We start from the raw sequence: 67,708 nt of genomic DNA on the forward strand, positions 1-67,708 counted from the left end.
TCCTCCTCCTCCTCCTCCTCCCCTCCTCCTCCTCCTCCTCTTCTTCTCCTCCTCCTCCTTCTTATTCTTATTCATCTATCCACTGCAGGATGAAGGCCTCTTCCACATGTTTCCAACCAATATAGTCCTGAGCTTTTCTTTTGCCAATTGGGCTCTTAATATTTGCTGATATCGTCAATCTATCTTGTTTTAGGTCTCTTTCATGGACACTTTTTATCAAGTGGATCCATTTTATGACTGTCTTGGTCCACCTGCCATCAGTTCTTCTTGCTATGTGACAGGCCCATTTCTGTTTCAATTCTTTTACTCTCTTGATAATGTCAATTTCCTTTATTCTCTAATCCATAGAGAATCTTTCTATCTTTTCTTGCAATGCCGAGTATGTATCTTTCTGTGGCTCTTTGTACCACTTGTAGCTTTTGTATTGATTGTGTAGCTTTTGTATTGATTGTGAGCATATGTTAGAGCAGGTAGCACACACTGATAGAAAACTTTTCTCTTCAGAAAGGGAGATTGTTATTGAAAATTATGCTTAGCTTGAAAATGCCTGCCAACCACATTTAATACACCATTCAATTTCCTTTATTGTATCATCTTCCATAGAGATCCATTGGCCAAGGTATATGTAGTGGTTTACTATGTCTAGTTCTTCTCCAGGTATATATTTATTTTAAATCAAATGGTTCTCCAATTTGTGTAGCTCTTGTATATTATGTCTTTGTAGCTCTTTTGGGTTTTGTAACACGAGAATGACATAATCTGCAAATCTTAAGTGATTAAGTAGGCGCCATTGATTTTTATTCCATCTTTTGCCCAATCTAGTTAGCAAATTCTTCCTCAAGGCAGACTGAGAAAAGGATAGGTGATATTGTATCACCTGTATATGTAAATGTATTAACATATGTATTTATATTTTTATAATTCTCTGAATATGTATTTAGAGCAGAATCTTCAATACTTTTAAAAACCAGATAAACATGCCACATTAGTAATTCCCAGAAGCTCTGAGATAACCCTTCCATCTCAAAGTTAAATTATTCAGGAAAAATCTAAATCCGATTTGTATTAAATTAACAAGGATCTCCAAATTTGCTGAAAAAGTCTTCTCTTTGGAGAAGATGCCTAAATGGTCAAAACGCAGAATGCAATTTTATATAAGAAAGCTTGTGAATGTGCTTCTGGTAACAACAGAACTTCCTTGGCTTAAAATGTATTCAAAGTCATAGGCAATTTGTCATTTTTAGTAAATTGCCCAGGGCTGAAGTAACTCTGAAAAGAAGGATTAACATGGATGTAGTGCCTAAATCATAGCAATTTACTTTGTCCAGAAATATGTTACATCTTAAACAAGTTATCCTTGGGCAACAAATGCTATTAAAAACCAAGCAAGAGTAAACGTGTGTGTGAGTTTCTCTTAACTATCTACAGGAAGACAGTAAACAGCAGGATGGTAGGCTAGAAGTATTTATCGCTTCATGTTTGATATTTGTTTTTTTAACCTGGGTACTTCCCCTTCCTTTTTTCTTTAACAGCCACAGTGTAGGAAAACATGTCTATGGAGGCCAGCCCTGAGAGAGAAATTTAAAATAGAGTTCTATTTAATGCCATCAGTCTTCCTTCTAATGTACAAAACATGCCTCCATAGAAAAGGTTCAGAATCATAGGCTGGATCCACTATTTGGGAAGCAGGATGCTAGATTCGTTTGCCAAAATAATAAGCCAATCTTTGAACTAGCCTTTCATTAGGTGTGATCCATTGAATTCAACAGATATTTATATGTAAAGTTTGGGCTATATTATTTAGACCTAAGGATATGAAAAGATGAAAGGCATTATTGAAAGTATATCCAATCAACTGAAGTAAAAGTATACAAGTCTAGTAAGACATAACATGTTTGAATCTCAAAAACAAGGTAAAAAGTTGCTTGATCTCAGGATGGGATTCATAAGAAAGAAAGAAAGTTGCAACTGCAATATAATAAAGATATGGTACCGCATAAAGAAGAATGAAAAATGAAATTAAGACTTTAGAAATCTTCATTAGAAAATAAAAAAATGAATGTTAAAGTGATATTAAAGTGATGAATATTGGTTTCCCTTAGACCTTTTCTATCTTGAGTGCCACCACTAAAATACTTACAAACAGCAGCTGCACTTTATTTGAGTCTAACCTAGAGAAGGACTGTAATCATACCCCAAAAACACAACTGCACAAGGCAGAAAGGAGCTTTCCAAATAATAATAATAATTAAAAAACATTTGTGGGTTTATTTAGGTGACTAAAGATGACTAAATGATGATGATCAAATCTGATGCAAGACTGGAACAGAAGGCATATTCTCAGTATATTCTGGACTACAGTGAAATTTATGATTTTTGAAGTCCATTGCATTCCCATCATGTGAGTGATGAATTGCAATAATCTAGACAGGAAAGTTTGGACTATAAGTAACCCACCTTATCCAAGAGGACTATATATGGCATAAAAGATTTTTAAAATCCATATCATAGAACCCAACCATGCTTCTAATATCAACAATATTCCAGATTTAATATAGTTAACAATGTAGTTTCCCCAAGGAGCTTTATACTGCTAGTTCAATTACTATTATTAACATTTATTTCACAAATATCCTAAATTAATACCCTAAAGAACCATGGAGGAAAAATATTTTTTAAAACTTTAAATTAAACCCCTATTTTGGGTTCAGTTTCCTTAATTTAATTAATTAAGCATTAAAGGAATGAAACTTTCACTAATCTTCATAAGTATTAGATACATGTATAATGCATCTCAGCCCATATACTTTGCTAAGAACATACCTTAATAATGCAGTCTGTTAGGATTATCTGTGGATTGTGGAATCAAAATCTATACAAAAATGCTTAGCATTTATGGGCTTTTTAAAAAAGTGGTTAATGTGCTTTACATAGATCATTTAATAAATCCTTACAACAGCAGCAGTCCTATTAAATGTCATGTTACTCTCCTCATGTCTTAAAAAAACAAGAAAGACTCATGATGAATCAGACCAAAGTCCAGCATCTTATTTATTATTATTTATGAAGAAAATTTATATTGCTGCCCAGCTCACTCTTGGTGACTCTGGGCAGCTTACAAGGATAAAACCCCAGTATAAAAACAAATATATAATTATTCAGTAATCAACAATTGATTCATGCAATAATCAACATTATGTCTCTGGGAAATCCACAAAAAATCTATGTGGGCAACTGCTCATCTCCACTGTTGTTCCCGATTCCTATTGAAGGAACATTTCTTTGTTATAAACAGGGATTAAAATGAATATTGAAACAATCTTGTCTAATATTTGGTGAGTTGAATATTAGGTTAAGACTTCTACTCAGTCTCCCTTGCTTACAATACATACTCTTAGCCACCACCGTTTATTGCTTTTTTAGTAATTTTGCTTTGCAAAATTGGCTAAAGAAAGTGAAATGTGTATTGGTCTGTTGAAAAATAATGAAAGAATACTGTCAGTTAATAGCAACTTTATTTTGGTGTAGACTTCTAGTTCTCAGATGGTGTAAACTGAAATAATTCGGATTTTTTTTTTCTGTTACAGATTCCATGGATTCTTGTATTTTTAGAGTTGCTCCAATGGATGTCTTTTGCACTTATTGAATCTTTATTTGTGGGAATTTTTTGCTTTACATTCTGATCTAATAATGACTGAGTCATGTGATTGACAAGGGACTTGACTGGCCTAAAAAAGAAAAATTTTGGTTGATACGTTTATGACTTCAGTCCCCTTAAGAAAAACATGCTCAGATAGTGGCTGGCACAGATACCATTTCCTTTTGGTAAGGCTGTGGAAAACGTGGCCACTTGAAATCTGAAAATGAGTGCACCATTAATTCCCAACAAGTCATGTTACAATCTATTACAGACCAACAGAAATGAGATGAAAAATAACAATGAACACATGGTGTCTGTAGGAGACACAAATGCGAATCAAATCACATCAGATGTCAGAACTCCTGGAACAGCAATAAGGACAAGCAATATTTCAGGAGAATCTGCTTGCTTACACACTAGTAAGCAAAAAACCAACAGACATTTAGACTCTGAGAGGAACAACCTTCAGGGCTCTACTGGTGAATCAGACTTTATACTGTCTTCTACCATCAGCAAGAAATTGCATGCAGATTGTAGGCCTGAAGGCCTTAAGGACACTTCAAAGCTGGTCACCATTAGCCGAGGACACAGTTTGTCCAATCTGAGGATCAACGCAAGTGATAACCTTTCAGTAGTACTTTCAAAAAGTGATGCTGACCTGATTCAGTATGTTTCAAAGGAAAAAGCACTTAGAAGGATTGAGCCAGAAGGAATAAAACGCCTTTCTTTGGGGAGATCAAGAAAACTTATGGCTAAAACAGAAAAAGAATTTGTTGGCCGTGTATCAGGTAAACGCTTGCTTTCTGTATCCTTGGATTCCATCAATACTTCCATCAATCATTTGAGTGGGGACATGGAAAAATCTCAGAAAACATCAGCAGACCATTTTCTAGGCATGGTGTTCCATCCAACTGATGGTGTCTCTGAAGGAAACATTGTACATTACCCTAAATATTCCTCTACCTCAGAAATGGGAAGAGCAAGTACCCCAGCCATACAATCAGGTGTGGATAATGTACCAAATGCCAACAAACAAGACCCTCCACACCATGCTGTTGTTGATCTCCATTTAACCATTAAATCCAATGAAATTTGGAAACCAGAAGCACAAATTGACCATCAGAGTGGTAAGAGAGGAAAAGGGGAAGTGAAGTGTCCTTTGTCCTCACAGTCAAAGCATGTAGGTGAGCAGAAAATGAACAAGGTTATGTTATTTGGATTTCTTGGATGTCCAGCAGAAGAAAATAATGTTGTGGTACAGAATCAAAAGGATATGGGGACACAAGTACATAAGACCAAATTACATCCGTTGCCAAAAGAGGATCTGTTTTTAAATGAAGGATTTGACTCTATTAATGAAAGTCTGATAAGTGACAATGGCTCTCCAGATTTAAGAAAAGGAAATAATCATAGTAACAGCAAGGCAGCAAGCAAAGTGAACGAGGAATATAGAGCTGTAAAAAAGGAAGATTCTGTTTCAGCTCCTGGTGATGATACTATACATGTTGATAGATTGACATCAACAGAGAATGAAAACCTATACATTGCTAGCACAAGTTGTATTCCAGCAGTTAATGGGCATGTGTCTTTTATGGATAGTGTTAATGTGACAGACAGCAAACATTTGAATAACTATGAAAATAAGCAGATTCTAGTCAAAGGACCCAGTGAAGATGCTATAATTGTCCAATCTGATTTGGAAGATTCCAAACCACAAAATACAGAAAATATCTCCGTAAATTTTAACACTGAGGACAGTAATTTAGAAACCAGACATTTTTCAGCTCAGAGCAAGAAGACAGTTAATGAAACGAAAGAGCATACAAGTAATGCACTAGAAAGCTGTAAAATAATAGCACAAAGTGAAACTTTTTTATGTCCCCCAACTCCTTTGCGCCCTTCTACAACTGTGAATGCCAGTAGCCACATCACAGCATCAAACAGCAGTTTGAAGGAACTTTGTGTGCTTCACGTTGACAAACTGCCATCTTCTGCAACCCGACCTCCCACTGACAGCACCCAGTTATTTAGCCTATCCCCTAAAGTGCCTAATAATGCTACATGTAACAGTGCGATCCCTAAGCCTATCCTTATAAATTCCAAGGGGCCCGAACCAGCCACTTATAATGGTGAGAACAAGGATATGGAGAGGCCTGAAGATAAGGTTGAAACTCCAGCCATCCCTAAGCCCAAACATGTGAGGCCTAAAATAATAACTTACATTAGAAGGAACCCTCAGGCAATCAGCCAGCTTGATCAGTCTGGATTGTCTTGCGTGCCCCCTGCTTGTGGGTTGCCAGTGGCAACCGAACAGAAAATGTTCAATGATGGAGATATTAAACCAGGCAATGTTTTCTACGAAAAATTTAAAACTGACTTTCAGAAGCCTCAGATGTATAGTTCTGGATTTGTAGTATCTGGCATTAAATCCTCAGACCATCAGTTTAGCCAGATGGGTGAAAGGTTTTTCCATGAGGTAAGCTTTTTTTCCCCTTTTTTAAAAATACTCAGGCTATTGAAGTGAAATAAATGTGAATCTGTTAAAATGTGTGATAATCTTTCAAATATTCAATTTTAATATCTGTAGATTTTTTTTCTTGAAAAAGTAGATAGAATCACACTGGCATGGGAAAGAAACTCAACATACTGGGTAAGTATGGTGAAAGAAATATTCTTTATCATCTCATGTTTCTTTATTCATCTGTTTCCTTTTAGGAAAATTTTCACAAAATTCAAGGCTGAGATATTTGATTTCACAATACAAAAACAACACCTGCTGTAGCACTGATGTAAACATGGCTGGAAAATTCTCTTGCTTTGAAAAACAGTTTTAAAATTGTAAAAAAAAAACATTAAAAAAAGATTGAAATGACTCTATATTCAGAAATTATTTACAGCAATTCACCAGCAGGCTTAGCTCCACTTGACTGGTTCAATCTGTATCTCTTTCTCCAACTGCCAACTGTTTTTGAATTTAAATCAAAGCTTTGACATTAGCTTTTAAAACTAATGGTCTCAAGCTGCCATCAAAAATGGTTTGCTAAATCCACTGTCTACTATTTTTTATGTTGATTTAACTTATCTAACATAGTGCCCAGGGCATTGAAGTGTCCCAACAATGCAGAATGTACATAAAATAGAAAGAGACATTTGTTTCACATTTGATACACGCTACTGCATTGCTGAAAGTTTGGTTAACCTGTTTTGGGTCAGCTGTAATCCAGCTGAAAGAAACTCAAACAATTTGAATAAATCAAACGCAAAACTGTTTCAGATATTCTGACAGGAAATAGTGGAATTCAGAACAAGCATATTTAACTGCAAACATAGTGTATAACCACTAGATGACAGCAGAGGGGCACAGTGTATTCTCACTGTTTTGAGCCATCTAGGTCAGTGGTTCTCAATCTTTTTAATGCCGCGACCCCCAACCGGTCATAAGTCGAGGACTACTCAACTGGTCGTAAGTCGAGGACTACTCAACTGGTGCAGCACCGTTTGCAGAATGGAACTTTTGGCGGGCTCAGTAGGGCAGAGACAGCCTGGACAATTCCTATTGGCTTTTGAAAGCCAATAGAATAAAAGGGAGTAGCACAGCTAAGGAAAAGGGGAAAAAAATGGCGCACTGCATTGTTTGGCAACCCCCGTGAAATGGTCGTTCGACCCCAAATGGGGTCCCGACCCACAGGTTGAGAACCACTGATCTAGGGGATGTTCAAATTTTGCAGCCTAGATCTTGTAGCCCCTGGTTTTATTATCAGACATTTTATATCCCAGCAAAATTATTTACATATTCTGCAGTGGCATCTGTCAGGGGGGAGTATAAGGAGAGTCAAAATTATATAAACTATGAATGTTACTGATGTTATACCCCTTTCTCCTCCTTCACATTGGGATGAACAACACAACAAACAACCTGAGTACAATAATGAAAGATTACAAGCAACTAGGCAATAAAGTTAAGAAGTTAGGAGCACAAGTAGTGTTCTCATCAGTACTCCCAATGAAAGGCCAACACTCATTGAGGGGAAAAAGAATTTTAGAAATAAACCATTGGCTAAAGAGTTGGTGTTGCCAAGAAAACTTTTTTCTACGCAAAAGACTCTTGGCAAGAAGTGGGCTGCACTTCACGAGAACAGGCAAAAATATACTTGGAAAAAGACTGGCCCAACTCATCAGGAGGGCTTTCAACTAAAACTGAGGGGGAAGGGTGACCAATCTCTAGAATCTCTAGAATCCAAAACTAATCACAAATCCCAAGAAAACAATGAGGTAGGCAGTGATGATAAAAAAGAAAAAGTCAAAAACAATCAGGAGATGCGGGAAACATACCCATGGACAGGCGTAAAAGTCTTAAATGATTATATACAAACGCTCAAACCTTGGGGAACAAACAGGGTGAACTAGAAGCAATAGTACATGAAGGAGGCTTTGACATAGTTGGCATAACAGAAACCTGGTGGGATGAAACGTATGAATGGAATGGACTGATGGATGGATACAAATTGTTCAAAAGAGGACAGAGGTCTACAAAAGAGGACAGAGAGTTGCACTATAAGTAAGAGAACACCATATATCTACAGAAATGCACATGATCAAAGATAAAATCTCTCCAGAATGTATATGGGTCAACATAAAAGAGAAAAAAAGTGACATTGCCATAGGTGTATATTACAGGCCACCCAACCAATCAGAAGAAATAGATGAACTCCTTGCCAACCAGTTAACAAACGTATGTAGGAAGCATAACACAGTAGTAATAGGAAACTTGACCTACATCCCAGAGTTCTGAAAGAGCTGGCAGATGTTATCTCAGAAACATTGCACCACATCTTTCATAAATCCTAGAGCACCGGAGAAGTACCTGAGGAATGGAAAAGGGCTGATGTGGTTCCCATCTTCAAGAAAGGGAAAAAAACGGACCCAGGAAACTACAGACCAATCAGTTTAACATCGATACTTGGGAAGATCCTAGAAAAGATAATAAAAAAACAGATCTGCAAATGATTAGAAGCAAACAAAGTCATAACCAGCAGCCAGCAAGGGTTTGTTAAAAACAGATCATGCCAAATCAATATTATTTCATTCTTTGATAAAGTGACTAAACTAATAGACCAGCAAAACACTGTGGACATAGTATACTTAGATTTCATTAAGGCATTTGATAAAGTAGACCACAACCTACTCCTTAGTAAGCTAGAAAAAGGTGGAATAGACAACATCACCACCAGATGAATCTGTAGCTGGCTGACAAACCGTATTCAACAAGTAGTCCTCAATGGCACTACATCCACATGGGGAGAAGTAAGCAGTGGGGTACCACAAGGTTCCAGCTTAGGCCCAGTACTCTTCAACATCTTCATAAATGACTTAGATGAGGGAATAGAAGGAGAACTCATCAAATTTGCAGATGATACCAAACTGACAGGAGTAGCCAACACCCCAGAAGACAAACTCAGGATCCAAAAAGATCTAGACAAACTTGAACAATGGACCCTATCCAACAAAATGACTTTCAATGTGGAGAAAAGCAAAGTTTTACATTTAGGTAGGAAAAATCAAAGGTACAAATACAGATTGGGCGAGACCTGGCTTAAAAACAGTAACCGTGAGAGGGACCTTGGAATCCTAGTGGACGATCACTTGACTATGAGCCAACAGTATGCAGCAGCAACCAAAAAAGCTAATAAAATCCTGGGTAGTATAAACATAGGCATAGAATCAAGATCACATGAAGTATTAGTATCGCTTTATAAAATACTAGTAAGACCACACGTGGAATACTCCAGCCAATTTTGGGCACCATATCACAAAAAAGATATTGAGAGTTTTAAAAAAATTCAGAGAAGAGCAACTAAGATGATCAAAGGCCTGGAGTGTAAAACATATGAAGAACGGCTGCGGGACTTGGGTTTGGCTAGTCTAAAGAAAAGAAGAAATAGGGGAGACATGATAGCAGTATTCCAGTATTTGAGGGGCTGCCACAAAGAAGAGGGGGTCACGTTGTTCACCAGAGCACCAGATGGAAGGATGAGAAACAATGGTTGGAAACTGATCAACGAGAGAAGGAACCTGGAATTAAGGAGAAACTTCCTGAAAGTGAGGACAATCAATCAGTGGAACAGCTTTCCTTCAGAAATCATGGACGATCCATCACTGGAGATTTTAAAGAAGAGACTAGACAATCACCTAAGACAGTATAGGTTCTCCTGCTTGAGAGGGGGCTGGCTAGAAGACCTCCAAGAAGACCTCCTTCCAGTTTCTATTCTATTCTATTCTATTCTATTCTATTCTATTCTATTCTATTCTATTCTATTCTATTCTACTCTACTCTACTCTACTCTACTCTACTCTACTCCACTCTATTCTAATTCTCAGAACTGCCCAATAATCATGAAAGAAAATATTTTGTCTTAATCTCAATATTCTAAGAAACATTCCTAACAGTCTTTAAAATCCTTAATTATTGAATTGTTACTCTAGTGTAGGCATGTCAAACTGCCAGCTGGTGGGCCAGACGCGTCACGCCGAAACCGTGCCCACCCCATTGCCGGCAATGGGGGGAAAGTCCCGACATGTGATGCCGTGAGTTTGACATGCCTGCTCTAGTGTATTCCAACTGTTTATTCCAAAGTATATACAAGTAAGTAATATTCAACTTAGCAATACTCTCTAATTGTCTATAAAAGTTTGAGTTGATTTAGAATAATCCAAAACATATTTTAGTGCTAATAGTAATTCAGAAGTTGTGGATACTGTTAACAATTCTGGAGCAAATTATGATATCAAGATATGCTTTAATTGAGTGCACTGTCATTCCACAGTTTTAGACAAGTGGCATTTTTCTTGCAATAATTTAAATTATTTTTGAAAACTTGTTTGGCAGTTAGCTGCCAAAATTAATCCCTTTAGTATTCAATAATTTTTAAGACAAAGATTTACCTGCAATTTGCAATACCAGGTTTACCCCAGAGTGTAACTTATATGTGAATATGGGCTTCTATTTCAACATTTTCCTCGCAGCCTTAAAGACAGTACTTCCATCAACTTTTCTCAAAGTTCATCATGGACTTTATGAAAAGAAGTAAGGGCAGAACCTGGCACAAAATGACAATTTTTGTACTAAGAGGTTTGCTGCTCCTAAGGATGATACAAATGTAGAAGCTACCTCAACTGAAAATTTCCCCTGTCTCTGGGGTCATATAGTAAAATATCTTGATACTCTTTGTGTGACTGCCTACCATTCACAGATAGGTGTAGTTTCACTGTGATGTGCTCATGTCATCTATCATCTGAACCACATCCAGCCCTTTATCTGTGGCCAGAATAATGGGAAGTGATGAGACCTTCAATAGCCCACTTCTTCATTTGCACTTCCCCCACAAGTTACGTAGGGAGGAAGAGTGAGAAGTCTGGAACAAATGCATAAGAAAAAGTGCATATAACTGTTTTTTGCTGCCAGTTGCACATACACTGCCAACTTCTGATAAAAAACTCAAGCATGTATTGTAGTTATAAATCTTTCACCACGGTAATACAAAATGCAGAACAAAGTAAAAGCACTCTGCATAGAAAACAGGCATGAGATCTTACTTTCAGCAAATGAGGTCAGAGAGACAAATTCAAGATTAGGGCAATTTAAGAATAGTCCACATCCAGTCCCATGTCCCAGGTAATCCAAGCATAGACCAGACACAGATAGGAAATTAAAACATTATTCGCCACAAAGAGCCCATTCTAAAAATCATCTCTTTTATATAACCATATTTTCTTGACTAACTGGCTGTGTCACACTTCTTCCTTTCAAGTACAATGCTTGACTTCCTTTGCTCTTAACTGATAATAGGTTGCTGGGTTCAAGAGCCGGATCAACTGGATCCTCCTCCTCAGGTTGCTGTGGCTGAGTCTCTGTTTAGTTAGTTCCTGGGATGTGAGTCAAGGCTCAAACTAATCAATTCCTTCAGAAGTTCTTCAGCTTCTGGATCATATGCCTCCCTAACACTGTCCTCCTTCTTAAGCCTCCTTCTATTGTACTACTTCCCCTTTACGGGGAACAATAGGTGAAACTGTTAGACTAATCTCAGCACAGAAACCTGGTCTGTATTTTTTCTCTTCTTCAGGTCTATATTCCTTCTAGTCAATGAGTTATTGGAGTTTCTGCCAATGTCTCCAAGACTCTAGAGGCAGGCTACTCTGAACTATGTCAGGAAGTAGATGAAAAATAGATGAGTGGTATGTTTGGGGAATGCAGCAGGAATTAATGACAATCTGTGGAATATCAGTGGGACTTTCAAAGATAAGGGTGTTTCCTGAATTAGCCATTGGCCCAGTGGGGAAAGATCCAAGCATCAATTGTCTAGCTTTTTGACTGCAGTTAATGTGATGATATCTAGAACAAGCCATCAATTGCAAGAGCAGGAACTGTAGAGAAAGAAATAGAACAGAATTCTTTACTGGCCAAATGTGATTGGACACCCACAAGGAATTTGTCTCCGGTACATAAGGTCTCAGTGTACATACAAACAACAAAGTGATAGGTCATATATCATAGATCATAGTTACAATCATTAATCATAAGATACAACGTGTGATAAATCATAGATACCAATAGGCAATATTAGCAAAGATGAGAAAGTTGTTCATGTGAGTCAGTGAAGTATGTACATGTTTCTTTGGCCTTTTGGAATTGATCTTTAAATATCTGATGTGTGACTTGAAGTTCCTGCAGATCTGAACCTGACATTGCCTCACAAGTTTAAGGAGGGGAGACCATTTAGTCTTCAGGATCCACCATAAGGAATTCTGCCTCCAAATAGCCGTTGAACAATACTACATGTAGCTTTTATCGCATTCTATTAGATACCATCATTTAATTCTTGTCTTGTTAGTAAATATCTACAGTAATATTTTATTATCCAGATATTTTACATGAAATGCTCTTTTACCTATCTATAAAATAGAGAGGCCTTATTCATGAACATAGTTAAAAAGGCCAGACTTAACAGGACACTCTAATACAGGGGTCTTCAAACTCAGCCTTTTTATGACTCATGGCTGAGGAATTCTGGGAGTTGAAGTCCATGAATCATAAAAGGGCCAGGTTTGAAGACCCTTGCTCTAATACATATCTCAATGGCATGGCACAATCCTATGCTTTTTTATTCAGTTGTAAGCTTTCATGTGCGCTTTAGATTTATTCTCAATATTGATTTACTAATGGAAGTTCTTGTTTTCTAAAAGACCTATTATTAAAGACACTTCAAGGATAAATTAGGGAAGATTTTGGATTCAAATCTCCCTTGTACTTCAGTCAGCCCAAAGAGGAGCTGGCATAGTTAATTTTTCCACAGTGGAGGATGATGAGGGGAAATGTAAATAAATTAGCTCTTTTTGTCATTTTCACCTTCATAGCAATGAATTTGCGGGGTTAATTGTCAGAAACTTTTATGGCTCCTGAACTGACCATAGAATTTCTCTGCCGTAAATCCAGGGTTCATGTGAATCAAATTTTTGTTTTCTTCCTAAGCAAATATATTTAAGTATTTTGATGTTCTATTATGAATGCACTATATTATTTATTCAATGTATAATATATTAGTGTGTCATTTTTTTTCATTTCTGCTCAGATATCACAGCAGCAACCATGCTGAGAAATATTAACTGCAATCCTTGTAAAGACTGAGTGAATGCATATTTTGATTTCTGCTGTATTTTTTCTTGAATTTCCCTTTATAAAAGTAATAATTTAAAAGTCTATAATTGATAAAATTATAAATATACATTTATATTTCTGTAGGTTGGAGAAAGGCCTGTGAAAGACAATTTTTGTCCTGCGCCATATGCTCATTATGAGGTGCCTCCAAGCTTTTATCGCTCAACAATGATTCTTAAACCCCAATTAGGACTTGGTGCTGTTTCCAGGTTGCCATCTGCAAAAAGCAGGATTTTGATTTCCAGTCAAAGGTCTTCAGCAAGCTGCATCCATCCTCAAGCACCAATACCCAGTTCAACACTATTCCATCCTGAAACTTCAGGTGATTAATTAATCTATTTGGCTGAGCTAGTAAATCATAAATCATAATGATAAGCTGAATTTAATCACAATATAAAGGCAATTTAGAATATTGTACCAAAGGGGCATTCAATCACTAAGTAGTCTGATTGTCTGTTTTAAGTAAACTCAGTTTATGTTTTAATTATAACAGGAAAACACCAATATAGGTCTTTGAATTTGTTTGTAGTTCGGTTTGGTTTGTTCTGGTTTGATTTGATTTCAGCAGGACTAAACATGATCAGAAGTTTGCCTTCTTACTAGTTAGTGCTGCAGTCTTATACTACAGTTTTGTCTGCCTGATACTGTCTAGAAGTGTTGAACCACAATTCTTATCATCTCCCATAATCTTAACCAGTATATTTTGTGTTTTGGAAGATGGTTTGGGGAAGTCTGCTTAATCAACTGATCTGACAGCCCCACTGAATACAATAGTTGTATTAAGAATGTTTACACAAAACTCTTGGCCACATTACCAAATTAATCAATTTTCTGGATATGCAGAGTAACATAAAATATCCAAGCATACTGATTCGTAACATAAGCTAACCATGTGACCCTGTTATGCATGTTGTGTGAACACAGCTATAAGGTTCTTTGTATACTAAGTTAAAATCTGTAGGATTGGATGGCCCATATAATAATGTAGATTGCTAGTTTGTTGATATGTTTATTTTGGTGCCTTCAAGTCAGTGTTGACTCCTGATGACTGCCTGGGCAAATCCTTACAGTTTTCTCAGCAAAATTTCAGACATGGTTTGCTATCGCCTGCTTTCCAGGGCTGAGGTCACCAAGCTGGCTTTGTACCTAAGGTGGGACTAGAACTCATGGTTTCCTGGTGTCTGGCCTGATATCTCAACTACTGCAACATACCGGTTTATATATTAGGAAAATATTTATTTTTGTATGTGAACTATTGGATCTATTTGCAGTAGAAAATGCAACTGAACAGTTAAAATGTTTCTGGAGAATTCACATGGTTTTGTGTTGGAGTGGATTTTAAAGCACCTGCATAAAAATGAACAATGCTTGTAATCAGATATGATTTAGTAGGATTTGTCTGTCTGAATATTAACTGAAGGCAAGTTAAATGGAGATTGCTTTCACTCATCAATTGCTGGCATCACTTTGATCCTTACCACAAATCATATGAATTTTAATGCAAATGTAGGCCTCTGCTCATCCATTTTACACCATTTTTTTCTATCCCTGAGAACATTATCTCCTTTTTCCACATGTTTAGAAAAATAAGAGCTGTAATCTGCTATTGCCTGAGCTTTATTTTCCCCTGGGGTAAACTACTAAATTAGGGATTATGTTGGGGACATGATGACATCATAAGACTCCATAATTCATAATTCCCTGGAAAATGGTCTGTAGGATATAAAATGTTTGTGATACTAAAATAAATATATTTAAAGATTAAATACATGTTTCAATTCTCCAATAGGACTTTAAGCCCATATCTAGTCATCACTTTGTATAAGAGAAAAATAATACCCTCTACTACAAAATGATTATTACATTGTTATTGCGCACAATAAAAAGAACATTGTACACATTATAATTATAAAGCTATACATGCTGTTCCTATTTGTTTCAAAATCACAAGGGAGAAACATCAGCCTCAGTTCTGTTGTTTTTGAGTTCACACAATGGCTTCTGTTTTCATTTTTCCAGTGTTTTAAAAGAGGAATGTTACTTCCATTTTTTTATGTCTCACATCTATTATCACATGTAAATATTGGGGCAAAAATATTTTTTAAAATGCGTTATATTTTGGCTTTCCTGCTTTTCTGAAAATCTTCTCACTTTGCTTTTCAAACCTTTTAACACAAATATAAAAACAGAATATTAAATTGCACATTGATATGCAATGTTTAGTTTACTATGTCTACTCAGAAATAAACCCGTTTGAGTTTAATGGAGCTTACTCTCAAGGTAGTGAATATAGAACTGCAGCTGCAATGCAATGACAGTGTTTTCTGACTCCAGGCATATAAGCAACCAGTTGGCAATTAGATCCCTGCTGATTTAGACTAATGAAAAATAGGGCTTGATTAACTTATCTTTTTCAGGAGTAGAGTGAATGTAAACTTGCTAAAGTAGACTAAAGTGAGATTGATTAGCTTATGGTTCAGCATTTTGTGGGAAACCCAGCTGTTCTCGTAACTCCCAAGAGTTAGCATGTTCTGTGAGCTAGGTCATCACGTTAAGCCATGGAATAACTTATTCATCTGGGCATAGCATGTTATATGAACACAGCAATTGTGCTTGGTTAGCATGGGGTTAAGTGTGCTGTGAACCAGCCATCTGCCTAGAAGATAGACCCTCCAGGGGAAAAAAAAAAAAACCCTGAGCTTGGATAATCTTCGTGGATTTTTCTCTTTTGAATGAATATTTTTTTCTTAACATTAAATGTAAAGAATACAAGAGAAAATATTTTAAATATTCATCTAACAAATATCTGGCTTATCCAATTTTATTGCACTATTGTATTCATGATATATGATTAGATTATATGGAAAACCAGATGAACAGACTTGTTAAATTAAAACAATCTTATACTTTAAATGTGTAAAAATATACACAACTAATAATAATATATGGTATTTTGTTTCACTGGATTTTATTTGTAGCACAGTTGGGCAATCTACAACCAGCAGGATACCTGTAACATCTGAATTTTTTTTTCTGCAGTCTTCTTAACTCTATGGCAGCATAGCTTGCTACCAATAATTTAATATTTTTCGAAGTGTGGTTCTTTCTGGTATAATCTATAATTCATTTCTGATATATATGCTTATTACTAAAGATAGACAAGAAACCATCAAAGTAGTGTGGCTATGTTTTTTTAATTGTTTAATTTTTGCTATAATTTTTGCTGCTTTGCTGTTGTTTTATTGTTGTTTTTTCTATTCTTTTACTTTGTGAATCTCCCAGAGTCATTAGGAGTTGGATGGTGTACAAATTTAATAAATAAGACAAAATAGTTTTGGGTTGCAGTCTAATGCAAACTTCTCTTTGTATCAGTAAACAAAGCTTCTAAGTGAACATTTATAGAATTATTCCGCTAGAAAATGAACAATCTGTTCCAACAATCAACTGCATTATATATTGCATTTCTACTTGACTTTTGTTCTTTTCATTTCCAGCATCCATATTTAATAAGAGCCCTATGAGATAAGAAAAAAAAACTATCCTCAATCTGTAGCTGTATAATAGCTTTATTAAGATCAATTAGCAATAACACAAACAGATGTTCAGGTTTTGGAGTTCTCCAGAACTTTTCATCAGGGAAAAAGTTGCAAAACAAAACAAAATGACAGACACAATAGAAATAAGAAAGTTTCAAAATTGGACTAAACATTTTTAGACTGTAAGTTGTGCAAGGAAATTAGTCTTCAAATGGAATAGCTGACTGAAGGCAGAGTTTCAAATTACACTTAATCTTTGGACAAAAGAAATGATTGATTCATTCAATTGTGAAAGAACAAAATCATTTCCTTTCCCTAGTTTGTCCCTAGCTTTGGTTCATGCCACAAGTTGCCTTAAGCCTGGGAGTAAGGAGGAACAAAGAAACATTGGTCTTCGTACTGAAGATGGTCCATGGACTCCCAAATGAACCTGATACCTGGCTACAGATGTGAACTAGGCCTCTTCAACCTTTGTCAGACATTTATAGTGTCATACATCCCCTATGATACTGACATTGGTACTCTAGTACATCAAACTCATAGTTTCTTCTGACTCACCCTCTCTGTTTATGATTATCAGAGGGGTCCTAACGAACCCCAACTATTATATTAAAAAGTGATTTTTTTAAATCTCTGCAAACACATTTTCCTTTAGTTTGACATGCTGCTACTCAGCTTCTTATCTCTTTTTATCTATCATAGTGTTTTTATGTTTTATGTTAGGAGCAATGAAAGCAAATTAATTGTCCTACAGAGAAGACAGATGACAAGATGCCAACCTTAGGCAGAGCTTCTACATTCATTATCTCTCAGGAATTTGAAAGGAAGGCCATTTTGCATGGCATCAAGAAGGGAGTAAGAGAGAATTGATGAGTATTACTGGCTTAAGCAAAGAGTCAGCTACTGCAGAGTAGAGATGCTTGGTAGGGGTGTACCATATGTTACTATCATGACCTTGAGTGACAGCCAAAGCATCAGTGTGCTAGTTAAGTGTGGACTGTGTAGCATGACAATTAAGTGAATATGTAGCTGGCTCCAAAATTGTAGTCAAAGTATCATCAAAGTAGAGAAGTATTGAATTGTGCCCTGGGCGCTGCACTCTTTCTTATGTGTATTAATAACATGGATGAAGTGATGGAAGAAATGCTTATGACATTTGCAGAGGATATCAAATTGGATGAAAGAGATAGAAGAAGGAAATAAATTTCATACAAGTCTTAAAATATTAGACAAATTAGCAGAAAACAACAGGTGAAATTTGATAGAGACAAGTACAAAATTCTTCAGTTTGGAAACAAGAACTCTATGTATAGTGCAGGATAGAGACACTTGATTTAATACAGTTAGATAGGGGTGAGTGGTCAGTAACCCATGGCAATGGTTTGTCTCCATACTGCTGAATGTCTGTGTACAGGAGCAACTGGGGAGGATATGCTGGCTGTCCTGGGGATGAGGGTCAGTGTCTGGGTAGATATGTTTGGATACCCATCATGGCCAGGGAAAATTTTTTGAGGCTAAGGAAAATGTGGAGGAAGAATTGAGAGAAAGTAGTCCCATCAAATTTGTGATGGGGGGGTATGTTAATAAGCTGAGGAAGGTTCAGAGGAAGGTATGTTAATAAGCTGAGAGTGGGTCACTTGCAGAGCTACTTACCTCTCATGATCAAAGGCCATCTGATAAGTTGCCAGATAGCCCTGGCTCTAGCTACTCTTATTGAATATCAGGTCTGTACATAGTAAGACTCTTCTCACCTAGAATATGACTGTGGATTAGGCAGCTAACAAAGCATGTATAGCAAAGATCTGGTTGGACTGAGGGAGAATTCCCTCATCAAGCTGTTGGTAGAACACAACAGCCTGGGCTGTCATGGATATGCTACAGTATGCTCATGTAACGTCTCTGCTTCATGAGTTGTGTTGGTTATCAAAATATATATAAAGAAGAAGATGGATGACTGCAGCGGACCTCTGATTGAAAGCCTTGCTAGTAATGTTAGGCATAGAAAATAAATGTTACTAGGACAGCAGACTATAGGCTGAATCTGAAATATGTGCAGTGCTCACAAATACCACTCTTCCATTCAAGCTAAGGATGCACAAACTTTTGAATCAAGGACTAACAACTTCATACTAGGGGTTGCTCCCTGAAAAATGGTCAGAACCAGAAGAAACTATTGGGAACAGCCAGAACAAGAATTCTTTAGGTTTTAATTGATTCCAATCAGTTGGATTATGTTAATATTATGTTAATAAAACACAGCTAATTTAATTATTTTCCATGTAATCCCTACTCTAAGGCACAACAAATTATAGAAAGTAGCTCTGGAGTTACATCCAGCTCTTTAGTAAGTAGCCCAAAGATAGGAATTGTTCTTTCTGCACTATTTTTGCACATAGAGAATGCTTCTGGAATTTGTATTAGAACATTTCCAAGTACAGAGTTATATTAGATATAAAAGACAAAAGATAAACAGCTTTTTATGAGCTCTGATTTTTAGCTCAACTCAAAACCTCTCATATGAGCTTTAAAAAAATCAATAAATGTCAGCAGAACTGAACTCTTCCTTAAAGGTTTGGGGGAGGAGGAGAGAGAAATGCTTGGTTGCCCTTTAGCTTACTACAGCTAGCAGTATTCCTATGACTATTCTAAATTAAGAGGAATGGAGAATTAAAGTGCTGCAGGGATAAGATAAGTAAAATTGCTAATAATCCTTATTCTTAACCTGAAGTTAGTAATGTTGAGCCAGAATCTAGACTTTTGAAGGAAGGCAAGAGTGATCTAGAGTATATGCTAATATCACTAAATATTTCTTTAAATAATTAATGTATTTTGCCACAGATTCAAGTCCAGTAATAAAGATTTTTATCTTCATACAGGGAGCACCGAAGTCTTGCATAGTGTGGAATGTAATGGCTCTTAAGCAAAACTAATGGTGTTTATCCATAAAGTAGCTGAAACTGAAGTACCTTTATACTTCAGAGAATCATTCAATGTGGACATTAATATATTATTTAGTTTTTGCACTGTGTTAGCCTTTGTCGCTTATCTGGGCTTTTGATAATGTTTATTATTAATTAATTAAATTTATTTGCCACACATCTCCTATCAAAATGGCTCTGGGTGGCTTACAGCATTAAAACATTATAATCCTAACAGATAAATATTTCTAAAATGATAAAATAGAAATCACACTCTAAATAAAATTATATTTAAAGGATAGGGAGGGAGGGAACAGAATGCATAGCCGGGGGAGGGGGATGTGGGATTGCCTCTTAATTCATCAACCATCTCCAATGCGATGGCCCCCCCATTGGGGTCCCAAGCCATCTGGTAGAGACTTCTGGCCCTTACTGAAGTCAGGAGGGTGGGAGCTAATCTCATCTCAGGGGGCAAAATGTTCCAAAGGGCAGGAGCCATGACAAAGAAGGTCCTTTTTCTGAATCCCATCAGCCAGAATTCCTTGACTGGCAGAACCCCATAACCAGTGGTGGGATTCAGCTGGTTCGCACCACTTTGGCAGAACCGGTAGCTAATTTTTTGTTGCCCGGAAGCAGCATCCATACAGAGAGCCGGTTGTTTGCATATTTGAATCCCACCACTTCCCATAACACACCTCTTCTGCTGATGTGTGTATGATAGATAGAGAAGAAAAATGGATGATAGGGTGGCTATGCACACTTCAAAAATGATTTGGAATACTTTCTTTGGATTTCATAGCCTCAACAAATAATTGTATCTTTATTATTAATAAAGTATCTTTATTATTAATAACTTTTAAATAGATTTGCCAAGAAACCATTCAAATTGAAGTTATGGGAAATTTCTTTTTTTTTAAAAAAATGTTCACATTTATCCATATTTTCTTCAGAGCAAAGCTTCTGTATGGCTCAAGCATCTTGATTTCCTAGTGCCTGACTGGAAGGCATACATACCATTTCTGGATTCCAGCACTTTGTTACCACTAGATGGCAGAAAAGAGACTCAGAAAACCAACCCTGACAATCAATGTGTCAGCCAGATCTCCCACACACTTAGGCCAGTTAACCCCGGAGAAGGCCAAATCAACAGTAAAAGAGATAATCAAGGACACTGATCATCAAAATGATATAACCAGCATCTCTGAATTCTATTGCCAAATGTTAGATCATTGCAAGCCCTCTACTGTGGGGTATCTATACAATCTAACCCTAAGCAAAAAGATAGATGGGCCTTTTCCCACTCTGATGTTTCCATCAACTCTACTGATGAGAAGATTTCACTCCCTATTTGCAGAGACTTTGCCCTTATGGATCCAAGGAGACAGAACTCTTGTTCACCTTATATGATACACCAAGATGTGCTCTGAACACTCCATTTCTATGATACACCAAGATGTGTTCTGAACACTCCATTTCCAAAAACAAGGGTCACATAGATAAATTTTATATCTATTTTTTAAGGGATGCTAATCTCATTCCCACTAATCAGATGAACAAATATCTTCACCAAACTTTTAATTAGATTTGTTTTATTGTTGTATTATTTTTCTCTTTTTCCCAATAACAAATTGTTACATTAAACTATATTTTTTACTGTACTCTTTTTATTGTAAAGGATGATCAAAGACCGTAATAAGGATATTTTTTGATTTGATTCAGAAAACCTTAATTCACTGCTGCTATCTGGATAAGGTGACCAACTTTTTTATAATGAAAAGGAGGACACAAATAAATTGAAGAAAAAAATATTGTAAATAAAAGAAACATTTTATTCACTGCAACAATAATACAGAATACACTATAATATGATAAATGCATAATAAAAACATTTGTAACAATAACATTTTATATTGTAATTATGCTTACATGCCACCTGCAGCTGTCCCGCCAGCACTGCTGTCCTGCTGTGTAGAGCGGGCCCCGTGGCTCCCAAAGCACCAGCTATGCCAGCTCCAGCCCCGGGGGGCAGCCTGCCGTCAACACACCCCACCTGCAGCCACCCTTCCAGCACTACCACCCACCCTGCACAGCCCCGTATAGAGCAGGCTCCGCCGCTCTCACAGTACGGGGGGCAGCCAGCCACTGCCGCCCCTCACACCCTCACCCACAGCAGCCCCGCTGCCCCTGCTTCTTGTGCCCACAGCCATTATTGCCCTAGCAGGGCTGAAGATCAAGAGAAGGTTACGTGGCATCGCTGCTCCAGTCTCCTCCAGGTATCTTTGGGACTAAGTAGGAGTTAGTCTCAGAACCACTGAACTATATTTTTCAAAGATCCTGGAGCACAGGGGAACTACCACAGGACTGGAAAAGAGCTGATGTAGTTCCTATCTACAAAAAAGAGGAAAAAATGGACCCAGGAAATTACAGACCTATCAGTCTGACCTCAATACCTGGGAAGATCCTGGAAAAGATAATCAAACAACGAATCAGCGAACACCTAGAGCAGTGGTTCTCAACCTGTGGGTCGGGACCCCATTTGGGGTCGAACGACCATTTCAAGGGGGTTGCCAAACAACGCAGTCCGCCATTTTTTCCCCTTTTCCTTAGCTGTGCTACTCCCTTTTATTCTATTGGCTTTTGAAAGCCAATAGAATAGACTCTCTTGAATAGAGTCTAATTCTATTGGCTTTCAAAAGCCAATAGGAATTGTCCAGGCTGTCTCTGCCCTGCTGAGCCTGCCAAAAGTCCCATTCTGCAAACGGTACTGCACCAGTTGAGTAGTCCTTGACTTACGACCGGTTGAGTAGTCCTCGACTTACGACCGGTTGGGGGTCGCGGCATTAAAAAGGTTGAGAACCACTGACCTAGAGGCAAACAAAGTCATTACTAAAGGCAACATGGGTTTGTCAAAAATAGATCATGCCAGACAAATCTTATTGCATTCTTTGACCAAGTGACAAAATTAGTGGATCAGAGGAATGCTGTGGACATAATTTACTTGGACTTCAGTGAGGCATTTGATAAAGTAGATCACAACCTACTACTCGACAAGATAGAAAAATGTGGGGTAGACAGCACCACCATCAGATGGATCCGTAGCTGGCTGACTGGCCGTACTCAGTGTGTACGATTTGGACGAGGGGATAGATGGGGAACTCATCAAATTTGCAGACAACACCAAGCTGGCAGGAATAGCCAACACTCCAGAAGACAGGCTTAAGATACAGAAGGATCTGGACAGATCTGAACACTGGGCGCTATCTAACAAAATGAAATTCAGTGGTGAAAAAAGCAAGGTTCTACATTTAGGCAAGAAAAACCAAATGCACAGATATAGTATAGGGGGTACCTTGCTCAATAGTAGTAACTGTGAGAGGGACCTCAGAGTCCTAGTGGACAATCACCTAAATATGAGCCAGCAGTGTGCTGCAGCTACCAAAAAGGCCAACACAGTGCTAGGCTGCATTAACAGGGATAGAATCAAGATCACGTGAAGTGTTAATACCACTTTACAATGCCTTGGTAAGGCCACACCTGGAATACTGCATCCAGTTTTGGTCACCACGATGTAAAAAAGATGTTGAGACTCTAGAAAGAGTACAGAGAAGAGCAACAAAGATGATTAGGGGACTGGAGGCTAAAGCATATAAGGAATGCCTGCTGGAATTGGGTATGTCTAGTTTAATGAAGAGAAGGACGAGGGGTGACATGATAGCAGTGTTCCAATATCTCAGGGGCTGCACAAAGAAGAGGGTGTCAAGCTATTTTCCAAGGCACCTGAAGGCAGGACAAGAAGCAATGGGTGGAAACTAATCAAGGAGAGAAGCAACCTAGAACTAAGGAGAAACTTCCTGACAGTTAGAACAATTAATCAGTGGAACAACCTGCCTCCAGAAGCAGTGAATGCTCCAATACTGGAGGTTATTAAGAAGAGACTGGACAGCCATTTGTCCGAAATGGTATAGGGTTTCCTGCCTGAGCAGGGGGTTCTGACTAGATGATCTCCAAGGTCCCTTCCAACTTTACTATTATTATTATCATTTAGTTGGGTAGCAGGGAGGGGTGCAAAGTTCCTGCCAATTCGCCTTCGCGGCAGACAAGTTACATGTGCAAAGTTTGCCAGCTGGGTCTTTTGGCGCGCTCAGCAGCAATTCCTATTGGCTTTCGAAAGCAATAGGGGAAGTAGCTCATGCAAAAGTTGAAAAAAAAAAACATAAAAAAGGTGCCAGAACGCTGTTCTGAGCATTCTATGAGAAAAAAAAGCCCTGCAGATTAGTCTTCAAATATCGAAAAGGAGGACATGTAGGAGGACACATTTCGAGGGAGGACAGAACTTAAAAAAGGAGGACTGTCCTCCCTAAAGGAGGATGATTGGTCACCTTAATCTGGGGTCATCTGGAATTTTGCAATCCAGGTATGCTATGTTTAATTTCTGAATTCATGGAACCACACAGAGATTCTTCATAAAACTGAAATTGCAAAATGTAGTTGCAGCTTTTTCCACAGCATTCACTGCTTGTTCTGATTCTATTTTGGTTTCTAAATAAAGTGAATGTATAATGGGAAGTGCATCACTGGCTCTTGTTTGTGTTGTCAATTCTCTTCTATTATTATTTGCAGGTGTCATTAGAGCGCCAGAATTATATTTGTCTCATGTCAGAGAATATTTACCTGGAAATATTTTCATATTTTTAGACAAGAAATAGCAAAGAATTCATAGAGATTGATTTTTGTAGAATACATGCTATAATAATTAAATCTGTGAGGGTCTTCAAGCAGCCAGGAGCTAGAATATTCTGACAATGTTCATTTTGAAGTGTTATTCTACTTGTGTTGGCAGATCTGAAAAAGTGATGCTTATGATTAAAATATATTTAATGAAAACACCTATTAAAGCAAAAAAAAAGTAAACATATTTTAAATATAATTTTCTATTCCTATTCAAACACAAAATTGTCATATTTTCAGAAAGGAAGTCCAGTCATGGGCTTTTGAACTGTAAGATAGAACCCAAAATGAATGCTCATAACAAAAGTGGTTTTTTTTAATTAATTTATTCCAATGAATGTTAAAGAAAGCTAGTTGCTGTTGTGAAATGTGGATGTGATTCCAGAGGGTCTGAAAATATCTTCTAAATCAACCACAGTGATTGCATATAGTCCCTGTCAGAAACAAAATGAATCACATTAATGATGTAAATCACATCATTTACACTGGGCTCATAGATGCTGCATTGTTAATCCCTAATGTGCAGTGTACATCAATTGTACAAAATATTGAATCTTATATAATTTGATGTATTTATTCCATTTCTGTAGCTGCCCTTCACAATCCAATTGGGTGGTGAACAAAATCACAATAATAAATATTATAAAATCACATAAAACCACAAAAATACTCACAAATTATACATATACACAATAGGAGATTACTGTACTAATTACATAAAAAATAACAGGGCAACCAGGTAAGGGGATCCCTAACACTTTCAGGACTCCAGGCTCGAGCACATAGCTACACCTTTAAAACCTTACAAAAGGCTAACAGAGTCAGGGCCACCTTGAGTTCTGAAGGAAGGGTATAAAAAAATGTTGAATGTTATATGCAAATTTTATCAGTGTACAGATCAATTATTTGTGTGCACCTAATAAATATAATATGTGAGCACTCAGCACTGCTAAAAAGATGGTTGGGGAATTCTAATGAATAAAGTTATTAAATAGTAAGTGCCTTTGTTGTAACTCTTGGTTAGAAGATTATATTAAATTTTACTGAACTATCACTGAAAAATGTAGATCCGTGTAGAGAGGCTTCAAAATTACTTGCCTTGCCTGCCATTAATTTTCTTTCATAAGAGGTACAGCAGCCTAGTCATAATGGTCCTGTCATTCATTTAATGTACCCTAGTGTATTTTGCCTTATTGGATCAAATCACGACCCATCTTAGTCTAGCCTCTTCTTCCTCTCAACCAGTTTCCTCTATAATTTTCACAAGATACTCCCTTGTTATTGTTGTTCCCCTACAACTCTAAGGTAAAACTGAGTCTTCTAGCTTAATGGCCTTTGATTCAAGTCCCCCATGATTTTAATCTCCCTTTAAAACTATGCAAATTATTCATCATCACCACATTTTTGGATGAGCCCTGGTCCTTCTTTTTAGAAAGGGAAAATGTTTCTCTCTATCAGTTTTCCTATTCTATTCTATTCTATTCTATTCTATTCTATTCTATTCTATTCTACTCTACTCTACTCTACTCTACTCTACTCTACTCTACTCTACTTTACTCTATGCTACTCATTATATATTTCTTAAAATAAACACACAAACATAAAGGGATGTGGAAATAAGATGAAATGAATTTAAAATTGAAACAAATGACACTCAGAGATTTGTTCAAATCTGTTTCAACCTTTCTAATGTGGTGATGCTTGCTAGCTTTTGTGGAAGAGAATTTCGACTTTGTGGTAGCTGTCAAATTTTTTGTCTGTCCTGAATTTCACAGGATTTCAAATGTTTGATGTCCCTGGATTCTTATATCATGGAAGAGGCAGAAAAGAACACTCTTATCTTGTTTCTTTTCAATAGAACAGATTTGTATAAAGACATTATGACATAGGCTCGCTTATTTTCAGCTTCCTAATGATTACTAACATGGAAATACTTTTTTTCTCTTTTTTTGCCACTTGCACATTATATTTTAATGTTTAGATTGAATTATACACCCAGGTGAATATAATGCTACAGGATCCAATCTGGGTTGGTCACTGGGGCCGGAAGTTTAGTCTTGCAAGCTTTCAGACTCATGCTGAAACCCACCCATCCTCAGGGAGCTTCTCTCTAGCAGACTGTGTGCTTTGGGCTATTCTGTGTGAGGTATTTATATGGTGCCTGTTGGGTGTGGCTTTTTAGATTTTGATTGGGGTGTTGATGGCTGGCTATTCAGATGTTGGTTGTTGTTTTCTTGTGCTGCCAAGTCCTTGCCCTTTAAGTACTTGATAAGCTGGTGGTAAATCAGCATTCCTGTTGATGGATGAGGGGTCCATTTCCCAGACTTCAATCACTTCCCTGCTGTTTTTGTGCCTGCTCATCCAACAATTTTAGTAGATGCAAAATTGAATGTATGTCTTTGTTCATTGCAATGTAAGACTACCTATGAGTTTGGGTCTCCTCATTTGATTGCTTGCTTGTGTTCTTGCAATCTGGTGGTTAGCTTCTCCTCATCTGTTCTATATAGTGACAGTGGCAATCCATGCAGGGGATCTGGTAGATTACATTGGAAGTATCTCCCACCTTCAAGCAATCTTTACAATGGTAGCATTGGAAACTGTGTTCTACTGCTTCTGAAATACTTTTGAAGTATGGCAGAGTGTGCCATGTAGTTAGTCTTGTACCTTGTTTCTTCCTTTCTTTTCCCACTGTATTGCACAGATATCTTGTAACAAATGATTGTAGGTACACATTCTGTCTGAATTGTTCATGTAGGTACCTGCCTCCAGCTGTTTGGCTGGCTGGCTACTACAGTGGGTTCTCACTCTGCCATATAGTGTTCTGATGCAAATCTTTTTGTGTGACAGTGGGTGGTTGTTGTTGAAATTCAGAATGCATGGCATGTTGGTAGCCTTGCAATAAATTGTGGTTTTTAGGCTTCCATCTTCTTGTCTATCTGAAAATGGTAATTGTCTAGCTGTTTCTTCCTCTATTGTAAACTGTATGTCAGGAAGATGGAGTTCAGTATGGTATGAAAGTCTTTCAGTACATTCAGTACATTTCTTTTGATGATGACAAAAATGTCATCCACGTAGCTGCACCAAAAATTAGTTGTGTAGTTCCGAAATGCGCGGTGTTCTAGTTCATGAAAGACTTTTCTGCAGTGACTCCTGATATTGGGGATCCCATGGGTGTCCTTTTTATTTGCTCATACATTTCCCTTTTGAATGTGAAGACATTATTGACAGTATTGGAGTAGCCTCGTGAATCCTGTCCCGGTTAGGTGTTTCTGATGTGTGTTGAACTGTGAGAGCCAGATTGTTGAACTAGATGTTTTGAAGTTCTTAAGAAATTTTGAACCACGCTAGAAACTAGGAGATGGAATTCTAGTCCCACCTTAAATCATAAGCATGAAAAGTAATAAGAATTGTATCGATATACTAAAACTATACAATTCTATATGGATTTGCATATTTACTTCTTAAACATATTTGATATTTCTATCTCTAGAATCATATAAATTAAAAATAATGTCATTTTAAAATAAAGTCTGAAATGGCGTAAAAAATAAAATAAAAATAATGATGAATCAAATTATATGTTGCTGGTTTATAGCTTCCTTACATGTTGCTTTCGTTTGATCCATTTTAATTTATTGCATTAAAAAACCTAATTGGTTCTGCATCACTTTAGATTTGATTCCAAATATTTTGTCATGAACATGGACCTGACTGCAATTCTTTCAAGCAGCTGCAGAAACCTAAGAAAAGAATAAGTGCATTAAAGAGGAGCAGATGGGGCCATTGGAATCAAAATGGAGGCATCACTAAACCCAACTCAGGGAATAACTATAATAACAATAACAAAATTCCCTCCATATTTTCTGGGAGTCCCTCAGATCTGGCTTTGTCATCAGGCTGGTGATCTCTGGGGATGGGTGAGCCCTTGATATAGATCCATTGCTGATCGAATCTCTTTTGTGTACTTTTTAAAAAATGTGATTATGTTTGACATATGTATTGTTTTTATACTTTCTTTTTTGTTATATGCTGCCCAGAGTCGCTTCTTGTGGGATGGGTGGCCATATAACATTCATAAATAAATAAATTTGGGATGGTCAAAAGGTTCCAAGGGATGGGTTTCTTTTCAATGCCATTCTTGTTTGTTCTGACAAGATTCAATAATATATGTCCATTTTTTTAAATAAAAAAAAATGCATGCAATCATTTTTTTTTTCAGTTGATCTTAAAAAAGGCTCAAGTCCAAATGCTACAAAATCAAATCTTCCAAAACCATGTCAGTCTGGACTTCGCCCTCCTGGTTATTCACGGTTGCCATCAACTAAACTCGCCACGTTTGGTTTTGTCAGGAGCTCCAGTGTCTCCTCAATCTCAAGCAAATCTAGTGACAGAGTCCAGAGTGATCAAAGCAAGACAGCCAACCGTAAGTCAGACAACTTGATTTTCACTCCTGATATATCTGTTGCAGAGAAACAAAGAGAAATAAAGAATACTACTTACTTCCTTGTTGTGTGTTAGCAGCACATTTCTGTTCGCTCTTGAATTTTATGACGTATATAATGTTGGACACATATTTTCTAATAATAAATTACCTGTATAGGCTTTTCTTCTAAAAGTTGCTGAATGGTTACAGCTGAATGGTTACATTTCATAACCACTTTTGTATGCAAACATTCTACATATATGTATGCATGTACACATACAGATAAATGAACTACTTTCAAACAGAAATAAACATAATAAATTTCTTGCTTCAGCACACTATGGTCAAGAGAAAAAAGGGCTGTTGTCTCTCTATATATATTGCAAAGAACCCTTAGCTGAACCTCACCTCAAATCTTATTTTCTGTAGTAGATGTTTATTTAAGTAAAGAATAACCACATGACACTGAGTATTCTCATTATGGGATCTATATGTTCCATGAACTCAGAGCACAAGGAAGGATTGTGGGTGTTTTAAAATGTCAGCTTCTCTCTTTGAAGACCAGAGTCTATTGGAACCATCTCAATTTCAAAGCAACTGTTATCACTCTTCAAGTGGTTCAGATTCAGGATGCCAGCTTATATAAAAGCCAGAGGCTTTTGAGTGATATAGAGTCCTAAATCTTTCAGTGTTTATGTTAATTTCAAATGAATTGCAAGAAATAAAACACAAAGTAGGTCACAATCAATCCCAAGGGCTTTCTTACATAATAGATTTAATAATTGGCGGAATCATCCAGACCCTTTGAGCTTAGCATCTTACTAAAATACAAATAGCCAAAGTACAAATACATGCAAATGCCTTTTGGTACCATCACACTTCTCTGATGCACACAGTAGAATGTGTAGAGAAAGTTCAAGGAGTTAAGAGAGCTTACACAAATTAAATGAGATTTAAATTTGTCAGGGTGGAAAACCTACCATAGTTCTTGTTGGAGTTTTGAGAAGTTGTAGTTCAGTAATATGTCAAATACTATGTATGGTTAGCTCATTCTGAAATATTAATTGCTTTTTCTAATTTAGCCTGTATTGCTCTTAATTAGAAGAGTGGCTGCTAGGTGTCAATTTTCTCAGTTTTTTTTTCTAACCTGTTCCTGCCACTATTAATTAATTGTCTTAGGGAAAGAGTCAAAACTACATTATTCAGGAAAGGAAAATGGAAAAAGTTTCCAGATGGACTTTTTTAAAAAAGCATCAGAGATCCTAATCCAGAATGTACTCCTACTGTAATCCATATTGCAGATAGGAAATTATATGAGGCATGAGAATCAGAAACATGTCCTGTAGCATTGTTCTTGTTTTTCTTTTCTTCTTTTTTCAGAATAAAGATGTTCGGTTCAAGTACATTTTGAAAAAGCCTGAATAATCTGTGCCTGAAATTTTTGAACTAGTTCAAGAAATTAGATTATCTTTACATTATTTATTTGTCTTACATTTAATTGCTGTGGGACAAGGGAGAGTTATTTATTTATTTATTTATTTATTTATTTATGAGACTTATATACCGCTTTAATGCAAGCACTCTGTAAGCGGTGTATACCAGTAAGCAATGTATATATATATTTACATTGCCCCCAACAATCTGGGTCCTCATTTTACCTACCTCGGAAGGATGGAAGGCTGAGTCAACCTTGAGCCAGTGAGATTTGAACCGCTGACCTGCTGAACACAGTCAGCTAAAGTGGCCTGCAGTACTGCACTCTAACTGCTGCACCACCTCTGCTCTTAGAATGAGATGCAATCGCAGAAGATAATTAGAGAAGTTGGTAAATTACACACAAAGTTGGCTTAGAATATTTGCATGAATCAAAATATTACAGGTAGTCCTCAACTTACAACTGGTAGTTTAATGACTATTCAAAGTTATGACAGCCTTGGAAAAAGTTACTTATGACCTGTTGAACTACCCCCCCCCCAGTCACATGATTGCATTTTGGGCACTTGGCAAGCAGCTCATATTTAAGACCAGTTATAACTTCCCACAATAACCTGACTGCATTTGTGACATATTTTGCTGTTTTCTGCAAAAAAATTCCACTGGATAAGCTGACTTTGGACTTAAACCATGTGATTCAATGACTATGGTGACTCATTTACTCAGCATGGGGACTAGTTGATGACTGTTGCAAAAAAACCGATCATAAAATCAAGGCCAGTAACATGGTGATTCAACTTATGACCCCAATTATTTACATCAAAAATTGTGGACTTAATTGCAGGTAGACGAGGCCAAGGTCTATCTATACTTTTGTCTAGCTACACAAGCTAGCAAAATTGCACTCCTCCCTCCAAAAAGAAGGTACATGCAATCCTTTGATTAATGTTATATGGCCCGTTATATGGTCTTTTGGAAGTAATCAGTATACGCTTCTTGTAAGAAGAGAAGAGATATGGACTTACTCAGTTTTAACTCTGGCTCCTCCCCATTACTTTTTCAGTAGCTATCATAATTGGCGTGTGGTCTTCACAATATATGTATGTGGTAATGCAGCCCTTGAGAAATAAAAAAAATGCTTTCTTCACATTACTTTAACTCTTTTCTCCTCTCAACAGCTCATCTGTTTATCTGAAATGCCCCAAATGCTCTATTCATCAAGATCTTGGCCATCATCTTGATTTTTTTTTACTCCTTTGCAGATGACCCTGGACACCAGGTCCTCAGAGAATTTTTCCTTCAATTTGTCTGAGTAGCACTATCAGACTAATATATAATTCCAGGAGCTTTATGGCTCACTTGCCATATCTTGGTGTGTTATGTGTAATTTTATCTAACCATCCAGCTATGCTAATTGCCAAACTTCATTATGACAGAAAAACATAAATATATGTGTGGCTGTTCTAAAGTGGGCTAGAGTTTGCTGTTGTTATATGTTGTGATTAGCATGCAGCTTTATATTCACAGATGCGATAAATATGATAATACTGTGATAAACAAACACCTTTTAAAGAACATTTTCTATTTACTAAGAATGATAGGAAATAAAATAATTCTGAATGCAGCACAAAGTGTATTTATTGCATTTTAGTAAATTGAGTTTTCAGGGAGGTTATCATTCAGTTTGATTGCTGTTCTTCTTGCTCACATAAAAATCAACTATGAATGTAACTTGTACCAATTAGTCAGAGAAATGGCTAGTGTTAAAAATTCTTGTTGGATTTGTAGTATAATGCTGTCAAAGATCTAACCAAAATATTCGAATAAGTATGGAATACAAGAATGTTACCACGTTGAAATATATAATATTTTATTAAATATCAGATTCTTTACAACTGGATATGGTCAGATAAATATATTTGCCCCTAAAAGGAGGACATAAGGAGTAAAATTAAATCAGTGCATTTTTCTGCTTGATGTGCAGTTCTCCAATGCAATAGAAAAACACCTTTTGTTGGCTAAGTATCCTGCTGCTTCTTTTACAGGACCATTAATCACCTATGAAAATGATGATTTTGGGGAGTGGGGAGATGGAAAAATGTTTTTGCTTCCTTTAAATGCCAGATGCACTTTTTTTTTTTCCTCCTCTTTCAGAGAAAAATAAATCTTGAAAGTATGGCATGAATGGCATAATTTCCTGGCTCATTCTAGAGCAACGGTTCTCAACCTGTGGGTCGCGACCCCATTTGGGGTTGAACGACCATTTCATGGGGGTTGCCAAACAACGCAGTCTGCCATTTTCCCCCCTTTTCCTTAGCTGTGCTACTCCCTGAATAGAGTCTAATTCTATTGGCTTTCAAAAGCCCATAGGAATTGTCCAGGCTGTCTCTGCCATGCTGAGCCCACCAAAAGTCCCATTCTGCAAACGGTGCTGCAAGTTGTCTGCAGTGAAGGGGAGCTGTCTAGAAGTTTCCATCCCTCCCTGCTGAGTAACTACTAAAAATGTAAGTAAAAGAGGGCCAGGAGTGGGGGGTGGGAGGCCGGTGGGCGCAGGGAGGATTGCTGGCTCGTGTGGGGCCCGGCGGGTGCCTTACCTCCCTTGGGCTGGGCCAGCTGGTGGCCCAGCCGGTGTCGCCCTGCGCCGTCACTGCCCCTTGCCAGCTACGCCTCGGCTGGCGCAGGGGGTGGCACCACGCATGCGCGGCGCTCCCGGGCAGGGAAAGTCCTCGACTTACGACTGGTTGGGTAGTCCTCGACTTATGACCGGTTGAGTAGTCCTCGACTTACGACCAGTTGGGGATCGCGGCATTAAAAAGGTTGAGAACCACTGTTCTAGAGTATCAGAAGCTGTAGCAAAGTTTTCTTGCTTAAAATATATAAAACAAAGAAAAAGAAAATTCTCAGCAAGAACTTTTTATTTTTAATGACAGTATAACATTTCTTAACTTAATGAAAGAAAATATAGCTATATGTGGACTGAGTATATATAGATTAAAAATGAACATACCCCACTGAGTAGCAATTGAAGACAGAAAACAGGAAGTTCCCCTACTTCTTTTTCTCATCCATAGGCTTTTATTTCTCAGACTCTAAAGATTTCCCCACTGCTGGGGTGATCGGGTTTTCCCAAAACCATTATTCAAACAGAAGGGTAATAGGCAGAGATTCAAGAACACAGCTCTTGGATAAGGTGCTTTCTTAAAGATATTAGAAAAGCTATTACAATGTAGAGATAGCAACAGCCAACTATAAGCTGATGGAAGAGATGGGATGGGATGGGATGAATTCTGGAAGCTGAACTCTTGAAATTCAAGCCTTATGCATCTTCTTCCCACTGTCATGGCATGAGAGCAGGTTGTTTATCAATGGGAAGGATCACTAACATCTGTGCATGATTATTGTAACAGATTTGTTTGGTCTCAAGTTCTTTGTACCTTATCTTGGTCCTTCTAATCTTCCTATGACTGCAAAACCTAGCATCACAAGATCATGGGCTTGGAAGGGACTTCGAAGATCTTTTAGTCCAATGGTTCTCAACCTTTTTAATGCTGCGACCCCCAACCGGTTGTAAGTCGAGGACTATTCAACCGGTCGTAAGTCGAGGGCTACCCAACCGGTCGTAAGTCGAGGACTTTCCCTGCCCGGGAGTGCCACGCATGCATGGTGCTGCCCCCTGCGCCGGCCGAGGCGTAACTGGCAAGGGGCAGCGACGGCGCAAGGCGACCACCGGCTGGGCCACCAGCTGGCCCAGCCCAAGGGAGGTAAGGCACCCGCCAGGCCCCACGCGCACCAGCAACCCTTCCTGCGCCCGCCGGCCTCCCACCTCCCACCCCTGGCCCTCTTTTACTTACATTTTTAGTAATTGCTCAGCAGGGAGGGGTGGAAACTTCCAGACAGCTCACCTTCGCTGCAGACAACTTGCAGCACCATTTGCAGAATGGGACTTTTGGCGGGCTCAGCAGGGCAGAGATAGCCTGGACAATTCCTATTGGCTTTTGAAAGCCAATAAAATTAGACTCTATTCAAGAGAGTCTATTCTATTGGCTTTCAAAAGCCAATAGAATAAAAGGGAGTAGCACAGCTAAGGAAAAGGGGGGGAAAATGGCGGACTGCATTGTTTGGCGACCCCCGTGAAATGGTCGTTCAACCCCAAATGGGGTCCCAATCCACAGGTTGAGAACCACTGTTTTAGTCCAACCTCCTGTTTAGTGCAGGAATCCTGATACCATTCTAAACATTTTGAAGTGCAGAGGAACAGTTTGAGCCAGCTTCTTTACTCCATCAAATCAACATCTTTAGAGTAGAAAGAAACCTTTCTAGAAACCTAATTGGAGGGAAGGAATGCAGTTTGGAATGTTAATGCTGTCAGTCTCCATATTTGTTCAGTCCATCTACCTGTAAAATGAAAGCATATACCGGTAATCCTTGACTTGCAACCACAGTTGGGACCAGATTTTCCATCACTAAAAGTGGTGCAGTCATAAAGCAAGAGGCTATGCAACCACATTACTTTTGTTGCATGTAAAGCAACAAAAAATTGGGCTCAGTTGTAACTTGAAGACTACCTGTAGCTTATCTGGCTTTACATGAAATTAATGAATCCTGGGAAGAACACCTGGCAAAGGAATTATGAAACAGAGCAGCTACTCTTGCATTTGAGAATAACATATTGCTTGCTTATGGATATGTTTGCTTCATATAACAATGAACTGTAGCAACAGTTGTGATATATTAATCACTCACCAGGCCTAAGCAGATATTGGATCTGCTGAACACAATCTGTGCTGTTTGGTTTATTATATTGGAGATACCTCTGGTGGGAGAATCAATATAACTGAATATTGAGTGAATTGGTTCCAGCTGGTGGGAATCTCTAGTTTTTTATTTTTGTTTTCAATAATTGTATTAAGAATTGTGGTAAGCAGGTAAAACTAACAAAGAAATCTAATACATGTATTTATAGAGAGAGCAGGGAGATGGAGGGAAAGGGAAAGAACAAGTGAGGGGAAAAAGTAAGAACATATCCCTCTGTGATGACTCATCCAGACACTTCCCCAGATAACTCTCCAGATGGCAGTTTGGAGGAGGATGAAACAATTCTGGGCACATCAGGAGGGGAGTTGGTTAGTGGCTACAAGTAGTCATCTGGGGGTAACTGGCTGAAACACAGCTGCAGCAAGATAGACCTGAGGCTTCAGGTAGGGACTGCCTTCTGCACCTGATCCAAGAATACACAGGGCAGAGAAAAGGCAAGAGCAGCAAAGGTCAGCCTGGTTACTCATGAGGAGGCTGCCTCACCCCTCTTAATGGGTCTTACCAGAAGCTGGCTATTTAGCACAGCACACAGATGGAGATGATGCTGGAAATAACATGTTTGTTTCCTTGCTGCGTGTTCTTGCTTGAATTTTGTATGTTTCCTTTCAGCTGTAGTCTTGTCTTGTCTTGCCTTTGCCTGTGGACTTCTCTTGTCTTTCAAATTTGCCTTTGCCTCACTTTGCCTTTGCTTGTGGCCCCCCCTTTGTCTTGGAACTTGACTTTGACAAGTAGACCGGACTTGCCTTTGCATTAAGGACTAGAGTAGATTTCATTTGAGTAGCCTTTGAAACTTATTAGGGTTGAGCTAGTGCTGGCACAGGGAATCTCTGGGGAATACCAATTCAAACTCAGAAACCTTAATAAAGACTCCTTATACTCTGTGTGTGTGTGTGTGTGTGTGTGTGTGTGTGTGTGTGTGTGTCAGAGAGAGGGGGGACGGAGAGGGAGAGAAAGAAAGAAAGAAAGCAGGACAGCACACCTCCCACACAATTCAAATGTTTTAATTAAAGCAGTCTTTTTGTGCTTTAATAATTGACCTTCAGAGTCTTGTTTTGCATTGAAATGTAAACAAAACAGTTTTTTCTCACATGGTGCTAAATTCAAAGTCTTTCCTTAAACCAGTTTAAGCCTTAGCATTTAAACTCTTTAAATGCTAATTAGTACATATATGTTACAGAAGAAAACTAAACTCCTGCGTGAAAATTAAGTTCATTTGCAATAAAACGTTGAAATAAGTCTTTCAATTAATTCAGTATTTAAGAATGCCAGACCTCTGGTGGAGCATGTTAGTGGAATATAGTGCTTTCTCTTGAAGAGAAGAGATTGTTGTCTATATATCTATATATCTTTTATTATATCTATATCTAGATACATCAATAGATACACATATACGCACACAGATATACAGTATATCATCACCATCCTCATTTTAGCCACTGCAGGTTGAAGGCTCTTCTGCATGTTTCCAACCAATATGGTCCTGAGCTTTCTTTGCCAATTGGACCCACAATACTTGCTGATGTCGTCAATCTATCTTGTTTTAGGTCTCTTTTGTGGACGATTTTTATCAAGTGGGATCCATTCTGTGACTGCCTTGGTCCACCTGTCATCAGTTCTTCTTGCTATGTGACCGGCCCATTTCCATTTTATATACATGAATGCATTATAATCCCAGAATATTTAAAAGTTACTTATTGAATAAACAAGCTTGTTGAACTTTATTATTGCTAATAATACTAAGCTTCCATTAGGCAGTGTAATCTAGAGCACATGTCCAATTCAAATTATAACAACAAAAGGGATGAAGTCTTTTATAACATCTTTCACAGTCATTTCTTGACTGCATTCAAGTTCACAGATCACAAGAATAGCAATAAAAATCAGAAATAGTACAAATCTCAGTTGGAGAGGAGTCATAAAAATAATACTATAAACCTATTCAGATTTTACTAAGGAACTTGTACAGATGAAAAGTAGCTTTCCCAAGGCATGATACTGTAATACTACTGACGATCTGGAAACATGCAAATATCTCTTCAATATGTAATTTATTTTGTTGTTTTATCGCTTGAACCAAAGCAATAAATATTTGAATACAGTGAGATGATCTGATTTCTTTGACAAATTGCTGAGGAAAGCAGCAAAAATGTAGGAAACAATCCAAATCACTGAACTGCTACTTAATATAGTCATTGTGATCCATTTAAGAGTATCATATATATATGTGTGGCTATAAAGCATGAAAGTATATCATTAGTCAGTCTCTCTCTCTCCCCCCTATTCATTCATATTATATATATGAATGAAGGGGAAAGAGAGAGAGAGACCTCTGAGAGACTGACTAATGATTTACTTTCATGCTTTATAGCCACATAGTATTTATATAAAATGCCAACAAAAGTCTTCATTAGTCAATAAAAATAAAAATTAATTAAATATCTACCCTTGACACTGGAGAATTTATCAGTATTGCTATTCTGAGAGCATTAGAAAAAAGAGAACAATTTCACATCAAAGACAAGCACAGAGGGCAAGCCATTTGAAGCAACCAGCTTTTCTTAATCTCCATTTCCATTGAGGTAATTATCAGTAACTCAAAAATAAAAATCTAACTGGGTCAATAAAATGGGGTCATCCCCCCTAGTAAGCTTCTCCAAATAAACGATGAAGAAATTACCTTTTGAAAATGGGGTTTTATTTAGTTTAAGATTAAGATAATAATTTAAGAATCTTCTCTTAGTTTTCTTTGGTGCTGTCTGAAAGCAAAATGTGTAAGGAAAATACGTTTTCTAAAAGGAAGATCACGGTATAATAAGAAGGCTTCTTTGCAATGATACTTTAACAATTTCTTTTGTATTCTTTTGCATGAAAACATCTAAGATCTGTTATGTGCAACCAAATAGTGTCAGGGTCAGGGCAACTCCTGAATAGCCTGAAGCTCTGGAAGCACACAAATTGTTTAACAGGCAAGGTGCAGTAACAACAGTTTTGCTATATATTGAGTATAGTTACCGTAATTTTAGCACATATTCACCATGGTGGCTAAGCCAAAGAATAGCAATAGCACTTAGATTATATACTACTTCACGGTGCTTTTCAGTCCTCTATAAGCGGTTTTACAGAGTCAGCATATTGCCCGTAACAATTTGGGTCCCTATTTTACCAACGTCGGAAGAATGGAAGGCCAAGTCAACCTTGAGCCGATCAGTATCGAACTCCTGTCAGTGGGCAGAGTCAGCTTGCAATACTGCATTATAACCACTGCACCATCATGGCGCTTCTTCTCATTGTTATGTTATTCATTAAGGGCATGTTAAATCAGAAAACATGGCAACTGCTCATTTGAGCCAGTAGAGTAAAAGGTTGGTGGTCTCATTCTCATAGAAACCATCTCAGTATACCCCTGTCTTGGTCTCATGGCTTAGTAGTCATTGTCGTCATCACCATATTTACCTGGTGTTTTCCCCCTTCCAGTGGTGAGTAACAAAAAAATAAGGCTTCCACAGCTTGTGTCCTTTCCTGTCTAGTTAAAAGAAAAAAATGAAAAGAAAATAAATGATGTAATTCCTTAGCACTGCAGACTGAGGTTAGGGAAGTGAGCATTCTCCTCCTTTTTAGGGAGACTAATATCAAGGCAGATAAATAGAATTAGACTATAATAGAATTTACTGGAAAGTATCCCAAGAATCTGTGTTCGTAAACACAGCTGAAAAGTTAGAGATTAACTTTTCCTAGGACTCATCTGTAAGGGTGTATTCATGACTGTAGCTTTTGTCTAGCTTAGGCTTGGGTATTCTATGGCCCACAGGCCATATCCGAACCTTTGGCTGTCCTTGTCTGGCCCATGGCTAGGGCCCTCTTCTTTGGCCCTCCACAACAGTCCTAATTTTGCATGTGGCCCCTTGCGAAAATTAGTTGCCCACCCATGATCTAGCCAGTAAACAATTTCATTGTTTTAAATGTTCTATAATTTTAGAATTGCAAGCCATCCAAAGTCACTTGGTTGAGTTGAGGAGCTACAGAAACTCAACAAATGAACAAATGAATGAATGAAAACACTTTCACTGGTTAGTGTAGTAGTAGGAGTTTCCTAGAGATCCCTCAAACATGGCTTCATTGGCTAATCTTTAGACAGCGGAGTCATAAAACAAAAGCATTGTCATGGTGGTGAAATACTTACTACCTTAAGGTTCGTATATAAAGAGGGGGAAACTTTCAGAGAAAAAAAGCTATAAAGCAAATGCAAAGCTTTTTTCCTCCTGCACTGAAGTATAAATCCAAATTTGGATTTCTGGTGCTGATAATTCCAAGAAAAACAACATGCTTTAAATATTTCTCCTACATTTCTCTTTATCTAATTAAAGTCTTAAACTTATACACTTTAAAAAAATAACAAGCACAATTTCCAATTCAAGACATGTATGTCTCTTGAGAACTGACCTTTACAACCAATTCTTTGCATTTTCATCTGTAAATAACAGTGTGAAATCAAGAGGTATAAAAATAAAACATTGCCAGCTTCCAGCTTGTGCTTTGATTGCTGATTTTCCTTCACAAAACCATTTGTAATGCAACATTTTGGGAGATCTGACAGGGCAGCCACCAGTTTTCCAGATCTTAGATGAAAATTGTGTCTGCCCACTCTTTTTGTTTATTACATTGTATTAATTTTCCTCTCTTTGCATAACACTGCATATACTTAAAGAGAATTGAGGTGTATATGGTGACATTGGGAAAACAGACCAGGTAGGACAGAACAGTAAAATTAAAACAGCTCTTTTATCTCTTATATGCTTTCTACATGTACAGGAAGTGGGAGAAAGAAAAGATGTCATTCCTGAAATGTAAGGATTGAGCCTTGGCAATTTTGAGTAATCCTTATCAGAAGAGTACATCGATAGAAAAAATATGTTATAAAATATATCCTCAAACTCACTGTGCTGCTTTTCTTGAAGTAATCAGAAAAAACTTGGAATATGATTATAAAATGTAATATTTAGGATATTTATTTATTTGTAATATTTGTAGACAGCCCCAGTTGTGAGATTCTAGGTGATACACACTAAGATACCAAATTCAAACATGCCCTGGAGTGTGGGAGTCACTAGACAAAAACCCTGCTGCCTAATCTAAATCTCATGTACTTCCTGTGGAAGTGAGACTCTTAATAGATGTTCTCAAGATGTTTGGATGAGACAAGGACCATCAATTTTGGCAATGTAATACCTGATTCAATCTGAAGTTATACCACCGGACTGTGTAAGTGATCATCAGTAGTGAATCTATAATCTATGGGCAACTAGTGCAATGACTTCAAAAGCAGTTTTATCCCACAGTGTTGCGATTGCCCCATCACCAGTCTGGTTGCTGCATTGAAGACTCGTTAACTAACATGTGTATTTTGTTTTAATCCTTGTGACAGCTTTGTAATATAAGCATTATTCTGCCAGTCAAAAGATCAAGTATACACAAAAAAGGGCTTAAGGCAAAGTTAATGGCAGAGCTGAATCTAGTAAGGTCCCTGCTCTGTTGCTCAGCCACTGATCCAGCACACTCTCTCATTGGAACATAGCACACTGCTGAATTTAGGTGTAATTTTTCCAAAACTACATGGTAGTAGCAGATCGGAGTTATACTTTCCACATGCATACACTTGCTCCTAATAAATTTGCAGTGTGAATGATTATATTTGACAATTTGAAAAGTCACCATTTGTATACACTGGATTAATTAGAAATAATGAACAACCACTATGGCTGCTATTATAGCCTATGTCCCTTTTTCTAGCACTCCACTGAATGCCAGAAAGTTGCCAAGTTGCTCCTATTATTGACTCCAGTGCCTTGAGCAATGCAATCTCAATTCTGTGCATCAGTTATTATTTCAGAAGTAGTTATCTGGGTGACTACTGCTATAGCTGCCACTATCCTCAGCCTCTTCTGTTCTGATTGGCAGCTTCCCTATCTGCTCTTCAAATCCAACAGACATAAATACCAAAAATAAATAAGAAAAGAGATAACTCTAGAGCAAACTCTATTCTGAAATTCTTTTTGAATCTGGAGTCAGTCAGTTATATGTCAGAAGGAGATCACATTGAAAGAAAAGCTAGTGTTTGTCTAAATTTTCTATTAAAAAATATGGTATCTACATGTAAGTGGCAGATCTACCCAACAGTAATCCATTTCGTCTTGTGTTTTCCATAAAATGTCTAGTGGGGATTACTGTAATCAGGGTTTTCAGTGACTTTCTCAGCCTGAGTTAGTATCACTATTATATTATTAAAAAATTAAAAATATTTTTTTTAAAAAAAAATAGCAATGTCATTTTTTAAATAGAATAATTCTGTTTTTTCTTTATTAAATAAGGCATTTTCTCACTGTCAGTCAAATTCAATACGCAGCACAAAGAGAAGAGTTGGCATTAATTTTGAATGGAATTTATTAATTCTGAATACATAACAAGCTGGGCTGCAATGAAGGAATATTCAAGAGAATGTAAAACAGCAGCAGTTCTATTTCCCTTCATTTTGGTGTTATGTATAGGATGTATAGGAGGCTACATAAATCTGTTTTTTACCGAGTACAAATGAAGATCCAAGAAAAATCACAAATCTGGAACTAAGGTATTATGCTTGATGGCCCTTAAAATTCCATATTTTTTGTCCTTTATTTCTATAGTGCATTCAATCAACTTTGAAAGCAACAATGGAAGAAAAACACCAAGTACTTCACGCACTGAAAAATAATTTTCAGAATTCTGTACGAGGAAGAGTTTCAATCAAAACATCAAGAGTATTGTCCACTTTTCCACTAATGTTATGTTTGAATTGTGTTGACACAATACAAGACTTTAAGTGAGAGAAAAGCTGCTTATACAAATACCATTTGTAAAAAAGAGCTACAGCTAATATCTACAATTTCCACAGAAAAACAGAAAGAAGGAAAGTAATTACATTGGCTAAGGAAAGAAGGCTTTGTCCTTGTTGTTAAGAAAACTGAGCTATCGCATGCCACTGTCGGATATATACTTCAAATGAATGCTTAGGGGGCTTGTTATTAGTCCTCACTGAAAGTTACAACTTGTAAGTCAATACGAGGCTGATTTCTCAGCACTAGAAAAAAACACATCATAAACATTTTTAGCATCAGTCAATATTCTAAAAGTCCATAAAGTCTACCTTTCTTCTCCAATACATTCTAAAAGGAAGACTCTTAATATATCCAAGAATTTCCTTACATTCTTTAAAATTCTACGGCAAATACTTAAATCTATGCCTGATATAATGTTGACTGTTTCCTAACATTTTTCAGGGTTATCTTTAAAATTGTTTAGAGTTACATGAAAAAAATAAAGTGTGTAAATGAGGGACATATTTGTCATCATATAAAGGGCCTTTGTCAAGAATTAAACAAATATATATACTGCATACTGTATTTAAAATCTTGGTAATAGACTCTATCATCAACATACATTCATCACAACAATATTTCTAGTATATTGCCCTCCATCTGTATTGGACTACTGATCGCCATCAGTCAACATGGCTATTAGGAATAGAATTTCTAATTTCTCCCACGCACCTATTGTAATGAATATTTCTAGATGAAAGGGGAAATCAGTAATTCTATTAGTTATTTTTTTTAAAAAAATATATTTATTTCTAATGTAATTTGCAGATTTTTTAAGGAGATACGAAGCAGTAGTGATTAGACAGCTATGTATCTGGGTACTTTAACATAGATTCTTGCACTGAGTGGCAGGTTGAACTCAGTGACCTACTGTAATTGGCCCCTTCCAACTTTATAGTTCTATGATTTTTCAATTCTATGAGTCAACTATGATCCCAATGTGGACTTACATAATTCCTGTATAAATCATCTGCAGACACGCAATATAGATTAGAAGATCAGTCCATGGACTACATAAGTCAGGTCAAACTTCTCTTAATCATCATCTCCTTGTGATCAACAGGAAATCTCTGTCTCTAGAACTTATATTTTTAATTTATTTGTTGCTCTACCAAAATACTCAGGATGATTAAATATAATACAAAATCAGTCACATCAAACCTAGATATTAGAACACCATCAGTATGTGGAAATCAAAGATAAAATAAACAGTGAAAAATTAGATAAATATCAGAATAACACAAGGAAAATACAAATTTAAGAGATTTCAGGCATAGTGCATTAGTTTTTAAGCAACAAAAGTATTTGGATATTCTCATACTGTTTGCTTGCCTCTCAACCTCAGTCCTCATCCTGTGGAAAATATGGCTATTGATTGGTTGTCTTTGTGTGGTTCAGCTGGCCAATTTTAGAGGTTTCGGTTTCATAGATTTATTCTATGGAAACCAGATTGCTCAATATTTCTGAACACGCACAGACATTAGACTGCAGAAACTTTAACTTACTGCCGTTTGACTATCTGGCTACATCTTTCCATCACCTCTACCAGCAGGACAAAATGTACAATAATGATGCTGACTGGAGTACCCAATAATCTACTAGCATCAGGGTGGAAAGATTTGCTGTAGCTACCCAAACTGTCTCTTTTCACTGTTACAATTTATTTAAATTCTTCACCATGAGGCAAACAGCACATAATTTAAATCCTTCTATAAGTTAATAAATTGGGCACATGAGAGCTGCAGCACTTTCTGCAGAGCCAAACTTGCTCTCACACACTGGGGAGTTGATAATAAGATGGGAAAATTTGCATACTGCTGCACTCTTATCTCTATTTTTGTTCCAACTGAAAGTTAAGAAGCTGTCTTTTTAAAAAGTCACGTGGCAAGAATCAAACGGAGCAAATTGAAAAGCTTTAACATGATTCACACTAGGCAGTCCAGGTTAATAATCTCACTCTTGCATTTAAACAAAATGGGCTCGTTGTTTTGATTGTGATTTGCAAACAAGCCTAACCACCACAACATTTTCCTCTAATGATATTGTCACCACAGGTATACTTTGTGGCAATCTATATGGAAGGCAATTTTGCCTTTTTTTCCCCATGGCCTCCAAGGGAGCAGAATAAATTATTGTGAGCAAGCAGTGGTAGTATTACCATGGGTTTTTCATGTGTCAGTTCCCAATGTTTTCTGATAATTGCTCCCCCAGGAGGAAACTTATATAAAAATTCCCTACCCCAGTAGCTTGTGTATTTGACAGTAGGCCTCAAAATGTTATTTTCCTACCATTGTGAGATTAAGATCCAAATTAAAGGGAAAAACAAAATGTTTCTTTGCTTTGTGTGCTATGCAGAGCAAAAGCCTATCAAATAGCTAGTTTTTATGACAATTTATAGTCTGGGGTGAGTCTCCAGAGACTATCAATCAGCAAGCCTGAAAAAGTAATTGTTTAAGCAGTTATCACTTAGTTTTCAATTCACAGCTTATTGTTTTGTGACAGTCTATTTCCATTTCTATGCCAGTCACCTCCAGACCACCTAAAGAGCTCACTCAGCTGGCCTAAATTTTATCTCTCTCAGAGCAAAATGCACAACTGTCACGGGTGAGATTCCAGCTTCACCCCATAATCTAGGAAATGTGTTATTGTTTGATTACAGCATTCATTTCCTTAGTTTTCTGAACATAAAACCAGTATGTAATCAAAAAACAGCGCTGCTTTTCAATTTCCCTTTTCTAGCCTAGTTTTTAGTTAAGAATTTACCCTTCTCCTTCTGATCAAATCAGTCTTTTCTTCTTTTTCAACATCCAACACATGCTATCATACTGAATGTTCTTCAAATCACCATTTCTTTTGGTTCCTCTTTTATGCTTCTTTATATGCTGTTTATATGAGACGTTACAACATAAAACATGCCTAGGGGACTCCAACATTAATACAATATCTATATATCTCTGATACAGCCTTTTTATTTTGGTCATTTCTGGAAAATCAAAAAGCCATGTGATTTCTTTAGAAAGCTCACTCAGATGAACTAGTGGAAAAAATAAGAGTTTCCTCCCTCAAAGTCATGGCCTCCCTCAATTTTCCTCAAAGTAGAAAAAAATCAGTTCATTTTCTGAATCTCAGACAAATGCTAATTCAAAACCTTAACAGAAATGTGCAACAAGATAAAAACAGAAGGGACTTTTATCTCTTCTCTTCCTTTTCTTTCTTACTTTTAGATACTGAGTACTAGTTCATTGCAACTCAAGACTAAAGTCCCATGAGAAATGTATTCCTTGCAGAAGTTACAGAAGTTTACAATTAAAATGCAAATTTGGAGTTATGAACTATACAGAGGGGAAGAGGACACATTTTTTCCAGCTTTATATCCTTTTTATTGCTTTTTGAAGCAAAAACCTTTAAATCAGGCCAAATGTTGGTGTTCAACAGCAGTGCAATGAATACTCTGAAGAATATCAAAAGCTCTGTATTATTTCTTCAAGATGAAGTGAAAAAATGCTGAAGACTCACGGCAAACAGAGCACCTAGGATTCTACATAACTCTTTCCACCCTAAAACTGGAGATTCCCAGATTCTGGTTTCCAGTGAGGAAAGATAAGTTAATGCCTACATTTTTCTCCACTCTACAGAGATTGCAGGGGCATTATGGCCAAAAAGCAGCTGGATGTGATGTCCAGACTGCTAAAAAATTTCTTAGGAAAAAAGAGAGATGGAGACATTGCCCATATGCACTTCTCAACAGCTGATTTTTGTGAATAGATAGCAGAAATTGACATTTTTTCAGCTGCCTGTGATCACCTGGGTCTAAACCTTAAATGCAGCCTTTTGTGGATTCATAGTTTGAGCAAACCTCATCCTTTCAACCACTTTGGAGTTATTATTTTTATACTGCCTCTTTAAAATTGAATTTTTTTAGAACTGCAAGCCTGCAAGTTGCTGGATGAGTTTTCCTTCAATTCATTTAAAAAGAAAGGAAACTATGTCTTTTCAGCTTTATAAGATCTTTATTTTGAAACTTTTGGCAATATACAGCAAAAGAGTGATTTTAGAGTTCCGGTTCACTGATATTGATCATTTTATAGCAATTATTTCAGGTTTGGAATAAGCAAGGAGAGAATCCACTGAATGAGTTTAAATTACTTGAAAGCTTCTTATGGTCAAGTCAGTCAAACTTTATTGTGGCAAAAGGAAAAAAAATACAATATGTACTTTAAAAATTACAATGTATCATGCATAATAAAAAGGACTGTGGTCATGCCTAGCCTACTATGCTGTCAACATCGTGTGCACTATACAGGCTGCAAGCATAAACTTTACAATAGCAAGAACTCTCTTGGGATCCTCATCTGCCAAAAGAAGCTGCACTTAGAATCCTTCTATTCAGTCTGGAAATGGGCTAAGAAGTATTTGTAATATATTGTGAGTGTCTCAGTAAAAATTGCAGTACAGCTCCCATCTTTGCAGGGAGAAAATCTTTCAGAATAGGGAATTTTGCAATATTTACCCTCTAATACAGGGGTTCCCAGTCAGGAGTGCGAAATGATATTCCCAGGAGTGCAAAAACTTGGGTTTTCAAAATTATAGTGTATATGCATAATTTGTTGCCGTTATTTCGAACTTTTGTAAGGGAATATATCAGAAGCGTTGTAGGGGTGCAGGGTATAGAAAAGGTTGGGAACCACTGCTCTAACACAAGGGTCCCCAACTCCCGGTCCATGGACCGGCACCAGTCCGTGCCGTGCTAAAAACTGGGCCACTCAAACAAGCAAAGCCCCATCCATGGGATGCAAGCAGCATGTGAAATCACGCATCCTCCAGTCTACGGAAAAACCTCTCTCCATGGAACCGGTCCCTGGTGCCCAAAAGGTTAGGGACCACTGCTCTAATATCAGTGATAGTAAGCTATTAAATTTCAATAGCACAAAGGACCTTAAGAATTTATTGTTTGGGCCAGATATAATGCTAGCTTAAAATAAAATCTGCTGTGTCCTGATTGAGTGGTTTCTTGATATTTTCTGTTGGCAATACTGGGTCCAGAATTCTTTGTTTAAAAGTTACCATTGCCTCATTGTGCATCAACATCTAATGGGGAAAAAAAACAATTTATATAATGTGTCATTTATTTGGCATTTCCAAGAAGAAGAATTATTATTTTACAAATCTTGGGACTGAGAGCGAGATTTAAACCCTGCCTCCAAATGTAGACCAGCATCAGACATACATTTAGCTATTTGAAATATCTTTTTTCAGGAATCCAGTTTGAACTCTCTCCAGTATCTCCTGACACCTGGATTTAACTGCACTCCATAGAGGAGATGTGCCAGCTTCTTGGCTTCAAAAACCTTTGAAGCAGCTGGTATATACTGGGCTCCCCTAGAGAAAAAGAGAAGACTGATGCTTCTGAATTTCTCAGAGCATTCAAAGCAACCTTACAGTATGAAATTGTTTTTGGGAGTGAGTTTTTTCCTTGCTTAAGATATTTATATTGATCCAGTTATCAAAAAGTAACAGGACTAAAAGGTACCCTTGTTCAGCTGTTTTGCTAGTTGGCATTATATATGAGATATACATTGCTATAAGGCATCTCACTCTCAAACTAGTAACAGAATAACAGAGTTGGAAGGAACATTGGAGGTCTTCTAATTCAACCCCCTGCTCAAGCAGGAGACCCTATACCATTTCAGACAAATGGTTGTTCAATCTCTTCTTAAAAACCTCCAATGTTGGAGCTCCCACAACTTCTGGAGACAGGTTGTTCCACTGTTTAATTGTTCTAATAACTGTTAGGAAATTCCTCCTTAGTTCTAGGTTGCTTCTCTCCTTGATTAGTTTTTGTCCATTGCTTCTTGTCCTGCCTTCAGGTGCTTTAAAAAAGTAGGTTGACCCCCTCTTCTTTGTGGCAAATCCCTGAGATATTGGAACACTGCTATCTTGTCACCGCTAGAGGCCTTATAAAATGCAAATAATGTGAGTAACCATCTGTCAGTTGTAGATGCTCTAAGATACTTCCAAAGAGCTTTTCTAGAGATGGAGACAAAAATCTGCTTGAAATCTACAAACAAGGCAAAAGGGCCTGACTTTAATGGGTGAGCATATATTTTCAATCAAATGGGGGGAGTATCAATCCTTTATATAACACAGCGCAGCCTGCCCCAAACCCTGTCTGCTTCTGTAGTAGGAGCTTCTCCCAGTCAGTCCAGGGCAGTGCTTTCAATTTTGGCAACTTTAAGATGTGTGGACTTCAGCTCCCAGAATTCCCCAGCCAAAATACTGGGAATTGAAGTCCATACATTTTAAACTGTGGAGTCCTTGGTCCTTTCTGAGCTTGGTTGTTTTCTTGCAGACATTTCATTGCCCAACTAGATAACATTACGAGCACTGATGATGTTACCTAGTTCGGTAATGAAAAGTCTGCAAGCAAAAAAGCATGCTCAGAGAGCGCCAAGGATTCCACAGTTCAATCCTGTTCACATCTGTTCATCTAAAAGTTGCCAGATTTGAAAAACACTGTTCTATGGAGCTTTTAATAAATACAAAATTATAGCTTTTTTAAAAAATTCTGCTAAGCAGACTTATCAAGCAGTAATTGGCTAAATTGTCGTTCTTTCACTTCCTACAGATGGAAATAATTATGTCTGGGCCCCACTCTCTAAGGAAGGCAGCTGAATTATCAATGATAGTGATAAGTGAAAGTGAAGCCAACACACAAGCCTACTCTTCAGGGTGGGTTTGTATCAACTCAACTGGAATTAAATCTAGGCCTGGGGCTTTTCTAGTTTTAATTGCCTAATTAGTTCATGTATTCTAGCAGCTGAAACTGAAGGACATTCCAGCAGAAGCTCTTCCCTTAAATCAATGTCAGCACCTTATAGATCAGGGGTGTCAAACTGCCGGCCCACGGGCCGGATACGTTATGGCGAAACTGTGCCCACCCCATTGCCGGCGATGGGAAAAAAGTCACGATACATTGCAACATGTCATGTGACATTGCGAGTTTGACACTCTTGTTATAGATAGTCCTCTCCATATAAAGGCTGAAAATGGGTTTCCCAGATTATTGCTGTGATATAAGGGGTGAGCTTAAAACTAAATTCTAAAATTTATCAGAGTCTTGGTGCATGTTGTCATTATCAGATGTAGCCACCTCTCTCTTTTTAGTAACAACTAAACTTCTGAAGCAAATAATGCTTCTGTTGAAAGAGAAACCTCAGATAGGGAGTATGTAAGTAATCTTATTTATAGTCCCTATTATTATTTTTTGTTTGCTTGCTTACTTTCTGGCAGTACTTATCAAACCAGTGCTTTGACATATGCTGGTTTTGTCGTATGTGTGTGTGCGTGTGTGTGTGTGTGTGTGTGTGTGTGTGTTTCAACTGAGGCTGAGCTCAAATCTTGAGACTAGATCAAGAAGTGGATCAAGAGTTTGTATTTCTGAAGTGCAGTTTCATGGGATGGATGTAAAACTGTTTTGAGTGGAATTCCAAAGCTTTCTAAGGTTGTGCTCACCTTAATCAATCATCTTATGTGGCCTGAGCATGGACCTATCTGTAAAACAGTGCTCCAGACAGTAATAATCTAAAGACAGAAGTAGAAGATTATTGTCTGGAACAACCATCACTGTAAAATCTTTTAGAAAAATTAAAAGTGCCAAATCTAACTTTAGGCAGAATAAATGAACCATCATGCGGGGCATATCCACAGCAACAGCAGTTATGTAGCTTTTCCTGCTGATCCTCAAACCATTCCTTTTTCTTCCCATAGACTTTGTACATTTTATAATTTATTTTGGCCCCCTGGGCTACAGTAGCAATTTCCATACAATCACTCACAGATTGGAGTGGAAATCCTGTCAGAATTAAAAAGCAGAAACTTAAGGCTTTCCTACATTGCCAAATGAAAAGACACACTCTTTTGAAAGAAATTTTTTGGCTATGTTGGTTGAAGTTACCGGGAGTTTATCAACAGTTGCAGTGTAAATAAGACCTATCCCTGCATTAAATCCCTTGAACAAGTTCTACCCATTTTACGAGAAGTGGAAATCCATTAGGAATAGTCCATACGTATGTGACCAATTTTTGTATATCCTGAAAATTGAGAGTTGCACTCCCATTCATTTACTTTAGCAAGTGATAGTGTCCAGACTTTAGCTGATTCCAGTGTTGGTCCTTGTTAGTACCTGAACGGGGAACTGCCTGGGAATTCCAGGGCCATGGGCTAGATGGAGAAGTAGAAGAATATCCTGGAAGAACAGAATAGCATCTGTCAAAAAACGTCCAGCAATGCAGTCAGCAGAAGTCAGGCTTGGCTTGAAGGCATTTTTACTTCATTTGCTCCTGATTGGTATGTGGTTATTTATTAATTTATTATTTTATTTATTAAATTTATATGCCATCTATCTCATTGTAGAACAATGACTCTGGGTGGCTTATAATATCATAAAAAAAGCAATATTAAACAACTAGAACATTAAAAACATTAAATGTTACAAGTTAACAAAAAAACTAGATAAAAAAGGAATGAGAACTTAAATGAGGTGAAGATGGGATCTTCTTCTTAGCCTACTCTTACCTTATCTTTCTCCAGGTGTCCATTTTTCATATAGTCCATTGAGCCATGATCTCTAGGGTTCATATTATATGTTAAACCCAGACTAAAGAAATATGACTTGGTGTAATGTAAAACACAATTGATATATGTATATCAAGAAATACAGAGATCATAGCAAAATGCAGTTTAAATCAGATTATCTACCACCAAATTCTATGAGTCTTACAAGGCATTTCTTGACTGTTCTTATGCTATTTTCTTCCTAAACTTGGGTTTGTAGATTATTTTTTTAAAAACTGGCTGGCAACCAAATTTGCTTGCCTAGCAATATTTTTCTTTGTCTTGTGTTGTATGTTTATAAGAAGGTTGTTAGGAAAAGTACTTCCTAGTTACATATTTAACTATTAAGAAAACAATTGTTAAGAATAATGACTTTCTGTGTAGCAGTACTGTACAACAGTACGGTATTAAGAGTTTAAAATAATGATACTGGAAAATATTTTTGAAGACTTTTTAATGCATAAAATACTTGGGGTACTAATATACACTCTATTTTATGTTGTGCCTTTGTTTTCATTGATATTTGAACATCCTTCTGCAGACAACAGCAAAAAAGATCAGCCAAAGAAATGTAAGTTCGTACATACATATAAATTCATTAAACAGTAAATGTTTTCAGACCACTCTAATCTTTCTCATCCAGTATGTTCTAATTAACATTAAAGATTAAACATAATCTAGTCTTACTTGAGATTGGGAAAACTTTATTTTAAATCCTCTCTCTCTCTCTCTCTCTCTCTCTCTCTCTCTCTCTCTCTCTCTTTCTCTGAGTGTGTGTGTGTGTGTGTGTGTGAGAGAGAGAGAGAGCAAGCATATTATGCAATGTGTTGGCTTAAATAGTAAATACTTAGATAAAATGATTTGGATGAATGAATGCGAAATTATTTTAAATTAACATGGTAAAACTTAATCACTGCAGTATATTTTCATATTTACTTATATATGGGCTATAATTCTGCCTTACATTATGAAGCTTTTAGAAGTCTTTGCAAGCTGTGCCTATTCACTGAAGCTCAATTCTTGCAGCGTTTTCTATGGAGTTGCAGGGTAGTGTTTCCTGGTGGCAGTAACACCTGTCTTGTCTCATCTTCACTTTTAGGATGTTCTCTTACCTTCCTGGAGCCAAGGTGCCCTATTGTTTTGCCACCGTTTCTCCATTCTCTAGGCATGATAAAATAGACAGAGTTACTCCTCTAGACAGTCATGTTTCTTTCTTTTTATAAAAGCAGGGAAACAAGGAAGATGAAGAAGTGCTGGATGCTGATTGCTCCCTATTGGCAGCTGGATACCATTCCTTCCTTTCTTCATTGCCTCTGGCCTAAGAAGCGGCACTAAGGGCATCACACATAATAATAATCTGACTTTTGTATAAAAGAGTGATGCCAATACCCTTAGATTTAAGCCATCTTAACTATGATGGAATTTGAGCTCAATTTGAGCATCCACCCCATTTCCCACCAAAGTCACTCCAGTGATGTCTGTGTCATTTACCGGTAATTTCACTGACTTCCAGATGAGCTGGGGTCCTGGCCTAAAAGGAAGCCAATGTACATGAAGTCATTTTATGAAAACTTTTTTTCTATCTCAGATATTCCTGATGATTCCAGGAACAGCAGGCATATTATTACACTGTGGTATTATTGGTGGGGGAAACAATTGTCTGTTTCACTTTCCCTGGCCCTTTGCTTTCAATGGACATGGCAATCTTCCATCATCTATGACTTTGTTCACTTTTTTCCAAGCTAAAAAGTGATATGTTTCAATGTTGTACTTTGTCTTTTTCCATGTTCAGCAGAATAGTTGGTCAGTTCTCATGCAATGTCTGCAAAAATAGCATGTCATGATTAAAATGCAATTATAATTAAAGTGAACAATACAAATCTTCAACAAAGAAAATTTATGATTTAAAAAAGCCCTTTAGTTATTTCTGAATTTTGTACAGTAAGAAATGTTGGTTCTTGAATTTGTGTTGCATCATCAACCACTGAGCAGATGAACCTGAAATTATTTCTCCTAGTAAGATACCTTCAAATTAACATTTTTCATTGCTTTTATATTGCACTGTTTGATTAGGTCCTTTTGCAATTCCTCAGTGTTATCACTAGTTTTTACCTTAATTATTTCTCTGTCATCAGTGTGTTTTATTCCATTCTTTTCTATTGTATGTTATTGAGGAAACCATAAGCTAACCCTAATATTCATATTATCCACATCTTTACTTCTTTTTATCACAGCAAAAGACTATTAGTCCCCCAGAGTGTCTTCTCTTGGTTTTTAATCCACAAGAGTCTTTTCCATTGCATTTTAAAATTACTGTTTTTATTAATGCTTTCTTATGTGTGACTTCTCAATAGCTTTATGCAAATCCAAGTAAATTACATGCTTTGTAATCCATTTCTTGATTTCTGATGTGTGTGATATCTAAATTGTGAAATTTCTGCTGTTTAGATTCTCCATATGAGTTTATTAAATGAAGTTCTTTATTTAATTTTCATAATTACCTTCCTTCACTATTGTGGATTATATTGTTTGTCTAACTCTTAGTAATTTAAATGAACACTTTCTAATTGAAGAAGAAAAAGTCACCTTTGTTTTACTTATGTGTTTAATTTATGGAAAGTCACATATTATTGAAATTCATATGAATTTTTTTCATAAGATGATGGATGCTACAGTATTGCATTCCAACTATAAATTTTGGGTTGAAATTATACTCCAATAGGTAAAGCTGAGCTAGCAATAAGAGTGACACTCTAAAGTGTAACTGAAAAAAGCAGTGTATTGAAGTCCAGTGCTTAGTGTAGAGATGATAGAACAGACATGTCAAACACAAAGCCCAGGGGCCAGATGCAACCTGCAAAGTGGTTTCATGTGGCCCGTGAAGCCATCCTGGAAACAGTGAGGGAATGGCCCCTGCTGCCTTGGCCCTGGCCCTGGCCTAGGCCAGCCGGGAGCCAATGTACAATTTTGTGGTGGCCATCTATGCTGAAATGCATTCAGTCTTAGCTCCACAAGGCCATCTGGAAACAGCAAGGAACCAGCCCCTGCCGCGTTGGCCCCACCTCCTGGGTGCATGCTGGAGAGGTGTCACTCTTTGTGAGGAATGAAGAAATGCACCATTGCCTGGAAGTGGGCAGCAAATGGCCCCCGCCTACTTCACATATCCGGCTTGATGGGCTCTGCCCTGGTCCCACCCCTTTCTTCCAAAGACCCTCAGATCTTTCCCACTCCTGCCCAGGCCCCCACAGGCACCCTTGATGCGAATGATGTATTGCTGGCCACGCCCACCCAGTAGGCCACACCCACTCCATCCACGCCACCCAGTAGGCCGCACCCACCCTGGCCACACTCACCCAGCCCCCCGAGGGCAACTACAATGCTGATGTGGCCCTCAATGAAATTGAGTTTGACACCCCTGTGATAGAAGAACAATAGTGGTAACTAATCAACTTTTTTCTTGCTTGAGGCTTATGATTGGATGTTTTCTGATGTAGATTCATGTCAAGCTTTGGACTGAAATGTTCTGAGTTAATATCCTAGCCATCCTAGGATATCCTAGATAGCTAGGATATTATAGAAATAAGAAATAATTAATCCATACTGGTTCTGCTGGTACTAACCATGATAATATTCTAGAGGCATTATACTGATTCCGTAATGCCATTGTGGAGTATAATGACCTTTGAGGAAATCGCTATAGATTGATGCTAAAATATGAAAAAAAAGTTTCATGTTTTATGGATTTTCCAGTATTATATGCCCCACAGAGTCCATTGGAGTTCAGAGGATAATATATTTGAATAAATAAATAAATAGGAGAGAGAGCTTGAATCTGAATAGTAAAAGTGAAAACATCAAAATACTAATAAATATAAATGTACTAAATAACACTGTTGCATGAAAATAGTGAGGATTCTTATACTAGTTTTGACAGCATGTAAATTTCACACTTACTTTGCTATCACCTTATTTGCAGATGAAACGGAACAATTACAGTTATGTTAGGACTAACAGTCAAAATGCATTACTTTTGTTTATTCACCAAATCCACAGAAACATTCTTGATTAAAGTCAGAAACTGCTTTCTGTAACAAGCTCTTCCTGATTCTATGTACAAATTTCTTTAACATCTTCAGAAAGGTAATGCTGTTTTACCTTAGATGAAAAATGGCACCACTTGTTTCTTCAGGTAATAATTTTGAGTTCAAACAAACTCAGTAAGCATTGCACCTTCTGATTTATGCTCCTTCACAGAGCATAACTTCACTGCTATGACTGTGCTACACTAGTTAGATCTCAAGTATGTATCCTATTCTGACAGAATATTTCAGATTAATTGGGACAAGTTCAAGGAAAGGTAACAAAGATGACCAAGGGATTGGAAATCAAGTCCTCTGGAGAAAGATTAAAAGAACTGGATACCTTTATCCTAGGAAAATAGAAGAAAATGTAATGGCATTCTTCAGTTGTCAAGATGGTTACATAGAAAGCAGTTATGAATTGTTTTCAGGAAAATTGGAGCAGTTCATAGAATGGTTAAATAAAGAAAGTCAGATTTTGATTAAATGTTAGAGAAGAGTTCTTAATGCTTGGAGTCATTCAACAGGGAAACTAATTATTAACTGATTGGATGTGTTGGAGCAAAGTTTTGTGACCAGTCATCTGTTAAAGTCACAACTGAGCTGAACTCAGATCCTGATGACATCATAGACCAATCCATGTACTTTTCTTGGGAACATACCAAAATGATGTGTTACAGGCTTATTCTGGCATGTTTCTTTGTCTTCTCATCTTAGTTCTGAAATTCTCTGATAATCTTCTATCTAAGGATTAACCAGATCTGACTCTTCTTAGCTTTTCTAGCCAGCCAAGGTTGTGTAAGTGATGGCACTGCTTCCTGCAGTGGGATTGTACTAAACAATCCTTCTGACATTGTGATGCTGTGAAAACTAGGTGAAATGGACTAAACCCTAGGTTTCATGCACCAAAAGTAATTAATGTTCTCAGATGTTTCATACAACATTTTTACAATGGATATGGAACAACTATTATTTAAAGAAAATAATTCACATTTTGGCTAATATTTTTTTTTATTTTCCCTCCTTTATCTTACTGGTTCCTGGCTTGAAATATTATACTGAACTGCAGTATAGACATTTGTATTAGGGTAAATAAATATGAATCTTAGCTGTACTTTTACATTTTGATCTTCCATCTTGAGGAAGGCAAGATGAAACCAGTCCAAATCATAGAATCATAATGTTGGAAAACCACAGAGGTCATCTAGCTGCATATTCATCCCATTACATTTTCTCTGATGAATAATAATCCAGACTCTCTTTTAAGACTCTAATGAAGGGAAACTTGCCTTATCACGCAACACCTCTTTTACCCACTGGCATTATTTTTTTCTGTTTTAACTCATTGGTTCTGCCATCTGGAACAAATGAGAATAAAATTAATACCTCTTCACCATGCTGATAGTCTTTCTGTAAACTTGCTTCAAATTGGCACTGTTCTGTTAGAACTGTGGATCACAGTATTCTAAATGAGCCAGCCCAGGGCAGAACAGTTACTTCTTGTGATTTGGACTCTATCCTTTTTTTATTTTACCCTAATATAGCCTTCACCTTTCAATAGCTGCATCATACTGCTCAGTCATGTTTAAACTGAGGTCAATAAGGACATCCAGATCCTTTCCAAAAGTATACTGCCAAGCAAGATTTCCTATATGGTATCTTACATTTTCTTAGACAGATATAGAACTTTATTAGTATCCTGTTCATTTTAGTCATTGTTCCAGCCAGTCTAAATCTTTTTGAATCTCTTCTTCAAAGCCTTCTCAGATACACAATTTGTGTATCATGTAGTGAATTATCCTGTTTCTGTTCTTGAGCCATGTCTCCCAAGTGAAAGGACTGATGTAAAAATTAATTGTGGTCCCAGTGCCTTCTTTTTCTACCCAAGAGCTTGTCATCTCCAAAGATTCATCAAGATAATTTATTCTCACATAAATCAAGAAGAAAGGATAAATGTTGGTGGGTTTGAATAGTCTGTGTAACCTTCTCAGTTGCTCCTGTGTATGGGCACCTGGAAGCCAGCACAACTCCTGCAACATCATATCATGTCTGTACATAGATACACCAACTCATTCACCTTTAAGATCACTCACTGCCATGAAATGCCTGTTTTTTTCTCTGGATGGTTCTTGGTTTTCTTCAGTCCAGGGAAGCTGAAGTGATTTCTGCTATGTTCTCTGGAATGTCAATTGATTGTTACAATGATGGTACTAGACTGGGCTGTCCTAATACTGGAGCTTCTGAGTTCCATTGGCACTGAGTATATCTTTATATTCTTACTTTTTGGTCTCATGTGCTTCCATGTATTTGCCAATGTGTTTATCCTCTTTTCTGTGGCATTCTCTTCACTTCTCTGACCAGACCAAAGACCTTCAGCCACCCTGTCCAAGAACGCCTCACCTTTCTTGATGTATAGTAACTCTTCCTCCTTTTTCTTCACTTTCTCTTCCAGCAAGGAAACAAGCTTGTATCCCAAGCAGGTGCAGTTCGAATTGTCTTCAGATCGTAACATAAACATTGCATCAACAGTACACAAACTTTGAGGTCATATAATTCTCCCCTTGCTGTCTCTTGGACCCTTTCCTCTCAATCCCACCCCTGCCGCCTAACATTCAGGCAAATCTTCCCAGTTTTGTTGTTCTGGTTGTGACTTCTCTTGTCTAGCCTAGACTGAAAGGATAAGATGGAAAGGATAAGAAAAAGGCAGGCTAAAAACTTCCCCTGACAACTCCTTACCAAACTCCTGTTTCCTCTCCTGCTTGTTTCTTGGGGGGAGAAAAAAAACTCGCAACATTTTTCAGGAAGATGTCATTTTCTTCTGAAGTGGCCAAATGTATTTTGTTTTTTCTTGCTTATTTGAACCTCTCTGTGAGGCAATAAGGCTTTCTCTGAATATGCACTTTCTGGGATAGCTATGAGTGAGCGACCCTTTGTCATGTCACATTAGATGACACTTTATTTCTCTCCTGGCTTTTCAGGAAACATGCATTGCAAGGACTGGCATAAGATTTCTCCAGAGTTCCAACATATACAATTCTTGGAACGTTATGAAAGCAATGTAATTTCAAATTGCAGACCTTTTTGCTTTGAAATATGTTTAAAAGCAAGAGGAAAAATAGAAACCTTCCAAGCTGTCCCATAAAGTTGAGATATATAGCAGGCTTTTCCTTGAAAATGCTGATAAAATCCCTCTATTCCATTAAATCAACAGAAAATTAACTATACTGAGAGAGAATACTTGGGGCGAATTGGAACAGTAAAGAGAAGCTTTTTAGCCCAGCTTTAAAAATGAAGGGACAATAGTCACCTAAAAGAAATGTTGCATTTTCCTGCCTTATGTTTCCATGGAGCAGCACAATCAATTTCCAACTAAAAGAACTTTCAAACTTCAACCCAACTTAGTTAGAAATATTATTTAAATTGTATTTTTTTTCCTGATTCGCTGGTAACAGACCATAACCTTGACTAGTGTCATTCTTCAGTAGCCATAACTGGATTTAGGCTCAATTATGGTTTACCTCCAAGCTTATGAATTTTTTAGTAGATGACTTTGATTAATGTTATTTTTCCCTGTGCATTCGGAGGACAGTCACACGGATGCTGCATCCTGCCTAAGGACTTCTCACCTTGTATCTGTTTTCTAACTGTCTCAAAGAAAGTAGTGTAATAGATCTGTCACTCTTATTCCATTCCCTAGGCTCCTCATTACTAGTAAAATGCCAGCATCTTGGAAATAATTCAAAGAAAAACTTCAGAATTGATTAGGAAATGGGAAGGATTTCTCATATACTAATTTCTAGTATACTAAAAGATAAAAGAACTAAATATAGTTGGCTTGAGTAAGAAAAAGGTGAGGAGATGGGAAGGAAAACACAATGACTGCTTATTTGTGTTTGAAGGCTATAAATATCAAAGAAAGACAGATATCTTTCCTAGTTTTAAAACCAACAGGTAAAAGAAGTAGAAATTGGCTGTCAAGGACAAAAGATCATTCTTTTTAAAGCAATATTTCTCTATATATTAATCTCGAAAAGGAGAGCCTGCTGTGTTTTGTGAACTCGAATAGGTGGAGGCAGTAATGAATCTTGGCACTTTTCCTTCCTACAAATCCATCTCCCATTCCCTGAAAGGTTTCCTGAGACAATCATGAAAATCTGTCAAATAGAGAAAAGGCTGAGATTGCTAGGATAGGTGGGGAACCGCCCAAAGTGACTCAAGTTTTCTCATGCAGTTTCATAATCCTTTCTTTACCTGAAGCCTCTTAAAAAATAGCTCTCGCCTTTCTGTCCCACCTCTGAGTCTCCTGGATGTTTGGCTGGGGAATTCTGAGCTTGCTGGTTGGCTGTGTGCTGATTTATTTTTCCTCTTCCAGTACTGCTTTGTTTATTTCCACAATATTTTAGGTTGTTCAGTGAACTTTATTTGACAGCTTTTTTTATTCATTTGGTACTCTTGAAATCCTATGTGCAGCTGCTCAGATATATTACTGAGCATAATGGGACTTATTTTCTTTATATGGATTGCAGATTAAAGCATTGTTTGATTTTACTAGGGACACAAATGTGGATGGACTCCCTTCTCTACTGTGCCTCTGAATCTTAGGATGTAGAGGAAGAAGTTCATTCTGTGTTGCCCAATGAATGATTTGGGAACAGCTGTGTGGCCCCAGCCCCAGAGAATTCATATTCTTTAGCCCCATTCTTAAAGAGTCAGTTGAGAGGAAAAGAAGTTTCTGTATTACAGAGAACAATGTAGAATTCTTCTAGTGGTGGGGAATCTATGGCACATGTGCCAGAGGCAGCACTCGGAGCCCTCTCTGTGGGCACACGTGCCGTTGCCCCAGCCTTGCCTTCCTCCACGACCCTCTCCTCACCAACAGCCCCTTTGGAGGAGAGTCACCCCTGAGCGTGGCTCACACGGAGCAGCACAGCCAAGGACATGGCAGCCAGGCAGCATAGACAAGACTCTGCCCTCACGTCCCATCCCACACAGTTGATGCTGCAGGGCGCGGGCAGAGGGCGTGGCCTCCATGGTGCTGCTGGGCTGCCTGGGTGATCTGCAGCAGGCCCTGGAGGCGGTGAGTGGCCCTGCGGGCAGGCGGGGTGGAGAATGGGGGCGGGGCAGGGCAGGGGTGGAGCCAGTTTTGGGGCACTCGGTCTCTAAAAGGTTCGCCATTACTGTTCTACCCTGTATGGAAGCTTTGTTTCCGATAGAGCTAGGGCAGGGGTAGGCAACGTTGGCTCTTTTATGACTCGTGGACTTCAATTCCCAGAATTCCTGAGCCAGCCATGCTGGCTCAGTAATTCTGGGAGTTGAAATCCACGAGTCATAAAAGAGCCAACGTTGCCTACCCCTGAGCTAGGGGAACCCTGCCCAATCATATGCCCTTTTCACATACTGGGCAAGGACCACATTGTCTACGAATTACAGGAGTTATAATCCAACAGATTTTAGCAGCACTAATGGTATATATAATTTCTCATTAGCTTTCTGCACCATGGCTTGGCCTTAAGAGGCTGACCATCAATAACTTTCATATTTTCCTTTGCCTTTTCTCATTCGCTGCAATGCTTTCATATTTGAACAGCATGGCCAAGATGTGGGAGATTATTTGGAGTTTAAAAATAACTCTTGTGTGCCGTTACGTGTATATTTCATAGCGCCCTGATCTCTTCCCTTAATTCAGTTGAGAACATTGTGTGAACAAGCCCGTTTTTCTCAATGCAATAAAATTTTACCAAATATTATATGAAATATACACCTAACAGCACACAAGAGTTATTTTTAAACTCCAAATAATCTCCAAATAATCTATATTTGCAAAATATATCAAGCATTTTTAATAACGAAATCCCACAATGAATACTTGACACTACTCTACTGTAAAAGAAAACTCTGGGAAGACTTGTATTTTAATCTCTATAAATCCTTGTCAACATCTTCATTTTTATGCTTTTATGGTTTTATGGTTCATTTTTGGTTTAGGTTTCTTTATTCATGCCTCATCAAAATAGATTCTCTTTTTCGTGGTTGAATATCTCTTTTTTTTTAACTGTTTTCCTTCAGGCAGTAGACTGACATGTTCTAATGAATTATTTCTTGAATTTTATTTGCATTTATATTAATATCACCTGAACAGCAAGCATCTATCTCAATCTTGTCTCTCTTGTTTTCTTAAATCAGCATCGCCTTTGAATTTTTCTTAGTTGTGCCTCAGTGATTCCACATGTTATATGCATTCTGTGAATCACATAACAATAGTCATGTATCATTTAATTTGCATTGGCATGGCATGGATAAGTATTTGGTGCATTTATTCTCTTCACTCATGGAAGTCAGGGAAATCAATTTCCTGACAGTAAAGAGAGAAGGGACTCATTTTTGCTTTGCACAGTTCTGTTTACCCAGTTACCCTGGAGAAATCATTCACACGTTTTAAACGATGGTGTTAAAAAAAAAGTTCAGCTCGCTCAAAAAACTAGGGCAACATTAGATTTGTACACTGTTGATTAGTATGAGTCATAGTTTTCTATGAAGTGTAAAGAGACTTTAAATATTTTCTGTAGTGAATACGAAATTTAAACAATATTTTATATTTTGGGATATATAAATATAGATACTTATTTTTAAAATGTATCAGCTTTCAATGTTGAAAAAATGTTCTTGTTTTCTATTTATCTGCAAACAATAGCGCATATAGCTATAAAAGCCTTGCAAGTATCGTAAGACAAATTTCAGGCTCAGACATCTGGTAGGATCCACCAGCACCAGCTAACTTGCTAAACCCATACTGGATGCTCCTCTGCTGTTTGCTCTTCTCACATGGATGCACTAAACCCGTGGTGGCGAACCTATGGCACGATTGCCACAGGTGGCACACAGAGGCCTCTCTATGGACACATGCACCGTCGCAACAGTCCTGGGCCTTCAGCTGGGTTTTATAAACATTTTCACTTTAGACCTCCGCTGCTGTGTGCAAAATAAAAAAAACGGTTCAATCGATCAATTTCAACTTTTCATGGGGAAAAAAAAATCTCACAAAGATAGAATTGGTTGATTGAACTTATTCATACCACCCAGTCTACTGTTGCCACTGAAGCCATGCCCAATGAATTGGTCACGCCCACCCAATTCACCACGCCCACCCAATCGGCCACACCCACCCAATGGGACAAACCCACCCAGCACACGATGATACATAAGTGGATTTTGGGTTGCAGTTTGGGCACTCAGTCTCTAAAAAGTTCACCATCACTGCCCTAAGTGGAATTTTCGTCCAAAGCGATTTTCCCCCTGTATTTTACCAAGAAACATAGATAGGGCAACCGAGAAAAGTCAGTCTCTTCCTAACCATACCGAACCACTCCGCATTTGTTGGCGATGTCCATTTTGCTCTCCGAGTTCATGGTGACCTAACCCTAACTCTAAGTGGAATTTTCCTCCAATGGGATTTTCCCATGTATTTTACCAGGAAACATAAATAGGGCATCCTAGAAAAGTCAGTGACCTCCTAACCATACCCAAGCACTCGAAATTTGTTGGCGATGTCCATTTTGCTCTCCGAGTTCATGGTGACCTAACTCTAAGTGGAATTTTCCTCCAATGGGATTTTCCCATGTATATTACCAGAAAACATACATAGGGTGTACCAGAAAACATACATAGGGTGTCATAGAAAAGTCAGTGCCCTCCTAACCATACCCAAGCACTCCGAATTTGTTAGCGATGTCCATTTTGCTCTCTGAGTTCATGCTGACCTAACCCTAACCCTAAGTAGAATTTTCCTGCAATGGGATTTTCCCATGTATTTTACCAGGAAATATAAATGGGGAGGCTAGAATAGCCAGTGCCCTCCTAAACATATTCAAGCACTCCGAATTTGTTGGTGATGTCCATTTTGCTCTCCGAGTTCATGGTGACCTAACCCTAACCCTAAGTGGAATTTTCCTCCAATGGGATTTTCCCATGTATATCACCAAGAAGCATAGATAGGGCATCTTAGGAAAGTTGGTGCCCTCCTAACAAAACCCAAGTACTCCGAATTTGTTGGCGATGTCTATTTTGGTCTCCACGTTCTTAGTGACCTAACCCTAACCCTAAGTAGAATTTTCCTGCAATGGGATTTTCCCATGTATTTTACCAGGAAACATAGATAGGGCAGCGTAGAATTCTTAGTACCCTCCTAACCATGCCCAAGCACTCGGAATTTGTTGGCGATGTCCATTTTGTTCTTCGACTTTATGGTGACCTAACGCTAACCCTAAGTGGAATTTTCCTCCAATGGGATTTTCCCATTTATATTACCAGGAAACATACATAGGGTATCATAGAAAAGTCAGTGCCCCCCTAAAAATATTCAAGCTCTCCAAATTTGTTGGTGATATCCATTTTTCTCTCCGAGTTCATTGTGACCTAACCCTAACCCTAAGTGGAATTTTCTTCCAATGGGATATTCCCATTTATATTACCAGGAAACATAGATAGGGCAGCCTAGAATTCTTAGTATCCTCCTAACCATACCCAAGCACTTGGAATTTATTGGCGATGTCCATTTTGCTCTCCAAGTTCATGGGGACCTAACCCTAACCCTAAGTGTAATTTTCCTCCAATGTAATTTTCCCTTTTATTTTTCCAGGAAACATAAATAGGGCAGGCTAGCATTGTCAATGCCTTCCTAAAAATATTCAACCACTCCAAATTTGGTGGCGATGTCCATTTTGCTCTCCGAACTCATGGTGACCTAACCCTAACCCCAAGTTGAATTTTCCTCCAATGGGGTTTTCCCATGTATATTACCAGGAAATATAGATAGGGCATTCTGGAAAAGTCAGTGCCTTCCTAACCAAAGCCAAGAACTCCGAATTTGTTGGCGATGTCGATTTTGCTCTCCGAGTTCATGGTGACTAACCCAAACCCTAAGTGGAATTTTCCTCCAATGGGATTTTCCCATGTATTTTACCAGGAAATACAAATAGGGCAGGCTAGAATAGTCAGTGCCTCCTAACCATACCAAAGCACTCGGAATTTGTTGGCGATGTCCATTTTGCTCTCCAATTTCATGGTGACCTAACCCTAATCCTAAGTGGAATTTTACTGCAATGGGATTTTTCTATTTATTTTACCAGAAAACATAAATGGGGCAAGCTAGAATAGCCAGTGTCCTCCTAAACATATTCAAGCAGTCTGAATTTGTTGGCGATGTCCATTTTGCTCTCAGAGTTCATGATGACCTAACCCTAACCCTAAGTGGAATTTTCCTGCAATGGGATTTTCCCATGTATTTTACCAGGAAACATAAATAGGGCAGGCTAGAATAGCCAGTGCCCTCCTAAACATATTCAAGCACTCCAAATTTGTTAGCGATGTCCATTTTGCTCTCCGGGTTCATGGTGACCTAACCCTAACCCTAAGTGGAATTTTCCTCCAATGAGATTTTCCCATATATTTTACCAGGAAATTCAAATAGGGCAGGCTAGAATAGTCAGTGCCTGTTAACCATACCGAAGCACTCAGAATTTGTTGGCGATGTCCATTTTCCTCTCCAATTTCATGGTGACCTAACCCTAACCCTAAGTTGAATTTTCCTGCAATAGGTTTTTCCTAAGTATTTTACCAGGAAACATAAATAGGACAGGCTAGAATAGCCAGTGCCCTCCTAAACATATTCAAGCAGTCTGAATTTGTTGGCGATGTCCATTTTGCTCTCAGGGTTCATGGTGACCTAACCCTAACCCTAAGTGGAATTTTCCTCCAATGGGATTTTCCCATGTATATCACCAAGAAGCATAGATAGGGCATCTTAGGAAAGTTGGTGCCCTCCTAACAAAACCCAAGTACTCCGAATTTGTTGGCGATGTCTATTTTGGTCTCCACGTTCTTAGTGACCTAACCCTAACCCTAAGTAGAATTTTCCTGCAATGGGATTTTCCCATGTATTTTACCAGGAAACATAGATAGGGCAGCGTAGAATTCTTAGTACCCTCCTAACCATGCCCAAGCACTCGGAATTTGTTGGCGATGTCCATTTTGTTCTTCGACTTTATGGTGACCTAACGCTAACCCTAAGTGGAATTTTCCTCCAATGGGATTTTCCCATTTATATTACCAGGAAACATACATAGGGTATCATAGAAAAGTCAGTGCCCCCCTAAAAATATTCAAGCTCTCCAAATTTGTTGGTGATATCCATTTTTCTCTCCGAGTTCATTGTGACCTAACCCTAACCCTAAGTGGAATTTTCTTCCAATGGGATATTCCCATTTATATTACCAGGAAACATAGATAGGGCAGCCTAGAATTCTTAGTATCCTCCTAACCATACCCAAGCACTTGGAATTTATTGGCGATGTCCATTTTGCTCTCCAAGTTCATGGGGACCTAACCCTAACCCTAAGTGTAATTTTCCTCCAATGTAATTTTCCCTTTTATTTTTCCAGGAAACATAAATAGGGCAGGCTAGCATTGTCAATGCCTTCCTAAAAATATTCAACCACTCCAAATTTGGTGGCGATGTCCATTTTGCTCTCCGAACTCATGGTGACCTAACCCTAACCCCAAGTTGAATTTTCCTCCAATGGGGTTTTCCCATGTATTTTACCAGGAAATACAAATAGGGCAGGCTAGAATAGTCAGTGCCTCCTAACCATACCAAAGCACTCGGAATTTGTTGGCGATGTCCATTTTGCTCTCAGAGTTCATGATGACCTAACCCTAACCCTAAGTGGAATTTTCCTGCAATGGGATTTTCCCATGTATTTTACCAGGAAACATAAATAGGGCAGGCTAGAATAGCCAGTGCCTCCTAACCATACCAAGCACTCGGAATTTGTTGGCGATGTCCATTTTACTCTCCAAGTTCATGCTGACCTAACCGTAACCCTAAGTGGAATTTTCCTCCAATGGGATTTTCCCATGTATATTACCAGAAAACATACATAGGGTATCATAGAAAAGTCAGTGCCCTCCTAACCATACCCAAGCACTCCGAATTTGTTAGCGATGTCCATTTTGCTCTCTAAGTTCATGGTGATCTAACCCTAACCCTAAGTGGAATTTTCCTCCAATGGGATTTTCCCATGTATTTTACCAGGAAACATAGATAGCGCAGCCTAGAATTCTTAGTACCCTCCTAACCATCCCCAAGCACTCGAAATTTGTTGGCGATGTACATTTTACTCTCCAAGTTCATGCTGACCTAACCGTAACCCTAAGTGGAATTTTCCTCCAATGGGATTTTCCCATGTATATTACCAGAAAACAAACATAGGGTATCATAGAAAAGTCAGTGCCCTCCTAAACATATTCAAGCACTCCGAATTTGTTAGCGATGTCCATTTTGCTCTCCGAGTTCATGGTGACCTAACCCTAACCCTAAGTGGAATTTTCCTCTAATGGGATTTTCCCATGTATATTACCAGGAAATATAGATAGGGCATTCTGGAAAGGTCAGTGCCTTCCTAACCAAAGCCAAGTGCTCCGAATTTGTTGGCAATGTCGGTTTTGCTCTCCGAGTTCATGGTGACCTAACCCTAACCCTAAGTGGAATTTTCCTCCAATGGGATTTTCCCATGTATATTACCAGGAAACATAAATAGGGCAGGCTAGAATAGACAGTGCCGTTCTAAACAGATTCAAGCAGTCTGAATTTATTGGCGATGTCCATTTTTCTCTCTGAGTTCAGGGTGACCTAATCCTTACCCTAAGTGGAATTTTCCTCCAATGGGATTTTCCCATGTATATTACCAGAAAACATATATAGGGTATCATAGAAAAGTCAGTGCCCTCCTAACCATACCCAAGCACTCCGAATTTGTTAGCGATCTCCATTTTGCTCTCTAAGTTCATGGTGATCTAACCCTAACCCTAAGTGGAATTTTCCTCCAATGGGATTTTCCCATGTATTTTACCAGGAAACATAGATAGCGCAGCCTATAATTCTTAGTACCCTCCTAACCATACCCAAGCACTCGGAATTTGTTGTCGATGTCCATTTTACTCTCCAAGTTCATGGTGACCTAACCCTAACCCTAAGTGGAATTTTCCTCCAATGGGATTTTCCCATGTATATTACCAGAAAACAGATAGTATATCATAGAAAAGTCAGTGCCCTCCTAACCATACCCAAGCACTCCAATTTGTTAGCGATGTCCATTTTGCTCTCTAAGTTCATGGTGACCTAACCCTAACCCTAAGTGGAATTTTCCTGCAATGGGATTTTCCCATGTATTATACCAGGAAACATAAATAGGGCAGGCTAGAATTCTTAGTACCCTCCTAACCATACACAAGCACTCGGAATTTGTTGGTGATGTCCATTTTACTCTCCAAGTTCATGGTGACCTAACCCTAACCCTAAGTGGAATTTTCCTCCAATGGAATTTTCCCATGTATATTACCAGAAAACATACATAGGGTATCATAGAAAAGTCAGTGCCCTCCTAAAAATATTCAAACTCTCCAAATTTGTTGGTGATGTCCATTTTGCTCTCCGAGTTCATTGTGACCTAACTGTAACCCTAAGGGGGAATTTAACTCCAATGGGATTCTCCCATGTAGATTACCAGAAAACATACATAGGGTATCATAGAAAAGTCAGTGCCCTCCTAACCATACCCAAGCACTCCGAATTTGTTAGCGATGTCCATTTTGCTCTCTAAGTTCATGGTGACCTAACCCTAACCCTAAGTGGAATTTTCCTCCAATGCGATTTTACCATGTATTTTACCAGGAAACATAGATAGGGCAGCCTAGAATTCTTAGTACCCTCCTAACCATACCCAAGCACTCGGAATTTGTTGTCGATGTCCATTTTACTCTCCAATTTCATGGTGACCTAACCCTAACCCTAAGTGGAATTTTCCTCCAATGGGATTTTCCCATGTATATTACCAGAAAACAGATAG

General features: G+C 37.9%; 1 protein-coding gene across 2 annotated transcripts; it reads left to right on the forward strand.

The window, feature by feature from the left end:
• Positions 1-2,284: 2,284 nt before the first annotated feature.
• LOC120314164 (microtubule-associated tumor suppressor candidate 2-like) lies at positions 2,285-47,786 on the forward strand. 2 transcript variants are annotated; one of them, XM_039356986.1, is made up of 5 exons: positions 2,285-2,401; positions 3,588-6,116; positions 13,437-13,674; positions 28,754-28,957; positions 45,339-47,786. In XM_039356986.1, exons 2-5 carry the CDS (start codon positions 3,864-3,866, stop codon positions 45,350-45,352), a joined length of 2,709 nt encoding a protein of 902 aa, XP_039212920.1. In that variant the 5' UTR covers positions 2,285-2,401; positions 3,588-3,863; the 3' UTR covers positions 45,353-47,786. The 2 variants fall into 2 exon arrangements, with proteins under 2 accessions (XP_039212920.1, XP_039212913.1); XM_039356979.1 differs by lacking the exon at positions 45,339-47,786 and adding an exon at positions 41,884-42,632.
• Positions 47,787-67,708: the final 19,922 nt, after the last annotated feature.

Source organism: Crotalus tigris, unplaced genomic scaffold (assembly GCF_016545835.1).
Source record: "Crotalus tigris isolate CLP2741 ecotype Arizona unplaced genomic scaffold, ASM1654583v1 scf7180000017573.2279862, whole genome shotgun sequence".
NCBI classification, from domain to species: Eukaryota; Metazoa; Chordata; class Lepidosauria; order Squamata; family Viperidae; genus Crotalus; species Crotalus tigris.

Excerpts from the sequence above, each read along its gene's own strand:
- LOC120314164 (XM_039356979.1), top strand. The coding sequence starts at position 3,864 with ATGAGTGCACCATTAATTCCCAACAAGTCATGTTACAATCTATTACAG. Across the intron at positions 6,117-13,436 it reads GTGAAAGGTTTTTCCATGAG|GTTGGAGAAAGGCCTGTGAA; the intron begins GTAAGCTTTTTT and ends ATATTTCTGTAG. Across the intron at positions 13,675-28,753 it reads ATTCCATCCTGAAACTTCAG|TTGATCTTAAAAAAGGCTCA; the intron begins GTGATTAATTAA and ends TTTTTTTTTCAG.